We start from the raw sequence: 72089 nt of genomic DNA, 5'->3' as shown, positions 1-72089 counted from the left end.
CTAATGCCCAAATAAGAATGCTCTAAAACCCAGTATTTCATTTTTAGTAACATTGTTTAAAAAAACCTTATTATGAGGACAAATTTTTCGATTATAAAGAAATAAGTACTCTCGTTTTTAGTCAAAATAGTCGTAAGTCCAAAATTAATCTAAGCATCAACATTTTGTGTGTAGTGTGCTTTGAAAGATAATTGAAAAGTTATTGACATATTAAGTCAAAAATTTATTTCTGTCTTCGAATCATTTTACTCTGATAATCATGGAAGCTAATGCTGAAGCAACGTTTGTCAAATTAGTGTCAGATTGCTCATCTGACTCACAATCAGATATAGAAAGTGATTTAACCACAAAACCTAAATTAAAGTGTAAAAAACGAATGAGGTATGAAGATAATTGGAAGAAAAATATACGAAAAGTTAGGAGTCAACGAGGTGAATTATATTTATCTACTAAAAACAAACTCATACCAAATAAAAACGTAAAAAGTCCATGTGGTTCGACCTGTACATACAGGTGTCTCAGCGAGACCGGTCATTAGACGTTTGTGGTGTTCTGGCCAAAATAAAAATTTGAGAATTCAGATTTAAGTATTACCGATTGCGTTCTCTTCGGCTAAAATATTTTCAGGTTTCTAGCACTTCCGGTTATACCGCAAGTCGCCACCTACTTTATTTTTTTAAATGGAACACCCTGTATTTTTTACATAATTGGATTTGTCTGTTTTCAACGCTTATGAATAACTTTACTTTTTGCAATTTGATTCAGCTGTTCTCGACTTATTCGAATTTTTCTAGAGCAGACATTTGTTCAAAAAATCAGAGAACACTCGATTTTTAAGATATCAATTTAGGATTCAGAACATGCTTAAGCAACATGATGGAGTATGTTTTGGTGCCGAGAACGGCTGTCTAGATCGTTTGGTACGTTAACTTTTCGAAGTTTTGAAGTACCATAACTTAATTTTTTTAAATGGCACCCTCCAAATTTTATTGCTTAGTCGTCTTCGGCGTCTCATTTTACATCTTTTATACTCGATATGTCCTATACCTAACATTAATAGTTTGGGAAATAATTAGGGTTTTTTGAAAAATATTCACATATCATATCGATATTAACCTAGTGTGCCATGGAAAACAAATGCTTAATGACTTATTCAGACTTATTGACAAACGTCAAAGTCTGATTTACGTTGTTTGATGCTTGTGAGTCTAAAACCAGTTAAAATAGATATTAATAATGTAAATAATGTTTATACAAACGAAGAAATCCTTAATTTATTTTTTGTGCACGGAAAGTGCGACAAAGTTCTTAGTAAAACTTGCAGAATGTTTAATGAAAACTATCCACATTTACCTCCGATGACAAAAGGTAAATTTAGAAGAATAGAAGCAAATTTTTTGCATTCGACGAATTAATCACGTGTTGAACTGACCAAAAAATGTAGTAGATAGTGCAGCAGAAAAAGTGCAACCCAACCCAACGCCTCAATTCGAGCGGCCAAAAAAGATCTGGGAATCATACTACGATCTTTGTTGCGCTTTTCATGTATAAAAAATAAATTAAGAATTTCTTGATTTGTGTAAATATTATTTCCGTTATTGTTCTTGATTTTAACTCTTTAGTACAGATATATTAGCTAACATGCATCAAGTGACGTAAACAAGTGAGTCTTTGACAAGAACTCATTGAGAAGGCTTGTTTTCCATCTCACACTAGGCTAAATATCCATCAGATATGTGTGCATTTTTCAAAAAACCCTAATTATCTCCCAAATTTTTAATGTTAGGTATCGGACATATGAGATATAAAAGATGTAGAATGAGACACCGAACATGACTAAGTAATAAAATATGGGGGGTTCCATTAAAAAAAACGTAGTTATGGTACTTCCAAATTTCGAAAAGTTAACGTGCCACAGTAAAGTGACCAAACGTTCTAGACAGCCGTTCTCAACACCAAAACATACTCCATCATGTTGCTTAAGCATGTTCTGAATGCTAAATTGATATCCCAAAAATCGAGTGTTCTCTGATTTTTTGAACAAATGCCTGCTGGAGCAGATTTTTCTAGAAAAATTCGAATAACTCCAGAACGGCCGAATGAAATTGCAAAAAGTAAAGTTATTTATAAACCTTGAGAACAGACAAATCCAAGTATGTAAAAATATACAGGGTGTTCCACTTAAAAAAATAAAGTGGGTGGCGACTTCCGGTATAACCGGACATGCTAGAAATCTGAAAATATTTTAGTCGAAGAGAACGCAATTGATAATACTTAAGTCTGAATTCTCAAATTTTTATTTTGGCCAGAACCCGACAAACGTCTAATGACCGGTCTCGCTGAGACAGTATAAGTGCCATTCGTTAATATCTGAAAATCACCGCCAGCAGATTCATGATTTTTGGAAAAAAATCTTTCTTGGGAGTGCAAGAAGTAGTTCATTAATTCTTGCGTGTTTACTACAAATGTAAAACGACGTAGACCAAGAGACCCTCTATCTACAAAAGTACGCGTACACAACAAAATCTATATAATTTCTTAATTGAAAACAAAAACATCAGAGACTGTAAATTATTTTTTATAAACACTTTATGGATTAGCGAAAAATTTGTTTATAACGCTCTAAAAAAGAAAGCTACGTGTAATATGTCAGTACCTGATCAAAGAGGCAGAAAAGTACCAATCAATAAAATTTCTGAAGTTATTGAAAAAATCACTAAGCAGCTACCCTACGTATGAAAGCCATTATTCCCGAGAAAGGTCTGCTAAGAAGTATCTTGGAGATGGCTTAAATATTTCAAAAATGTATGGGTTATATTGCGAAAAAATTAGGAAGGAAGGTGAAGAACCAGCTAAGAAATGACTTTAGAAAAATCTTCAACGAAATGTTTAATTTGTTGTTCCATTTACCAGACAACGACACATGTGATATGTGTGATTATTTTAATGTAAAGTTTAAGGCTGATCTTAGCGCAGAAAAAAAAACAAACCATTTGCTTGTTTTAAAACGAAACGAACATTTACAAGTGGTAATGGCCAATCTTCAAAAGTGCCTTCCTACTCCCTTTTTGACCAAGTTGTGCACCCTAAATTACGCAATACATAATCCTTATACTAAAAACACTTGGTATATGATGTGGGATGAAACCAAAGCTGGAAGCGGTGTAATGAAATGGCTTCCTGTTTTCTTAAATGGCTACTGAAATCCCAAGGAATCAAAAAATGGAAACATTAACACTTTGGACTGACAACTATGCCAGACAAAACCGAAATATGATGATGATTGTAAGTACATGCAATGCAAGTATTTACGTTATAAATGCTAAGTTTTTATTACAAGGCCACACTCATATGGAAGTAGATTGTCAGCATAGCGTTATTTAATGTGCAAAAAAGAAAACTAAACCATTTACAATTTTTCGTAATTGTAAACAACCCCTATTTAATGTATTCTCTATGAATCTAGAGGATTTTAAAAATTTTAGTACATTTTACTCATCATTAACAGCACCATTCATATCAAGAAAAAGAAGTAATAAAGGAAAACTGTTTAAATTATCCAGCGTTGTTTGGCTTCAAATTCGACGAGATACATTAGGTACTTTGTTTTTTAAAACATCATTTAAAGAAGACTTTCGCTCCATTAATTGATAATATATGTACAAAGCCAAATATCTTTTAAAAAAAGAAAATCTTTTAACCCTTCTTAAGTGGGTTCCTAAAGAGGCCCGAGAATTTCCTAATGATGATTAATAAATTATAAGGTTTTTATGTTTCAAATTTATTCTAGAAAAAATTATAAGTTTGCTTATTTTTTGTAGTTCATATTATTACAAATTCTTTTGTTTCAAGTCCAAATAATCGTTTAATTTTTTAGAGCCAAAATGTAATAAATCCAATAAATTTGTAAAAATAAAGATTTTTGATAAAAATATGCTATTAATGAATATTTACAGACTATTAATATTAAAAAACACTAACATTAACAAATAAAAGATCACAGCGCACACTTTTCTTAATTAATTTATGAACAAATTTGACAAAAAGAATTAAACTATTACCTGTTAAACTGAGGAATTGTCTTCAAAAGTTAGACTACAGGAAAACCATAGTTGGTGTCATTATATTGTTAATCCAAATTAACTTTCTTGAAGGTGGTTTGTTATTGCAGTGCACAACCAAGACAAATTGATACTATCTGTACTTTTAGAGGTTTGGCATCACCTAAAATACGCAAAAAAATATTAGATAAAAAAAACATATCTTACATCTTGTACATATAAATGTTTGATTGTAATTAGAAGTAAATGTCCTCAAAGTACCTATTTTTATCTATCACAACGATAAATTTAGAGGGACACACAATTTATGAATACATTGCATCATATTATTATCGTTTATAAATTATACAACTGCAATTCAAGCTGAGCATGCCTGACGATGATATTACGCGAACTAATAAATAAAGTAGCATTACAGATTATGCAATTTCATTGAAATTTTATCTCTGCATGTTTGTCTGTGATTATGATGCCAAGCAATTCAATTATTATGAATTGTAAGGAAGTCACATAGTTTAATGCCGAAAATCAAAAAGTTTTAAAAATATTATAGTCTGTAAAGTATTTAAATTTTTTTAGATATTTTTTCAAATAGCAATCGGATTAATGATAAATATCAAATAAATCATTAAAATTAAGCTAAATGTTCAAATAGTGTACCTTGGGCAGCTCCTAAACGATTTTTAAATTCTTCTTGACAATTAATTCCCTAAGATATCAAAAATTATTCGCTGAACTTTTCGGATTCTGATTTTGTGTTCATCCAAAATATTTGGTCCAATGGTGTAAAGTTTTCTCTTCAGATATCTCTAAAGGAAGAAGTCCGGCACATAGTCAAATCTGATGATATTGCAGCCCACTCAATTGGCTCTCTTCTCCCACAATCCATCGATTGAGAAATAATTGATTGAAATAAGCTCAAACAGGAACGGCATAGTGTGGTGTGGAGTGCCATTTTGTTGGAGAAATCACTGCCGCTGGAATTGAATTTAATGAATTTATTTATTTATTTGGAATGCAAACAGGATTAATTCCAAAGTAGTATACACGAAAAATAACTAAAATAAACTTAAAAAAAGGAGATATAATAAAGCATACATCAATTAATTGAGATCTGCCTGAAAACAACTTTCTAAGCCGATGTTTGAGGGACCACAACCAGAATGTAAATGGAAGTTTCACCTGGACGGTTTGGGCGTTGACCTCATCCTACTTGCCAGTCTAAAACTAAATTTTACTTTCGTTGCTTCTACTTTTAAAAATAATGAATTCATTAAATATTGTTATTCAAAATAATGAAACTTCATTTTATGAACAAACAGAAATTTTATGAAATAGTCCTAAAATTGCAGTCTAACTAATGAGATATCAACAAAAATGAAGTATTTTTACACAGTAGTAAATGTTACAGAAGAAATTCTTTTCATCGTCTTGAATTTTTTCGTAAAAGTTATAAATATGGGTGTGTAGTGTGTATGGAGACTTTATTAAGGAGGCAGTTTATAATAACTTGCGAGTTCTGCGACGAAGTATGTAAAATAATGCAACAAAAGTCGTAGTTGCACCACGGTGAGAGCTGTTTATAACCTGTTTGAAAGTAAATGACTTCCATCGAAACCTTGGATCAGGCGATTCAACGTTGCAGTTTAACACAAGCGTCTCAATACTCTCAACGCCAAGGAATGTAAAAAACAAATATAAATAGACTTTTATAAAAAAATTTAAGTAAAAATAATATAATGTTGGATTTAGAAAATCATTCGAAGAACGTTATTAGCAATTTATAAACATTCGTTAGTTAAGAATTTGTTATTTACACGATACTAGTACAAAATACAATTTAATTTAACATGGATATATTTATAACAAGAGAACCTGTCAATCAATTTTGATGAAAACTATCTCATTTCAACCAAAATGCGTTCCCAAAACGGGAACATTATTTAAATTACGTGTACATCTCTTATTAAACCTTGAAGACAAAACGAAATTACCATAAAATGGTTTTGATGGAAATAGGTGTTCAAAATGTTTGCCATTAACTGCAAGGCAGTGGCCCAATCTATCATAATAAGCTTAAAAAGCATTTCTGAGAGATCTGGGAGAAATTGCTGCAGCTTCATGCTGTATTGGTTGCTCTAATTCGGTCAGATTCTGAGGTCCGTTTGTATTTTGTATACACTTTTGATTTTAAATAACCCTAGAACAGGAAATTGCCAGGTATAAGATCCGAGATCTTGGACCAGCCTCTGGCAGATCTTTAACATTACCAGTTTCCCTAAACTGTTTCAAAGTTTTACTAACTACTGACTGGGTGATTGATTCACAATGTAGATAGCACTCATTAAAAATTTCACATCTAATTGTGTTTGTTTGCGATCCTTATTACCGACCATAATTAAGAGTACTATGCGTTCAGTTTCTATTAAATCAGTGTTTCCCAACGTAGGGCCCACGACCCACAGGGGGACAATTCGATTGTTAAGAGGGGCAACTCAAAGATAAGCAGCCATATTTTTATAAGACAGTTTAACAAAATGTGTTACTGAAATAACAATTTATTTTTTTTTCTTCATAAAAAAATCTCATTGTTGTGCAGGTTCAAAGGAATGAGCAAAATTTTGTGAAACAAACATTCCAATTAAATAAATCATAATGTAAGTGTCAATCGTACTCTTGAGGCTAGTTATCAAATTTCATTACTCATCACTAAATCGGGGGAAAATCATGCTATAGGGAAGAATATAATCAATATCAGGCATTTCTCAAAACGGTTATGGAAAATGATGATAAAGATGTTAAAGCTATGCCACTAAGTAACAATACTGTTAGCAGAAGAATAGACGAAATGATTGGAAATATTGAAATGCAACTTATTGAAAAGCTGAAAACAACAATATTTTTTCCTGCAAATGGTTGACTTATGTAAGATATATTGATAAAGGTAATTTTCCTGAAGAAATGTTGTTCTGCAAATCATTAAAAAACACCGCTCATGTCAGCAACATTCCAATAAATATAACATCTTGTGTTGCAGATGGTGCTCCTAATATGATGGGGAAGAAAAATGGTTGTCTAAAATTGATTAAAGATGAAAATCCAGAAATGTTCATTGTGTTATTCAAAGGGAAAACTTGGTAGCTAAAAACATTTCGCCTGTTTTTAATCGAGTATTAAATTCAGTTATAAAGTGTATCAACGCTATTAAATCTAGTGCCAAACGTGAACGCCTCTTCAAATTATTTTGTGAAGAATAAAATGAACACAATATGATACTTATACTTCACACTGAAATAAGATGGCTCTCGAAAGGGAACTGCTTGAAGAGATTTATAGATGTGTTTGATACCCTTAGTTACCTAGCCGATATTTTTGAAACATGAAATGTTTTAAATAAAAAACTCCAAGGAACAAATAATACTCTTGTCGATGCAAAGGCCAAGATATTTTGTTTCATTACATTTATTGAACTATTGTGTTAGATACACAAATTTACAACAAAAATGTTGAAAATTTTCATTGGTTCAAAAAACGTGGTGCGACTGATACCTCTATATATTTTATTGTTGATCATTTGAAAATTTTATCGGCGGATTTAAAAGATAGGTTTTCAGATTTTAAACAAATTCATTTTCCAACCTGGATGATGCAACCAATGTTGGTAGATTTGCTTGCAGAAAGTCCCAGAACTCGCAGAAGTGCAGAATGATCAGTCAATTAAAACTTTATTTAATATAATAATAATAATTTGCATTTAGTGCCATAAACGCTTTGTTGCTAAAAAACAGAAATCGGTTGGATATAATAAAGCAAGGAAACTTGAGACTAAAACTTATTAAGTTTCTTTAGTAAAAAATTCAATTTTTGAATAATAAAAATTATGTATATGTTGGGGGGCCTAGCAATTTTTTAAAGATTTAGTTGGGGCAAGGCACAATATAGGATGGGAAACACTGCATTAAATGAACCATTTTTATTTTTGATCTACCAACTAATTTAAATAAACAAGATTCTGTCACATTTAATAGCCTACATTGTTAAGACTAATAAAAGAGATCTAGGATATCTAGATTTATGTTATAGATAAATTTAATTTATCTAATTCCACTATGAAAATTAAATTTTACATGTCTTTCTGACGTTATGTAACGTAACTTTTTTATAACCAGTTATGTAATGAATTCCATTGCTTAACTACAAATTGATAAATTGACATCTGTCACTAATAGAATAAGTTTTGAACAAAAATTGCTTTTTCAATAGAATTAGATAAAATTTTGTACTTAACACGTTATGAAACGGGTAATTTTATTTGACGAACGTAATATTTGCCAAAACAAGCGAGTGAGTTTTGCAAATTATGTGAGTAACTGGTTACGTAAATAACTATTAATAAACAGTTTTTAAATTTTATTGAAAGATTTCCTAGCATAGGTTTACTAGGATGTTACATCATCGAAAAGAGAAAACAAATCTTTCAAATGAGCCTAAGGAAAGTTTACATTGCTATTTAAAAACTTGAAGTGCTATTGGTTACTCATTTGTTTTCTGAAATAAAAACAATTGAATGTCTTATTATAGAAAACAAAATGTTAAACAACTTTTCTATAAAAAATTTTTTATAAATTCGATATTTACCGAGGTTCTTTGTATTTGTGCGCTAAATAAAGATTATTATTATTAATTATTATAATCGATATTTAGGCGACAATGCTATTCTTGAAATAAGCCTTTTTTTATTAATTTTATTTTAATTATCATAAAATAATAAAATTTTCTATTCATTATAAATTTTTTATAAAAATTCTTACCTCCATGCCAATAACTTGTTCTTAATCACCTTCGAAATGGAGAATTGAAAATCTGCCTTCTTTTGTGTTTATTCGATGATAATTCATAACCAATAAATATATAAACATTTCTACAACGTTGTTTTTGGAAAAACTGTTATCACTACAAAACAAGCTTCTTTGAGACCAACCGTTCTCAGAATGTCTTGGAATGGAATGGAAAGTAGAATGCGTCTAGATAAAAGGTACGTGTATTGCGAGGTCAACGAAAGAGCTCATGCGTCACTGAAACGACATCTGGGGCAGGCATAGTTTTGTTTCCCATTAATAGATGGCACGATTTATTATTAATTTTTATATATTTTTTAAAAGCAGTATTTAATCACAGAGATAATTAAAATAATTAGAATGTTAATCATAAAAAATTACTAAACTTTGCCATAAAAACGACTTCGTATAATGCGATTTATGTGTAAATTATACACTTAAGGTCGCCGTTCAATCACGTGATGTTCGCAAAAGTGCAAAAAAAATTTGTATAGTTCCGCTGTTGGTTAAAAGAGGTCGTCCTGAGCTCAATTCAGTTATTCATAGCGACGCTTTTTTATATCAGCTTACAATTAGTCATCCTACTGTTGAATGATTTTATTCGTTGGAGAATATTCCGGTGTAGTCTTACGTGATTCCTATTCTCGATATTATTTGGTGTTTTTTTCGTGTTTTTTTGGTGTTCGAATGCCTTTTGGTTTGCGAAATGCCGCACAAATATTTGAGAGATTTATCAATGAAGTTCTTACTGGCCTAACTTTCCACCAGCGGCTTTCTTCTCTAAAAAGATGACCAATGGTCAAATGAAATATTCCACATTCGATAGAGAACTGCTAGCTATATATCTAGCAGTTAAACATTCTACCTCTAATAAACGCATTGTTTTCAAACATTGAAAAAACCCCAAAACAAACTCGATATATCAACTATATAGTTGAAATTACCTCCGAGATATTATATATCAAAGGCAAATTCAACACAGTCCCGGATGCAGAGTTGACATCAATACCTTAACTTCTGACTATCCCTAGGCACCTAGAACCCCCCTGACAATAATAGGAAACGCACAAAATTTAGATAAAGAACTAAAATTTCTACTTCAAAAACAAAATCTAAATTTAAACAAAACTTTCCATTTATCTAAGATTAGATCATAGATCATTAGATCACCTCTAACTTAGATCTTTGGTACGAGAATTCTTTTACACGTCCTAGATTATATACCTATGAAATTCCGAAATATCATTTTCGACAAATTTCATTTTCTAACACATTTAGGTTTCAAAACCAGCCTAAATAATATCAAAAATCGTTTCTTTTGGCCACATTTAACCAAGCAAGTAAAATCATGGTGTAAAACTTGCATACCTTGCCAGAAAACTAAAATCCAAGATACACCAAATTTTGAGGTTTGAAGGCCCTTTTAAAGTTATTAAACGCTTTCAAAAAAACTTTATTATTGTAACTAGTCTACAAAAAAAAACATAAAATGTACATTTGACGCCACTGTATTTTTCTTATGTAGTTTGGTTCCCTAAACCCAAAAATCACATTTAAAATTTTTTCTATGGATACGTTTTGGAGATATGATTTTTTTTAGGGGTAATTTGATTATTTGCAGCAAATCTCGAGTTAGAGATGACCGAGCTGGTCGTGCTATTCATCAAACTAAAGAGTATTGTATAGCCAATAAATGGAATTAATACTTATTCCAATCGGTTTGGTAGTTTTAAAACAATGTGAAAAGGGATTTTTTTAGATGAAATGTGAACCAAAAATTCATTCGATATCCTTGAAGACTCCGTAAAGTTTGCTCTTTTAATAAGACAACAAGGTACGCAGGATGATGGACTATGGAGAAATTACTAAAAATTATGATCTTCTATATGTAAGAGCACAGCTTTTTCCTGTACAGGGTGTCCCAATTTCGTTGTACGCATAGGCTATCTCCAAAACTAAAAGAGATAGAAAAAAAGTAGCTTACATGTCGTGATCTCGTTTTTCGAGAAAATGCTAATGCCGAAAACTAGAGATGCACCGGGTACCCGGTTAGTACCCGGTTCGCCGGGTTTTTGGGGAATTTTTAGTGACCGGGTATCAGTTACCGGGTACAGGATTTTAGTTGCCGGGTACCGGGTATTAAAATGTATACTTAAGGAAAGATAAGGAAATATATATAAATAAACAAGAGTAGGATCAGTAATACAACTGGATATTTACTTAAAAAATTAAAATAATATTCATATCTACAACGAATAAAATATACACATCAAAATTACACATTTTGCGTGTAATGCACTATCACTCACCAAAGAGAAAAAATCCCACACCTTACTTTTCTTACAAGACATGATGCTTGTAAGTTGCAACTACCCACGACATAAATAGGTTAAAGTAAGGTTATGTTATGTATGACCGGGTACCCAGTTTGTACCCGGTACCCGGCAATGTCAAGAATTGGTACCCGGTGCATCTCTACCGAAAACTGCGAACAGCTATCGTCTTTTGTTTTCGCCCTACCGGCAAAAATTAAAAATTTTGCAAAAACGACAATCACGAATATCTCACTTATTATCAAAGATGGAGTATTATAAATAAAACATTATATGGGCAACTTTTTACGAAGAATTCAGTGAACTTTCTTTTTGTAAATGGAAACCATAGTTGGGTATGAGCTAAAATAAATTGTCATTTTCCTCTGATAACAAATATATATAGTTTGTTGGGTATATTTCTTATAGCTATTGAATAATTAACAAAAATTCTTTTTGTTCTATCTGAAACTAATGTATGTATTTAAAAGTTAATGTTGCTATAGTGATAACCATACATACTATGATGGAAAATAATGTATCAGATAATTACCAAAGTTTGTATTTAAAAATTCGCTAACAAATCTGGTATTATGTGCTGGAATGTATAACAAAACTGAATAAAACTTTATAATGAATTTCGAAAATTATGAAAAATGTAACATAATGGAATGCTATATGTTATCAGATAAGAATGCGACGTTAGCTGCGGAATTATATTTCTCAAGGTATCCGAGCTGTGCTCTCACATATACAGTGCTAGCGTAAAGTAACCCCCCCCCCCTGTTTAACTTCTGAACAGATTGAGATATCAATATGAACAAAAAAACGTCAGTTTCTATATTTTATCAGCACAAATATTTTCTTATGGAAAATTTTGGTATCACTTTTAGTTTTTCCGGAAAATGGAACAGCTTTGTTTTTTTAAATGGAACACCCAGTATATTATGGTATCTTTCGAAAGAATAAAACAATACGAATTCAACGATACCTCACAATCAAATATCGGTTTATTAGTTTTTTACATAAAAATTAAACAAAATGCGGAATTTCGCCGGAAAAACCAACGTATCTTCGTTGACTACCTGTCGAGATACAATGGGCCAGATAAATGGTGGACGGTCAGTTAAAGGTCGGTCTACCCTCGGAGTAAGCAGGGTTAAAATCAGCAATTCTTTTAGAATGTTTTTATGAAACAATCAATACAAGAAAAGGATAAAAAGAAAGTTCTTTTTAAAACTTCTAAGAAAAAATTGTCATAACAACAATTTTAAAGTTTGTAGGTACTTTGAAATTTTGTATTTAAGGCAGCATGCAAATATTTTCCTTAATTTCTATCTTTGTATTCTACCCGACCAAGTATAACCAAAGAAAGGCGAGATCAAAATGGCTAGAAGGAGTTTAGAGCACAATATCGAAGCAATTTTAATATTCGCTCGTGCTGACAGAAATCTACATGAAACAGGGCGACAATTTAAGGAACGATTTCCTGAACATCCAATTAGTCGAAAATATTTAAGAGAGCTTGTGAATAAGTTTTTGGAAACTGGAAGCGTCGAAGACCGCAAAAGGACTGGTCGTCAGATATTAACAGAAGTATTTAATGTGCCCATGATGTCGTCTGCTGCTATCGCATCAACGTGTGATGTGTTAAATATTTCCGCGTCGTTGTTGGAAGACGTGGAAATACTTAAAGAAGAATAAATATCATCCATTTTAAATAAAAATGCTTCATGAATTAACAGAAGATGACCCTGATATAGAAGAACAGAATTATGTGAGCTAATGACAAATATGGTTGAACGAAATCGATTATACTTGAAACATATTTGTTTCAGTGATGAATGTACTTTCTTTTTGGGTGGAAAATTGCATCGGCGTGATGTTAATCCACACGAATATCGTGACGTTATCACTCAATTTCATTAGAAAGTAAATGTTTTTTTTTCAAGACTTTTGCAAATTGTACAACAGAATTCTGACGATTTTGAAATGGAACTAGTGTTTCATCAAGACGGAGCACCTCCACATTATGCGCCAATGGTACGAAATTATCTTGATAAAAATTTTAATGGACAACAAGATCACCAGATCTGACACCTTTAGATTTCTTTTTATGGGGTTATTTAAAATCCAAGGTATATGAAATTCCGTTGGGTAGTATTGAGGATTTAAAACAAAAAATTATTGACGTCTGCCAAAATCATCAGATCACATGTTAAGCAGTGTGAGAGAGGAAACACTACAAAGATGGTACCACTGCCTAGAAATTCAAGGTAATCATATCGAACAATTTACTTAATATTTGATTCTTAATAAATAAAAAATTCTTTTATTATTCAATAACAACACTAAGCAAATTTTTCAACCGTTACCTATACTAGCAAAATCTTTAATAAGAAAATTTCATTTCTTATATTGACTTTTTTTCTTTATAAATATTTTTTGATAAAATATGATTAATTCATAAATTTAATATACTTCCAAACAACTTTTATTTCATTTCTAAAAAAAATAAGTAATGGAAGTTGCAATTTTAAATCCGTCTTAGGTCGAGCGTATACCGACCGTTAACCTACCGTCCACCATTTACCTGGCCGATTGCAGTTCGACAGCTAGTCGACGAAGTTACGTTGGTCTTTCCGGCAAAATTCCGCATTTTGTTTAATTTTTATGCAAAAAACTAATAAACCGATATTTGATTGTGAGGTACCGTTGGATTCGTATTGTTTTCATCTTTCGGAAGATACCATAATATACTGGGTGTTCCATTTAAAAAAACAAAGTTGATCTATTTTCCGGAAAAACTAAAAGTGATGGCAAAATTTTCCATAAGAAAATATTTGTGCTGATAAAATATAGAAACTGACGTTTTTTTGTTCATAGTGATATCTCAATTTGTTCGGAAGTTAAACAGGGGGGGGTTACTTTACGCTAGCACTGTATAAGATCATAATTTTTGGTAATTTTTCCATCGATTCTCATCCTGCGTATCTTGTTGTCTTCTAAAAAGAGCAAACTTTACGTAGAAGGTGAAAAAGAATTTTTCTGCGACTCCCCACGGATATTGAATGAATTTTTGGTTCACATTTTGTCCAAAAAATATCCCTTTTTCACATATTATGGGCCATTGTTTTAAAACTACCGAACTGATTGAAATAAGTATTAATACCATTTATTGGCTACACAATAGTCTTTAATTTGATGAATAGCACAACCTGATCTGTTATATCTAACTCGAGATATCCTGCAAATAGTTAACTAACCCCTAAAAAAATCATAGCTCCAAAACGTATCCATAGAAAAAATTTTAAATGTGATTTTTGGGTTTAGGGGACCAAACTACATAAGAAAAATACAGTGGCGTCAAATGTATATTTTATGAATTTTTTCTTGTAGACTAGTGTTATCAGTTAATATTGATCGATTACCACTAGCATTTATAGCTAACGATAAACTTGAAATTGCTTCTAATCAAAATTCAATTCCAAATAAATCTTTAAGAATACGTTTTCAAAATTGAAATATTTATAACTACTTGATTTACATTTCATTGTTAACCTTATTCCTTCTTGGAAGGGGGAGTATTTGTAGTGTCATATCTACAAAATCCATTTCCTAAATCCAAGATGCCACCATATATTTTTCCTTCGTCAAACAAAAAGATTTAGGGACCTTGTTTTTTTAAAAATATATCTTGGCAACAAAAATTTGTTATTATATAAAATTATTCGTTCCTTTCAATAAACTCATAGAAGACACACGTGTATAAAACTGCTTGACTAATTTAATAAATTTAATTTAATAAAATCTATTAACAATCCCACAACATTCAATACATCACGAAACTGTTCAAAGTTAAAATAATAAAGCAATATTTTATTCTTTATATATCGCCATCTATAAGACGGTTGCCAAAATACCAAAGTTAGGTTGTTCAGTAGATTCCCTTACATATTTCAATAATTACGTGAAAATTGCACATTTTTAGATAAAACACAATCCTGAGATAACAACAAATCTATTATACTTGTACTGTCACGGAATCTCTTCTTATATTACACATCTAGTGACTGAAGCATTGTCACCTCGTTTAAGTGCTGAATTTGTCATAAAAGTCAGTTTTTATTACACCCTTTTTATGACAAAGTTTAGTAATTTATTATTGTTAATATAACAACTATTTTATAAAATAAATTATGTCATTCACTACTACAATATGTGTACTTCAATCCTGTGTATTTACTTTTCTGTAATAATTTGGCAGAAAGTCATAAATGTGTTAGAAAGTAACCTCTATCGGCCTATATGGGCCCATATAAAAATGGCCATTGAACGGTGACCTTAAACGAGAGAACGAATGTGTCATTTTTTGCACATATATTATAGGAATAGATTTCACGCTAGTACAAGCGCAGAAAATTTGTCATTATCGCGTGAATCTGTAACACTTAAGCTTCACTAGATTGTGTAAAGGAATCTACCTAGAATCGGTAAAGCAAGACATTTTAAAACTTTGGCAATCGTCTCATAGAGGGTATGTTTTAAAATTATTTTTTTCTTAACTTTAATTCCAATACTAACAAAATAAATGCTAATAAGAAGGAATAATAAAAAAAGGTTAAAGAAAAAACTGTTTATATTCTAACTGTTTATAATGTTTATATTCCATTTTATTTGTTAATTGTGGAATTCTGTGGAACTAACAAGGGAAGTAACAGAACTGTCCCTCACCGATTTTGTTGAAATTTGGTACAGCGATAGTATGGCCAAAAATAAGGTTTACGTATTTTTTTATACGTGGTAATAAAGCCCCTGGGGCGAGTTATAAGGGTTGGAAATCGGGGCGAAATATATATATTCGCTTACAGGCTGAAAACCAAAATAGCTATCGAAATGTGGTAAATGTAAACTGATATTCATTTTCAAAGAGCTTTCCATTGATATATCACACATTTATCTGAGAGCTTCAGGGGGTAAACTACCGCTAGTTTTTTGGAATATTGTAAAAACTACCGTGTTGATTTTGGCGATATTAAGTATCCTTATAATACGTTTAAAAATATTAATGACGTGTTTTTTCTTATTTGCCTCTGACCATCCCCTGCAAAATTACGGGGTATGATAAATAACCCCTTTCCTTAAGAATAATGTGATAAACTGTAACAGTTTTGAACAATATATTGAAGAAAACCATAAATGAGTTGTAAATTAAGATTTACGCAGTAAAATAAACCCTATACGACTAACTACCCTAACCACCCCAAAAAAAATTTTTTTTTGCGAAAATTGCTTGTCGATTTTGGTGCAATTTCCCACGTTGATTTTTTCAAACGTTAGGTAGTACTATTGTAAGAACTTACAAGGGTTAGAGGTTTGGGGTAGAAAATATATTTTCGCTAATAACTTTCATACTCCTTCAGAAAAATGTTTTTTATCCTTATTCTATTTAAATAACACAAAAGTTAGGATAATTATATAAATATTTATTAATAATGAGTTAAAAAGTAACTGACAAAAGAATGGTTGACTATCACAAATTGTATTCTACATTATTAATTTAATTTCTTTTTTTTTTACTTTTATTATTCAATATATTGTTGGCAATAATGAAAATCATGGAAAAAATGTTTTAAACACAAAGATTGTTTACACCATGCACAAGTTATAACAGCTATATCTCCACAGATATCGCACGTAGGTTTTTCATTGGAAAAGCAAACCTCCACGGGATTTTCAAACTGTTCTGGTCTCTCCTCTATATATCTAGATGCAAATCAGGCGTATTTAGAAACATTAATAAATCGTGGGAAAGACAACTGGTTTTTGCGTTAAGGATTGCAATTTTAAAATATTATCTCGCTGATGCAAATTGACATCGTACTGGTAGAGAATAGCTTGATCAGAAAATCTTCTAATGAAATTTTTCCATATTTTAAAACCAAATACATCCAGGGGTTGAATTTGACCTGTTGTCCCTGCAGGTATAGACAAATATTTAAACTTAACATCCGATGGAGTTACTTCACTAATAATTTCAGGGCAGTGACCACTCCAAGAATCCAGTAATAGTAATGATTTAGGTCCGGTGTTTGGGAAATAGACATTTTGTAGCCAATTTTTCATATGAGCAAAAGTCAGTTTACCAGACTTTGAAGCCAAAACGAATATGTTATCTGCTTTGAACATTGCATTTATTACCCTCAGTCCAAACGTACCAGAGGATTCTTTTAAAACAATGAAAAGAGGAGAAAGTAGCTTTCCATTTGCAGATATGATCGGTTGAATTGTGTAGCTATGTGTTGTCGATGACACCGACTGGACCACACTTTCCACGGTTTTAATCCCTAAATCGGTTAAGGTTCTTCCTGAATGGAATTCCAAATTAAAACCACACTGATCAGAGTTATAGGTATTCTCAGGTCCGTATATTTGGATTTGTTCTTTTGCTTTTTTGACAAAATCTGTAGCTAATATTTGTACACGTCAGTTACTTTTTAACTCAATATTAATAAATATTTATATAATTACCCTAACTTTTGTGTTATTTAAATAGAGTAAAGATAAAAAAGCTTTTTTTGTAGGAGTATGAAAGTTATTAGCGAAAATATATTTTCAACCCCAAACTTCTAACCCTTGTAAGTTCTGACAATGGTACTACCTAACGAACAAAAAAATCATCGTGGTAAATTGCACCAAAATCGACAAACAATTTTCGCAAAAAAAATATTTTTGGAGTAGTTAGGGTAGTTAACCCCAGCCACCCCTTAATGTCGTATAGGGTTTATTTTACTGCGTAAATCTTAATTTACACCTAATTAATGGTTTTCTTCAAAATATTGTTCAAAAGTGTAACAGTTTATCACATTATTCTTAAGGAAAGGGGTTATCTATCATACCCCGTAACTTTGCAGGGGATGGTCAGAGGCAAATAAGGAAAAACACGTCATTAATATTTTTAAACGTACTATAAGGATACATAATATCGCCAAAATCGACAGGGTAGTTTTTAAAATATTCCAAAAATCTAGGGGTAGTTTACCCCCTGAAGCCCTCAGATATATGTGTGATATATCAATGGAAAGCTCTTTGAAAATGAATATCAGTTTACATTTACCACATTTCGATAGCTATTTTCGTTTTCAGCCTATAAGCGAATATATATATTTCGCCCCGATTTGCAACCCTTATAACTCGCGCCAGGGGCTTTATTAGCACATATAAAAAAATACGTAAACCTTCTTTTTGGCCATACTATCGCTGTACCAAATTTCAACAAAATCGGCGAGGGACAGTTCTGATAATTCCCTTGTAAGTTAATACATAATAAATATTATTTGAATATAAAACAAAACTAATACGGAGAAAGAAAGCGATGTAAATAAAATACCTTGCGTTAATTTAAATTAATAACTAGTTTAGACCATGAACATTTTTTAAATAAACCTAAATTTTTAATTTAATAATATTGTGGTATCAAATTAATTTCACTTTATTTTTTTTTATTTAATTCATAATCCATATTAACCAATTAATTAATAAAAATAAAGATGATTTTTTTGTACTTATATTGGTTATGTTATTTTAAACTTTTAATAGCCAACGTTCCCAAAATGGGAACATTACGTCAAACATTTTTTTTATTACAATTTTAACACAGCCTATTTTTTTAAATGGACACCATTTTTCTAAGATGCTAACTTATAGAGATTTATTTTTGCAACAATTATTTTATTAAGTCAATACTCTATTTGTAACACTGTACAGGGTGAGCAATTTCAACGGTAGAATATACTACCGTTGAAAAATTTTAAAAATATTTGATGATTTTTCAGATACAACACAAAGTTGTATTTTTTTTAAATACAAACTATAGTAGATTATGGTGTTACTGAAAATAGCATATTTTTAGCTTTCCAATGATGTATTGCACGCTTGGTGTATTTGGGGAAAATAAGCGTATGTTTTAATTCTAAAATATTAAAGATTAAAATTCAAAATTTTAATTATAGTAGGCAAGGAGAACGTTAAATGCCATTTAGTTACTATAGTAACGTGAGTTTACTGATCATTTCATTCCTGAATTTTTCGAAACGAGTTTCCCGCTTAAATATTTCTAATTATCTTCAAATTCATAAAACGAAAAATTAAAAAATGATTCTTTGAAAATGATAGATAAGGCTCCATATCCCATATAAACATCGTTTCAATGGAAAGTCCGCTGCCCAGTTTATGATCCCTAATCTTCCTCTATCTCACCCAATTTCAAAAAAAAAAGGTTGCTAATATGAAAAAACTTCTAAATCTCATGGTTGGGGAAAACTGGGAAGATACTACCGAAGATTTCATTCATTGATCCAACTGTTCTAACCTTACAACCAGTAAGTTTAGTAGAAGAAGATGACACAGTCTGTGACTCTTTAGTTCTTAAAGTTGTTGTTCATAATTATTTATTCATTAATTAATACGTTTCTTGTATTTTTAATAAACAAACTTTATCTACGAATCATTTTTTGTTGGTGAACAAAGTCAGGGATAAGACACTGAGAAATTTAAATCAACTATTCAAAGATTTTATTCGTTGGTACAAAACCAACTTTATCCTGCATAATGGTACAAGACCAACTTTCTGTCATATCCGTGCAAAACCATATAGCAATTAGGTAGTAATTACTGTCCGAACCCGCCTGCTATAATCAAAATTTTGAACTTTAACGCTTACTATTTTGGAATTGAAAATTAAGGCTTATTTTCCGCAAATACACCATACATGCGATACATCATTGGAAAGCTAAAAATATGTTCTTTTCATTAACATCATAATCAAGTATAGTTTGTATTTCAAAAAATACAACTTTGTGTTGTATCTCAAAAACCATCAAATATTTTTAAAATTTTTCAACGGCAGTATATTCTATTTAAAAAAGTGTCTTAACCCTAGGATACTTAACCAATAAAATAACTATAGTAACTAAATGCTCGCCGGGCCTGAGAGGCCCGGTTTATGCATCTTAGGGTTAAGAACGTATCAATCCCATTTCTCTAATTTCAAAAATATACGAAATATGAGCATTTTTTGAAATCACGAAAATTTGACTTTTTGGCTATAACTTAAAAACAAAAGAAGATAGAGGTTTGGTGTTTGCGGGATTAGATTAGTCTCGAAAAAAGAGATCGGGACATGGCACCTACTTTTTTCGTATCTCTTATAGTTTTTGAGATAGCCTATAATAACACCCAAATTTGCCCACCCTGTACATACATTTAGTCGTTTTTGAGATTTTTGTTTCCTTTTATTGCACATTCTTTTTATTACCTTGTTTGTTTCTGTCGACTTATGCTAGCATGTACCTACATGTTACTAAGTAGAAGTGTAAATAATCATTAAGGAATAGTACCTGCTGAGTACTGAACAACCCTTTCAAGTATTTTCTTAGAAAATTAAGGCGTCCCATTTTGGGAAAGTTGGCCTCTCAGTTGTAAAAAAGCAATAAAATTGCCTTTTTTTACCTACTCTCAATATTTTATTGTTAGGGTTTCTTCGATTCATAAGAGCAAAGTTACTCATTCTCACTTTACACGTGTTGCCGAACGGTGTAAAGTTTATACATTGGTGGTTTATAAAAAAAAAATCATGTTTTTTATTCATTCCTATACGTGCGTTATGGATACACGGAAATTTTATGGGTATGATTTTTATTGTTTTCTAAATCCGTGATAATGATTTTGCCACTTTTTTATGTAAAGGTGTTCCATTAGATCGTTTCGTTTTTTGAGTGATACTTTGAATGTAGTAGAAGCGTCTACATCAAACAATTTGCGTGATGTTGTGATTCTCCCACCAGATTCGGGTGATAAAGGAATACAAAGTGATGAGAACGAAATTGACGATAAAAATTTCGACATAGCGGGTCTACCACAAGAAGTAACTGGTGAAGTAGAGTTACATGAAAGTGCTATCACTGACGAAGAATCTGATGAAACAGAACCGAAGACAAAAAAAACATTGCAGTGGAGAAAAGAGCTATCCCTACAGATGCAGTTGAACCGGAAAAGGTTGGAATTGAACATGCTAAAAAATCAGAGTATGAAATTTTTCTGTTGTTTTGGACAGAAGAGATTCTTTCTCATATAACATATCAAACGAATCATTACGCAGCAAGAGATCAAAATCACCACAATTTCAAAGTAACTGAAGAAGACATTTCTCAGTTTCTTGGATTGTTGTTGATCAGTAGCTACCACAGTCGTCCTAAAGAAAATGATTGCTGGTCAACAGCAGAAGATATGGAAGCTCCAATTTTTTTCAAAATAATGAGTATAGAAGCGTTCAGACGAATAAAGCGGTATATACAGGTAGCGGGTAATAATAGTTTAGAAAATTGGAAAGTTGTCAAAGTGTTACCTATATATAATATGTTGAAGACGAATCTACTGCGGTTTGGAATTTTCCACAAACATTTAAGTATCGATGAAGCAATGGTTTCTTATTATGGACATCATTCTGCTAAGATGTTCATAAAAAACAAACCAATTCGGTTTGGTTTCAAAATATGAATGTTGTATTGTAATGTGATATGTGTAATTGTAGTATTGTTAAAATTTAATTGTTTGTGGAATGTATTGCTGATATGGTAGCAATAAACTTAATTAATTAATTATTATGAATGTTGTGCGGGACCGACGGTTATCCATATAACATGGAAATATATTGCGGGAAATCACTTGTACATAACAAAGAACCGTTAGGAACTCGTGTCGTAAAAAATATGTTATCTGTTGTTCAAAAACTTTAACAACATGTAATATTTTTTGACAACTTCTTCTCCAGCTATGCACTATTTGATTATCTGTCAGAGACAAACATTCGAGCTTGTGGAACTGTTCGTGAAAACAGAATAAATAAAAAACATTGAGGATCATACGATTATAAGTCCGACGGAACGGTAATTTGTGTCAAATGGAACGACAATGCAATAGTAACCCTACAAAGTAACCACTACGTTGTAACACCTCTTCAAAAGGTTTCTAGACGGGTAAAAGGACAAAACACGATAGACGTGATACAACAAAATCTGATAAAGAGGTATAATGAAGGAATGGGTGGTGTTGATCTCTTAGATCATCTTTGCTCCAGCTTCCGACCAAAATTGTGACTAAAGAAATGGTGGTGGAACCTATTTTCACATGCATTGAATTTAGCGGTTGTAGCTGCATTTCGTTTTTACCAACATATCAACAACAACGACAAAATAACACATTTAGAATTTAGATCCACAATTGCACTGTGTTTGATAAAAGTAAACGCGACTCAACGACAAAGAGAGGGAGGACCTACAGCACCAGTAGTGCGTGATACAAGACATGACGGAATTAACCACATAGTAACCACATGTTCTCAAGGAAGATGTAGTGTATGTATGTCAAAAAAATACCAGACTTACGTGTTCAAAATGTGATAAAAGGTTGCACAAAAATGTTTGTTTTGAACTATTTCAAAAAATAATAAACTTTTTTATTATACATGGTTTTTTTATTTTGTTTCATCAATATATTTCATAGTTTTATGCACTTGTTTCATTGTTTTCTAATAACCAATTAACATCCTTTTATTAGCGTACTTACATACTAAAGCAACCAACGTTTCCAAAATGGGAGCATGCTATTTTCAAAATCTTGAGAGAAAAGTTTTATTTTTTTTAGTGGATAATCAATCCATATAGGTCTATAGAAAAATTTGTGAAAAGTTAAACAAGAAAAACAAAGTTTTTCACAACTCGGCCTCTAGAAGGTTAATTATGCAGCTTTATATGTTTCGACTAATACAAATAATCTTCAGAAGCTCTAAAAGAGATTAACAACCAAAATATTTAAGTTAATTAAATAATCTAAAAGTGCTGTTTGAGCTTTGTTAAGAAAATTCTCATAACAAAATTAATTTTCCCTTCATGAAGGTGTTACTTCCATCAGATCATATAAAAAACAGTCTTAACTTTGTAAATGAAATAAAAGCAATATTTAAAACGATTTAAATTAGAACTTACTAATGAGGATAAAATAAAACGATTAGGACACTCAGAAAATACCTTTAATAACTAATAAGTAATTATTCAACAATCTTACTTAAAGGAAAACAAATACTTTCTATGTGGAAATTGTCCAATTTGAGGACAATTAAAAATATAATTATGCCAGCAATATGTATAAATAGGTAACTCTTACTTAAATTATATCAATGTCAAGTCTTCTACAATAAAAATGGCTTGTAAACCAATTAACCACTTTTTTCTTTTACTAATCATAAATGTTATTTATGTTGAAGTTTCGAGTAAATGTCACCATGTACCTACAGTAATTCCCCCATTTAACGAAGTAAGTTTTAGATATATGATTTTTTTTATTTGTTTTTTTTTGTTTAATTTAAGATGGAAGGAAAATGGTACCCTATTCAAACAGGAGATCCCCTAGAACTATCAAGAAATTGCGTTACGTATAACTTCACATATTCGAAAACAAAGGAAGGAGAAGTAATCAGAGCTTATCGTTTATCGGATACCGGGAAACAAGAAAAATTTAAGGCAGTATTGTTAAATGGACGAGTAACAGTACAGCGAAAGGGCAATAAAGATGATCATGTGATGAATCTTCTAGTGCCTTCTGTTGATCCTAATAAATATTACGTATCTTATATTTGTGATCCAAAATCGAACGATTTAGGTAAACTGAAATACTAATAATTCTTAGTAATAATAAAATTAGTAGATAAATAAATTACTATTCATAGGTTTCGTGTACGTGTCAGTAAGACATAGGTATTTGGAAAATTATTATAGAAAATTTGTAGAGACTTTTTGGACAAAATTTGGGTTTAATAAAAAGGAAATGTTTGGTATTAGTCAACAAGGATGTCCAAACGTAGAAGGATGATTTGTTCTGATTATTAAACGATACATATTTTGAATAATATATAGATCATAAATGTTGGATTCTGTTTGATTATTTAATGTTTAAAAATTCTGATTGTCTATTAAACTACGTTTTTTTTTTAATAAAACCTATACTACAAGTTTTATTTTTAGTTTTCAACACCTATATTATTAGAAAACAGCTGTTATTAGGTTATCGCTTCATGTAGATAACACATGCAAGTTAACTATTGCATTTCAAGGTCAAATAAACCGCATACCATAAATTTCCTTAAATCATTAATGATGTTCATTTTAAGGAAATATTTTATTTACTTAATTTTAAAGTCTTTAATCAGCAAAAGAGCACAAGCACATAAATAAATTAAACATACTTCTTATTCTTGAAATATGAGTAGTAAAATAAATAAAACTATCAATTTCTTAACACGTAAAAAGTTGATCGATCATTTTAGTGTTTTGTTTATTCAACATCAATTTTAAACAATTAAAAAATACGCTGGAGAAAATACAAATTTTTTTATTTATTATTTATTAATTTAAATATTAATAAAATACGACGTGTTTCCTTTTTATGGAATTTTGTGTTATTATTATTTTTGTTTTTTTTATTATTTTTTATCTAATAATAACTGTCTAAATATTTTAATGACTATTTCATTTATAACGTTAACAATCAATAAGAATACGCGGTTTTCCGTCAACGGTTATTTGGCTGTAACCATGAATAACGATAATACGAACCTTTGTATTATCGCTCGTATGACATTTAAATAATTTTAAGATATACATGAAAGTTTCCATAACCATCAATGTAATTTATTAGTAAACAAAAATATTAAAATTCTAAAAATATACATATTTTTTATTCATGAAATAGTCTAGCCATATACAACACGATTATCGAAAATACTCGAATCTAGACGTATTGCCTTAAAAACATCACTTTCGGTCTCGTGGTGTTTCAGACAATACGTCTCGTATTATCAAGTATTTTCGATCGTCTTGTTATATAACATATGAAAATACAGTGTCTAGATTATTTCTGCATATAGTAATAGCATTTAATTACTTTATTAAAATGATTGTGGTAATGCCACAAATATTCCGCGGCCCCAATTGGAAAGTTAAAAACGATTAAATAAATTTTATAATTGAAAAATAAGTCGTTATTAATCAATTATTAAAATTAATTTTTTTTTCTTTTTATTTAATGATTCTATATTTTTAGATTTAGTATTGTTTAAAATGAATGATGGTTTCAATCGGTCGATATGAATACAATGTTGCTGATTATTTTTTAAAATGGTGAAAGTTTTGGGAAACTTTTTTACCACATTAAAAGGTCCCTCATACCTAGGAGCAAAAGTTGACTTGATACCTTCTTCTCCAATAAACACGTAATCTCATTCATACAGATTTGTATGTACGAAAATTTTGGTAGAGGTAAAAAGATTTTCTTTGCGAAAGTAATGGATCTACGATAGCCACATCATGAGAGGTGATTAAGAATTCGCCTGGTAGACGTAGGGGTTGCCCGTAAACAAGTTCTGCAGGCAAGCATCCTAAGCAGACCACCTTGTAAAACGGTCAATAACTGTTAAAATATAAATGTAACCACAAGAAGCTGATACAGGACCTATAGTATCAATACGAATAGTTTCAAAAAGAACAAAAAAAATACCGAGGTTCACGCTCAAAGGCGATGAATTGCAGAATATTGTAAAAGAGCTTTTCCCAGTGGAAAATAGGATTGTGTGGAGCAGACAAAAGTAGAATGAGAGCGTTAGAGAGGCGACGGAAGAAGAATTATTAGAACTGGTTAAACATCTTAAGAATAAAAAGGTTCCTGGACCGTGTCAAATAACGCCAGAAATTGTCAAAGATACCATATATGCAGATTCAAAGAAAGTCACTGAAATATATAATGTATTGTTGAAGCAGGGAATTTTTATCTGATATATGGAAAACAGGAATGTTGGTATTAATTGAAAAACCAAAAAACCACGGAAGAACAGCTTATAGACCCTGTTAAAAAAGTTTAATTTATTTTGATTTTGTTTATTTATAGAATTGTTAAAAATGTATTATGTTTTCTTTTCATTCACATATTTTATATTATTATTTTATTTTAAAATTCAAATATTATTTTATGTCGTATTTCTTGTTCCTGTTTGTCTTGTATAAAAGTCTTGTTTTTCGAATAAATGTCCTCTTTTGTCGTTCAGCTTTCGTGGTGTTTAATTCAAACCTGTTCCCTCAAAAGTTATTTCAATTTTTCAATTCCCGAAAAATACCCCTTTAATTCCGCGAAAGTTTTCGTTCAACATTTTTTGGTCCTTCGAGCCGGATGTTATAATCGCGGATTATTTCGATTTTCGCGGAATCACGTTAGTTTCTTCGCGTGTGCGCCATTTTTGGCGGTCTTCAAAAATGTGATATTATCTTGAGTATGTTTTTACACGATTGTTAATCGGCGTGCGTATTTATTTTCAATAAATCATAAAGACTTAAGGGGATTCACCACTGAAAATAGTGAAAAATCATTAAATTAAAAAAAAATTTTTTTTTGTCTTATTTTGTCATTTGGAGCCTACTGAATAAGAATATAGTAGCCTAAGACCTATATCTTAACCCTAAGTATGAAAAAAATAACATTTTTTGCATACGCGTCAATGGACAAAATCTCACATTTTTACTAGATACCTCTTATTTTTTGCTAAAAACATCATGATCTTTATTTCTTTGATATATTTTCATTATAAATATGTAAACCACATATTTACATCTTGTTTCATATATATATTCAATAATTATACTCTTTTATATTCATTACTCTATGCTAAAGAAGAAGAAGAAGTAGTAATAGAATAAAAACAAAACAACTTGTGCTCTGTCATTTGTTATTCTGCTGTTGAGTTTTAGGTTGTTTGTTTTGAGCAAAGTTTAGTTCAGTTTTATGCTTATTGCTAGAAGAAATAAGGAAAATATTGCAAAGCGGTATGAAATGCAATCTGCAAGTCTTGCAAGTATTGATATAGACACAGAAATCAATGATGAAAGTGAGGTTATGTTACTACCCAATGATAATGTTACTGTACCAAGTACATCTGAACCAGGTACCTCATGTTCTAATAATGAGAATGAAGTTCCCGATAAACCTACAGGCTTCGCGCTTTATAATAGCTATAAAACAGAAGTCACATTTGACGATAATGCGCCTAACTATATTTTGGTAGATGGAAACAAACTATCAAATTTTATGGAAACGTTTCCTTGTCCTGAGTGTGCAGGGAATCTTCAAGTCTTTCAAATGCCTTCAAAGGGATATGCACATGTTTTTAAAATATGGTGTCACGAATGCGATTACAAAAATAATTTTGAAGCGTCTAACAAAACAGTCGAACATGAGGGCTCGACTTCACGCTTATCGTACGATGTAAACCGAAGGGTTGTACAAACCTTTAGTAGCTTAGGAAAAGGCCATAGGGGATTAGAGGCGTTCAGTATGTCAATGAATATGAAGCCTATGAGCTGTAACGCATATTATCAACATATGAGACAAATGGAAAAACAATACACCAAGACGGCAAACGAATCCTTGGAAAACGCAAGGACAGAAGTAAGAAAAGCTTATTCTATTATAAACAATACTGATTTAGATGACCGGGGCCCAATAAACATTTCCGTTAGTTTCGATGGGAGCTGGCAGAAGCGAGCGTTCACCTCAAAAAATGGCGTCGGTTGTTGCATCGATGTGATAACCGCTCTGGTAGTGGACTATGAAGTTTTATCCAAACACTGCAGGGTTTGCGATAAAATGAAAAAGAAGCTGGATTCAGGAACAGATAGATTTCAAGCATGGTTTGAAAGGCACAGTCCTAATTGCCAAAAAAATTATGATGGGTCTTCGCCGTCTATGAAGACTGAGGCTGCGGAGCGCATATGGAAAAGATCGGAAAAATACGGGTTCCGTTATACTACATTAGTGTCAGATGGTGATTCTAAAACGTTTAGACACCTTACAGATCTAAATCTATACGAAACTCCAATTGAAAAAGAAGAATGTTTGAACTATGTAGCCAAGCGCCTTGGAACTGGCCTCCGCAAAATCGTTTCGGAAAACACCGGAAAAGGCAAAACCTTGGGAGGCAAGTCATATGGCAGTTTGAAATTGACAACTATAAACAAACTGACTACTTACTATAGAAATGCAGTTCAAACCAATTTAGGAGATGTAAAAAAAATGAAAAATGCTGTCCTTGCAACTCTGTCCCATTGCTCCTCTACTGACGATAAACCGAATCACCAAAAGTGCCCGAAGGGACATGAATCATGGTGTTTTTACAACCGGGCCATTGCCAATGGTGAAATACCTGGCCTTCACAAGGATAATGTGAAAACCCCGTTGACTGAGAGAGTGGTTTCCAAAATTCTACCACTATATCAGCGTCTTGCTAGTGACGAGTTACTCGCCAGGTGCGTCTCCGGAAAAACACAAAACGCCAACGAGGCTTTGCATGGCGTAATTTGGACAAAATGTCCCAAAAATACCTTCGCATCTCGAAGTAAACAACAGATGCAGGTGTGTGAAGCAATATGCCAGTATAATACTGGCTATAGGCAAGCCATATCTAACCTTCAAATGTCAATTGGTCTTAGCCCTGGAAGAAACGCTGCCAAGATTGCCAAGCGCTTCGACAATAAAAGACTAGCACTGGCACAGAAACGTAAAAAGATTAAGTTCACAGAGTACAGAAGGAAGTTGAGACATGCACAGCTTGAGGAGGAAAACAGGAAAATAGAAGCGGAGGGGAAAACATATGGTGCCGGTGAATTTTGAACGTCAACGACCGAACTCTGTTTTATTTTACGATGTATATATATATTTTATTGAACACTGATATGGTAATGTTACCTAATATTGATGTATAATACAAGCTTTTGACCTAATATATTGTGTAAATTTATTTCACAGCCATAAACTAAAACATATACTTCAAATATTAGTGTTGAACATACGTTTTCTTTCAAATGCAGTTTTCCGAAGTTTTGAATTCTACACATTTTCAGAAAAAAATTGATATATCTTGAGAACCAATTTAGATAGAGAGTTCATATTTTCACCACATATTCAGTAGATCTTTTACTAAATATTTAGGTAGAATTAGATTTTTAGGTGCATATGCTGCTTAGAAACATAATTATATATATATACAGCGTGTCCCGTATCTTCCGCATCAGAGCATTATACGGTTGTAGAATACATTATTCTGAAGCGATCTTTCTAATAAATTTTTTTCGAAATGTTTATAATAACCGCACGGGAACTGTTTAACGACGACCAATAACGGACAACTTTGATTCATCGAAAAAGTTTATTTCTCTTTCCATGACGAATTTATTGGTGAGTACACGTGGGAAACGAGTTATCATCGGCGTAGCGGACCGGCCGAGGGTGGTACCGATTACCTGAGTCTGATTTGCGATCTGCTGATTGGACAAAAAACAGTTCCTTTAAACCGATAGTTTGTTACCATTTGGAACAAACGTATTTTATTATGTAGATGACGTTGGTCAACATAAATTAGATGATAGAGGAAAAAGAGGTATTTTGTTGGGATATGAGGAAAATACTAAAGGTTATCGAATCTTAACAGAAAACGGAAAAATTAAAATTACTAGAAACATAAAAATAGCTAGTAATAACTGCAAAGATGAGAACAACGAAAAAGAGCTTGATTTAGGTAACACAATAGGAATTGATGTTTCTATAGAAAACAAAAACGTCGAAATGAATCAAAATAAAGAAAAACGATTTTCGACAAGATCTACAAAAGGAGTACCAGTCAAGAGATTAATAGAATCTATAAACAATGTTCAAGAGCATTTAACAGAAGACCCATTAACGTATGAACAAGCTATAAATTGTGAAGAGAAAGAAAAGTGGCAAAATGCTATAAAAGAAGAATTGACATCTCTAGAAAAGAATAATACTTGGATATTGACAGATTTACCTAAAGACAAAAAGGCTATAGGATCTAAGTGGGTTTTTAAGAGGAAACTTGATGACACTGGAAACGTCAAACGATACAAAGCAAGATTAGTGGCTCAAGGATGTTTTCAAAAGTATGGCGTTGATTATGACGAAGTCTTTGCGCCGGTGACGAGACCAATTACAACCAGAACACTTTTCGCTATAGCTTCCAAAAAGAATCTACAAGTAAGACATTACGACGTTGAAACAGCATTCCTGAATGGTGAACTTGAACATGAAGTTTATATGAAACCACCAATTGGTGTAAAAACCAACAAGGTTTGCAAATTATTGAAGAATATCTTGTTAGATATAAAATGTAATGTAACTAATTCTAGGGACTTTTAAAGTATTATTGTTAGGTTGGTATCTATGAATAAGTCAAGTAAGCTGTAAGCGAGAAAAATCGAGCGTGCTGTAAAATTTCAATAACAAGTTTTAATTAAACTACGTTCTTATTAAAAAAAGCAGAGTTTCAATTATAACCCATAATAGGTTATGGGCCCAGTCGCGAGTGGTCGCAAGTAAACAATTAACCGCGGTAGTTATTGAGTCGAAGAGGCGAAAAGATTGAGGTTAGAAACATGTCGAACGCGTACGTAACGGTTCCAATTCTGACAGCCAACAATTTTAATAATTGGAAATTTCGAATTATCGCAATTTTAAGAAAAGAACAATGCGCAAACGTCATTGATCAAGATCCACCTACTAATTCGGAAGAGAAGAAATTATTTTTGGTGCAAGATGCTAAGGCTCAGTCATTTATAATCCAGGGAGTATCGGACAAACATTTGGATATTATCAAAGATTGTAAGTTTGCTAAAGAGCAAATAAGTGCATTAAAAGATGTATTTGTTAGAACAAGTTCATTTACAAAACTGACGTTATGGAGAAAATTGTTTAATTTAAAATCTGGTATTAATGAGAGCTTAGAAGATCATTTCTTAAACTTTGATACAATTATTAGAGATTTACAAGATTTGGGTTCAACAATTGACGAAACAGATCGAGTTTGCCATTTATTATCATCATTACCCGATAAGTATAACTGTTATAACTGCTTTGGAAACAGTATCCGAAGTAAAAATGGATTTCGTTAAGGCTCGTCTATTGGATGAGGAATTGAAGCAAAAGACTAAAGTAGAAGAAAAACCAAGTGAAGCATTTGGTTTACGAGCAGATACAGGATGTTTCATATGTGGAAGTAAAGAACATTTTAAAGCCCAATGTCCAAAACGGTCCAATGTAAAACAAAGAAGTAATCGAGGAAGAAGTGGTTATCGAGGAAGAGGCGGTTTTCGAGGAAGAGGTAGAGGTTTTCAAAAGAAAGAGGAAGCTAATGCAGCAAAAGATGACATTGTACTGGTAGCAGCAAATTTTTGTAATCAAAAGAACATATTTAAAAATAATATTTTTGTGTTGGATTCCGGGGCAAGTAATCATTTCGTAAAGGAAGAATTAGAAGAATTCATGAAAGATGTTACCGAATTAGAACACGAAGTTACAGTTCATATTGCCAATGGAGATGTTTCAAAAGCTTTTTTGAGAATTCACATCAAATAATTTTAAGAACTATTCCAATGGAAATGGAATTAAAGTTGAGTATACAATGAGTTATAGTCCTCAAATGAATGGAAAGAGTGAACGAATGAATAGAACCCTACTAAACATGATTCGAGCAAAATTAGTCGATTAAAAGGTTTAGAGTTCAATTATGCACCTGTCTGTAGAATGTCAACAGTAAGATTATTTCTATCTATATCAAAACATAATGATTGGACTTTACGACAGATAGATGTTCCAACGGCGTTTTTAAACAGCAGTTTAGAAAAAGAAGTGTATATATACTTACCAGAGGGCGTAAATTCAAGTAAGAAAATAGGTAGATTAAATAGAGCATTGTACGGATTGAGAAATGCACCACCGAAAGTGTGGAATCACAAATTTACAGAGATTATGACAAAATTGGGATTCTATCGATCTAATCATGATTTTTGTCTATATTGTAAGAAAGGAGTATACCTGGTATTATTTGTTGATGACGGACTCATTACTGGGGAAGAAGAAGAAATAGAAAAATTAATAGTAAGTTTACAAATGGAATTAAATGTTAAAGTATTTAAGGATAAAATATCGTTCTTGGGAATGGACATTAAAGAGACGGAAAGTGGACTTAAAGTAAATCAATCAAAGGCAATAAACCGATTGTTGAAAGAATTTAATATGGAAAATTCTAGAACAATTTCTACACCAATGGAACAGAACTTTACTTACGAAGATGATTTAGTAGATGAACATGTTCCATATCGTCGTTTAATATGTAGCATAATGTATATTGCGGTAACAACAAGACCTGATTTATCTTATGCAGCTTCATATTTAAGTCGTTATCTAGATAAACCGACAGGTAAGCTTTGGCAAGCTGGAAAAAGGGTATTACGTTACCTAAGCAATACAAAAGATTTTGGATTAGAGTTTAAAAAGGGAACTAATCAAATAGAAGCTTATAGCGATGCAGATTGGGCTGGAGACAAGAAAACAAGAAGTGTAAGTGGATTTATGTGTTATCATTCAGGTAATCCAATAGCCTGGCATTCTAAGAAGCAAAATTGTGTTGCCTTGTCCTCAATGGAGGCCGAATATATAGCGGCAAGTGCAGCAGCACAAGAACTTATAAACTTAAAGGGAATTCTATCAGAATTTGTGGGAAAGGACACTATAGATTATAGATATTGTACCGGTTGTACTCAATGTTGATAATCTTAGTGCAATATCAATGATGAACACTTTTGAAAATTCTAAGCGAGGTAAACATATAGATATACGATTTCATTTTATAAAGGATTTGTGTGAGAAAAAAGAAATAATTGTAAAATACGTTAGTAGCGATAAAAATGTATCTGATTTATTAACAAAACCGTTAGGTAAACAAAAGTTCATTACTTTAAGAAAAGCTATTTTGAAAAATGAATGTCAACTTAATAATTGTGTTGTAAATGATTATTAGTTGAGGCGGCGTGTTAGATATAAAATGTAATGTAACTAATTCTAGGGACTTTTAAAGTATTGTTGTTAGGTTGGTATCTATGAATAAGTAAAAAAAGTAAGCCGTAAGCGAGAAAAACCGAGCGTGCTGTAAAATTACAATAACAAGTTTTAATTAAACTACGTTCTTAATAAAAAGCAGAGTTTCAATTATAACCCATAATAGCATCTTGATATGATGGTTGCACAGAAGGCTGAAGAATTGGAGATTCTTCTGTTTTGTTTACCTAGCAATACCCATGAATTGCAGCCGCTGGATCGAGCAGTGTTTAGGTCCTTTGAACATTTCTGGGACGAGGAGTTGATGACGTATTGGGATCAAACACCAGATCGTAAGCTGACTAAAGACAGATTTTCACATATATTTACACCGGTATGGGAAAAGTGTATGTCCGTAGCCAACATTACCAGTGGCTTTAGAGTTACTGGCATATACCCTTTCAACCCTCGAGCTATTCCAGACGTGGCGTATGCACCACGTGGCGTCTTCGGTATGTAGGCCTGTTGAAAATCAAACTTCATCGACTTCTTTGTTAACTAGTCCTGCTGTCGGCAACCAGGAGTCCAGTTCTGACGATGACGCGAACATACCCTTGGCTGTACTTCGTACACGTTTGATGGGCAACATAACTCGAAAGAGAGCCGAAGATCTGCCTGGACCTTCAAAATCAAATGAAAAAAATGCGTTCAGTAATATACTGAAAACGCCTGAATTACCAGAAAAAAAGTGTACTAGGCCGAGAAAAAAGGCCTTAAACTATAGGGCTCAAGCAGTTGCAAAAGTCTTGTTTAAATCAAAAAAACTGTAGTAATGTTAATCATGGGCTTTATTTTCAGCCGAGCCGGAGAATAACGACCACACATGTTGAATACATAATATTTTTTTACAGGGTTGCTATGTATACAACCGACGTTATTTTAGTTACATTTTGTACTTTATAAATAGTTTGATAAGCGAATATATTTTATTCCGAGTTTCATTCGGAAAAAATTTAAAAAAATTCTTAGGTGTCCCTTATTACCCTCTTGTACCTTACAATTTGTTTTTGAATTTGTACCATTTAAGTTTTTTCACCCTACGCAACGAACAATTTCAACAAAAGAAGCTACCAACAAAACAATCACAAAAACAACAATTTGCACGTACACATGCGTTCTACAAAGAAGCACTTTGTTTCATAGCAAGAAAGAGATAAAAATGCTCTTTTACTATTATTCTTGAGAAAACGCTTGGGTACCTATCCATAGCACAACCATAAACGGGTAATTCGTATATGCACAGTGCGAATGCAAAACTATTAAGATATCTCAGCAACATATTGTAAAAATAATAGCAAAATTTATCTGCATTGCTGATCTGATGATATCTACACGCTAACGTAAAAGGAACTTTTAATGTTTGATTAATCCAGTAAACGAAGTTGTACTAAATGATCTATTAAATATTATACAAAACATGTACTGTCAGCATATTGTAGTCATGCAGTTATCCATCATTGTCACTGTCGGCTTCTTCAACACTGATTAGCCTTGGCGATTTTCAAAACTGCTTACTCAAACGCATCATCGTATTGATAGTTCCAGCGGCATATTGAGGACACTGTAACATAACAGATATACATGATATTAATAATTAATAAGCATATACTTGTATAACAAAATTTTAATATGCATATGCATACAATAGAGTTAAATAAGTTAAATAAATGTTAAATTTATTATTGTAATAATGTATAGGTTAGAAAAATGAAGCAATTTAAGACCATTGGATTGATTACCGATTTAATTATTTAATATGTATATTATATCATTATTTTAATATTTTATAGTTTTAGCTTTTATAGCTTTTATAGCCAAAACAGCTAATACAGTTCAAGCAAATAAAGAATTCAAATCATATTTTCCATTGGTCCATTAATTTGTCTAAAGGATTTTAACTATGAAGTTCACTTTCTCTAAATCCGAATTTTGTCCCTTACATCCCTTTGCATCTGACCGCCTCATTTCAGGAACTGTTCCTGAAGAAAAAACCGATGTTCACAATAATATAAAGACAACCAATAAAAGAAGGCAAGCTGACGCAATTAAGTGTTTAGAAACTGCAATACAATGGGCCCAAGACAATAACATCGACTTTAGTACTATCTTAAAAAGTATTACAAGCTAAGATAACTTGACGTTTTTTAAAAATACAAAAACCTTGTTAAAAACGGATAAATAAGACTTTTAAAATTATCTTTTATTATTTTACAAAGACAATTATTTGTAAATTTGTAATAATGTCAATCAAAGAAAAGAGATTTTTTAAGGGGGAACAGCAGGGTAAAATTTTCAAAAAATACAATCTTTTTCTTGCATAATTGGAAAGTATATACCTTTTAGAATATTACGAATGTTATCCATGTTGCAAGTAAAATTATTGAATAAAATGAAACACTCGATTAGAATTTCTACCTTGCATGCATTTTAATATAAATCGGTACCGGTTTCAAAGATAAATCTTCATCATCAGCCTAAGAGTAATTAGAAAAATCGAAAACGATTATAAAATTACAGTATAGAAAACGACGAAGAACACGACATACTGTCAAAAGGCAAAGCTAGCAGAAAAAGTTTTAAATGTTGAAAATTTGAAATATTGAACATTTGAACAAAAAGTCTTGATAAACTGCCAAAAAATGAAACTGAGTTATTAAAGTTACGAAATCTTCAAAATGGAGGTCACGATAAAGCGTGGTGCGTTACAAAAAAAATTATTTAAGAATAATCTAAAACATAATAATTAAAAATTAGAATAGAAGTAATTAAAAATACAAAAAAACTTACAAGTCAAAATGATGAGATTCAAAAATAGCGTAAGGTGCTTGAGGTGACCATCATGGCGGAGCGAGAGGAGTTATAAACTGATTTGAATTATTAACAGAAAAAGAAAGTGTGAAGTGTATCTGTTTGGATTTGATATAAAATTAATAAGTTGGTGTGGGTATATAGTCCACAATATATACCCACAGTTGGCATTCGTTCTTTATGGAGTTTAGGTAGAGAATATATAGAAGGTAAATTAGGTTTTATAGTGTTGCTGAGAAAAGGGGTGAACTCGGTCAAAGTCTCCTTACAATTGTTTATAATATCTCTAGTTTTTCTAATTATTCTATCCAAAAAGTCAAAACCAATCAAAAGTTTTCTGCAAATAAATGTTCTTATCTAATATAACAATGCCTACCCCTTTATGGGCTTTTACAAAAATAGCATTGTTTAGGTTTAGTTTTTGTTTAATGAAATTTTTACATTTCCAATTTTCTTATTTTTTTTGTCAATTTTATTAATGACATTAGTTTCATTATTGTTATTTAATTGTTAGGTTCATATTACAGGCGCTTGTAGATGGCTAGTACGTGTGATATTGCTTTGGAATTAAGTAAATTGAAAAAAGACATATTAATTGACATTATTGTGTGTAGCGATATTGCCGGTATTCTCCAAGATTTTAGAGCAAATTATGAAAGCTAGGTTAACAACATTCTTTGAAAGACAACAGATTCTCAGCGATGCACAACATGGATATAGGAAGGGTCGTTCTACCATCATGGCACTGATTGAACTAGTAAATATAATAATTCAAGCACATGACAATAAGGAAAAAGTAGAGGTTATCTGCTGTGATTTGAGTGGACCGTTCGATATCGTAAATCACACCATATTATTAGAAAAGCTTTATTATTATGGGTAGTAATAATAGTAATAAGAGGTACTCCATATAAACTTTTGTCATCATATCTATCCGACAGCAGTGTGTAAAATGGCGGGGTGAAATTTATGGCGCGCAACCCTGCGAACATGGAGTTCCTCAGGGTTCGGTGCTGGAACCGATACTGTTTGCTATTTATATCAACGACTTGCCGAGCAATCTATTAGGAGCTTCCTGTTATTTATATGCTGATGACACCTCCTTAATATCAACTGGAAAAACTATGGAGGATATCAAAGAAAATTCGGCACGTTTGGTGATAATGTTACGAAGTGGATGGTAACGAACAAGCTTCACTTGAATTGCGAGAAGACAACATTGCAGTTCTTCGATCGTCATCACGCGGAAAATGTTAAATTCCTGGGTGTGAGTGTGAATAGCGATTTAAAGTGGACAAATCATGTGAGCGAGTTTTGCGAAAAGTTTAACAGTGCGGTCTTTACAGTGCGAAGAAGAGTGTGCGTCTGTGGAAGTGGCTCGGATTGCCTATTTCGCGAGTTTCCATTCTGTGACATCATACGAAATAATTGTCTGGGGCTCGTCGGCTGTGTTTCTCCTTCAGAAGCGTTGCATGCGGGCATTGGGTGGTTTGAGAAATACGGATAGCTGCAGACAATCTTTCAAAAATTAAAAATACTTACTATACCTTGTACTTATCTTTTTGCCACCTTGAAATATGTACATAATTGCGTTAGTGATTTTAAGACTAATTCCACAAACCACGATTACAACACGAGAAGTAAAGACATGTTAAAAATTCCCTACCATCGCCTTAAAGTCACGCAGCAGGCTATAAATTACTTTGGCGCTAAATTATATAATCATTTACCACCCCAAATAAGGGCTATGAATGTAAGAGAGTTCAGTAGATGTATTAAATGTATTTTGTTAAATAATTGTTACTACAGTATATAAGAATTTATGGAGTCCGACGTAAATTACTCTCTGCAATTAACTTATAGCGAATGACGTTTTCTAGAATGTTTATTGAGAAAATAAAGAATTATTATTATTATTAGTCTAGTCTATTATTAATACCCTTGGTACACTCATAACATATACATACAAACTTGATTTTTCTAGCTTAATGTGTTAAAAATTTAAGACCCAACTTTGAAAGCCTATAACTCCTTAGGGGTACAACTTAGTATAGAGGTAAGCTGCATTAAATCATCTTACTTTATTATCCTCTACAAGTCCCTGCTCTGTGTCCGTTCTTATGTGAATCACCCCATATACTGTTTTTGTTTGTCTTAGTATTTAATTGTGTGGTTTACCAGTTTTTAAATAAAATATATTTTTATTTTCATTTTTCTTTTGATTAACAAAATTAAATTATTACTATAAAAAATTACTTGATTAAATCATTGATTAAAATCATTTTTTAACCCTCCAGTAGACGGGTGAGGCCTGTGAGTCCACCCAATACTTATATGTTGCTGTAATTTTTGTAAGAAAAATTTTGGCACCGTGGGCTTCCGTGTACCTTTCACAAACAGTAAAACCCGAATTTTTATAAAAATTTCTAATAAAGTATGTGACAATTTTTTTGAAAAAAAAAATAAAAATGTCCTAATAGGCCTCACCCGTTCACTCATGTAACATCTTATAAAAAAACAAATACGTGTTTTCATGACTCTTTTGATAGAATTAAAAAAAATATAGAAGTAAATTTTAAATTTTCTGTTTTGTCAATAAGTTCCAAATTGCTAAATTTAAATTCGGGGTATTCCCTTCTTACAATGACTTCGCTAGTGTATAACGGTCCGTGATTCCCCTAACATCACCACTTGGCTTCTGTACACAAACGTGGTTCAGTCGTTTATTACTTTTGTTAGTGAATTGTTTTCCAGAGAGTGGCGTAAAAACAAGTTATTATAAGTGTTTGTTAAATTCTTTTGGATTATCGAAGGTAAATAATTCTATAGTTATATATAAATATCAAGCATATTTACGTATTTTCTTTTTTCTCTCCCTTATAGGTTTATTTTATTTCAATATGTGTTCATATGAACGAGAGGTAAAAAGGTTAGAACGCCTTGCCGATGAAGTAAATAGTAATGAACTTTCAGAGTTGACTGAAAGTGGTAATGAATCTTTGGCCGACGAAGACCATAGCCTTCTAAGTGACCATGATCAGATACTGAGCAAGAGTCGTTTTCAGATGTAGAAGAACAAACCAATCTTTTGCGAAGAAGCAGATCTAAGTACTTTTATGGAAAGGATGGGACAAAATGGAGTAAGGAAGCTGCACCGTTGTATGTTCGAACGCGGCAAAGGAACATTGTAACACGTCTTCCAGGTGTGTTGGGACTGGCAAAGAATGGAAAGACGCCAATGCAATGTTGGATGTATTTTTTCGAAGAAATCGTGAATGTCATTGTAATAAACACTAATCTATATATCACAAAAATTTCAAATAGATATCAAGATCAGTACGACTACAAGGAAACAAATACCACTGAAATAATGGCATTACTAGGTCTGCTGTATCTAGCAGGTTCGCAGCATGGAGGACGAAAACACGAATTTTATAGCGACGATGGCCTAGGATGCGAAATATTTCCTGCTGCAATGACTCAAAGAAGGATTAAATTTTTGTTGAGATGCCTACGGTTTGATGACACAAACACCAGAGAGGTCAGAAAATCCCAAGACAATCTTGCTGCCGTAAGGGAAATGATGATAAAGTTCAATGAACAGTGCAAAGTACACTATTCTGTTGGGGAGTACGTTACCCTTGATGAAATGCTACTTGCATTTCGTGGGAGATGCAGATTTACAATGTATATCCCAAATAAGCCAAATAAATACGGCTTAAAAGTGTTCTCAATGGTCGATTCTAGGACATTCTACACATCCCATTTACAAATCTATGCAGGGACTCAACCCAAAGGCCCATTTAAAATCGATAATTCAATAGCTGCTGTCACAGAGAGGATGTGTATGCACCTATCAGGATCTGGACGAAATGTAACCATGGATCGTTGGTTTACTGGATATAAAATAGCTAGTTTGCTAATACGAGAGCATCGCCTCACTGTAGTGGCAACTATTCGGGCCAACAGAAGGGAATTACCTTTAGAAATAACACAGGTAAAGAACAGGAAAGTGAATTCGTCGCTATTTGCTTTTAGTAAAGACATGATGGCTGTTTCATACGTTCAAAAAAATCAAAAAATTTTTTATTGATTTCGTCAATGCATAATGACACTGCTATTGATCAAAGTACTGGTGAAAAAGCTAAACCAGAAGTGGTCAGTTTTTATAATATGACCAAAGGTGGTGTAGATGTTGTCGACCGAATGATAACAGCATACAATCCAGTCAGAAACACACGACGTTGGCCTATGGTCATATTTTATGGATTGATGAACGTCGCTGCGATTAACGCTTTTATAATTTATAAAGCAAACAACCCTGATGGTGAGTTTAGTAAAAGTCGAAGAATGTTTTTAAAAAATCTAGGAACTTCTTTACTAAAAGAAAACATGCGACAAAGGGCTGTAAATGCACGCCTGCCAAGAAAAGTTCGTGAAACAGCTGGTCGTTTATCAGGACTCTCTGCTTCAGAAGACCAGCAGGATCCCCCTCCCAATAAACGGGGCTACTGTAAATATTGTAAACGAAGGAAGACTCGATACTTTTGCAAATTTTGCAGGTGTTGGTTGTGCATGGATCATATTACAGCTTGTTGCCGCGAATGCACAGAGAAAAATTAATCTAAATTATCACCTTTTTTCCCGTCCATTGTTTTGTGTTGAGGCTATTTTAAACATTTTGATATAGTTTTTTTTTATAAATTAGTTTGTTAACTGTATACTTATAACTTCTTTTTATACTTGTTATTGTTTAAAACTCAGTAAATAATGTTTAAAATAAAAGTGTTCAAAATGATATGTGTTGTTAAATTTAACAAAATTCCTAACCTTAATATTTACATTTTTTAATTTTATTGGCTCATGGTGAAATAAACTAACTATAATTTACTCTAAATTGAAAAACAGTTAAAAAATCTATTTAATTCTTTTTTTATATGTATTGCAAATATAGGCCTGACAGGCCTCACCCGTTCGCTCGTGTGATTTTCGGAACACCCGTTCACTGGAGGGTTAAATACTGATTCAAATCATACGAACCCTGTTATGCATAATATAATTTCTGTTCTACATTTTCTACAATACAAAATGATCATCTTAAGTAGAATAATTTAGGAACAAAGTTTTTCACAAAATAACTATTACCTGTTGAACTATAACATTGTCTTCAAAAATTTAAGTGTCTCCATTTATTATATTCTTTAATTATCATTAAAGAATTAATTCCTTGAATCTCTAGTGTCTATCCTTCAACATGTTTCAGTTCCACCTAAAACATAAACATAGAAAAGAATTATATACATTTAATAATACATCAAAAATATTTGAAAAATGTAATATTGTGGCTAATGAGACAACTAAATGTTTTTGTAATTTTTTTTGCATTTGATTTTTAATTAGGTATTTTAGGTTCTTACTTTATCCATACACACCTATATTCCACATCACCTTTGGAATACCGAATTGTAATAAATCTTCAATTTTCTGTTTGTTGATAGATAATTTTCAAAGTAAAGATTACAAGAAAGACTCCATTGGGACATTTTTGTAAAGTTTATTGTGAAAAAGCCGGTAACACTGTCAGAGAAGCTTCTTCCAAATGACATTATCTTTTTTCGGAAACAAAATAGCATTAACATCGCCGACACGATTAAATAACAATAGAACATCAATAAAGGGGATGCGTCACTAAAAACAAAAATTTCTGGTAACAAGTATAGTTGGGTATCTTATTCACAGATGGCACGACCGGCACGACTCAATCTATCAAGAATTTTAGATTTATGCAGGTAGAGGTTAGTTTTTACCCAAGTTCAACTTCATGGCAAATTATTATGAAAAAGTGAATACATAGAATTCAAGTACACACATTTTTCTACTCATTGAAGTATTCCGCGTTGAAAAGTTACACGCTGTATTTGTAACATAAAAAAATCCTAAAGTTTGTCATAAATAGCACTTGATGTAAAGCGACTTTTACGAGAAATTAAACCCTAAATTGAGGCGCCAACGCTTCCAGGATACTCGTAGAATGTAGGAAGAGATTACGTGTAACTAGACGTAAAATTGAATTGTTATTATCTTAAAATTTGAGTAATGGAAAATGTGCGATTTCGTGGAAATATTGGGAATTCATAAAGAAATCTGTATAAATCAGTAGAGCAAAACTTTGTCATTCGCCTCACAGATGGCGCTAATTATAAATTTTTTTTTAATGCAGCGGTTTTCGAATATTCTGCGTATATTAATTGTATCGATGTTTAAAAAACAGTATTAATCCAAAATAAAAAGCGAAACATAGTAACATAACTAAACTTTATTATCCAACAGCGGAGAGAATTATTTAGTGTTATAGAAAATAGAATATAAAAACTTAAATAACATTAAACAGTGGGTGTTAATTAAATGTTTTTTTTTAATATTCGGTCAGTAAGAAAAATCAGCCAACAAGTTATTTTGATAGCATAATGCTAATGTTCTTGTAGGCTATAAAAAAAGCAGCAATAGTACCTGGTCAGCTATTAAATCAAGGGTTAAATAATTGAACAATTTGATCAAGATCGAAATATGATTTTTGTCTATACCTACATAAAGAAAGAAGTGTGGATGATATATTATTAACACGAAATACACGAGAAACAATAGAAAGGTTAAAACACGAATGTAAGGCAAAAAATTTTGGAGAATTAAATAACTTTTTGAGAATGGAAATAAGAAGGAAAAGAATATTAATAAATAATTAAATTTGAATTAAAATTATTTAATAGAAATTTAGTTTATAGTAGATATTAGATTTTCGTTTCTGTTCAATGTTACAAAATATGTATAAAAACAATAATAATTTAGTTATTTTAAAAGTAGACAATATCAGAGTGAACGTTTTTGAAGTGAAAATTCATTACTAACCATAGTTGATAAATAAATAGTATAAAAGAACGCAGGTAAATAGTAAACAAAGACGTTTTAGTCGTTGTGCGTCGAACACCAAAGAAACAAGGGTATTTCACCCAAAAATATGCGTTGTAACATCGACAAGTCGTTAATTCCTTCATCAATTTTGAGAATATTATAGAATTTTAGTTTTACTCATCGAATTGGTTGGTGTTGTGTGTGTGACGTCACATTGAAGCTTTTAATTACATTTTTCGTAAGTTTTTCACTTATCCGCATTTTTTTAACGTTATTCTTCAGTCAGAAGTTATTCGATCAGTAAAAACTCATTTTAAGGAGGGTTTACAAAGATTTTAATTCAAGTACAAGCGTTCTTAATTTTAGTTCGTTTCTGACTACTTACAATTAGTAGGGTCTACTAATTAGGATGTTTTAACTTCAGGTCATTTTCTAGTGGTAACTTTTACGAAGAATGGTTGAAGATTTCTGGAAAAATTCGCAGAAATTTTAAACATATGCACATATATAACTTGTTCCGTATTTATTTTTTTATTTTTGTTACTTTCTGCAAGAGACTAGTTTTTTTATTTAGGGTAATTTTGTATTAATTTTGTTTGTTACAGCCACGGAATCTGGAACAATCCTTACGTCCTTTATCCTCCTAGCTATAGCTGTCACCCATCTACTTATACATATTTATTAATTAGTATAATTTTTCGTGTTGATTCAAATTTTAAAGTTTAATTATTTTGTTTTCTCTTTTAGTTTAAATAACTAAAAATACTATTAACTTAAAAATGTTGTAAATTGCGATAATACTTTATTCAGATAATAATTTTTGGTTCTGAAAAGAACCGGTCGTTGTTTGGTAGGGATGTTTATATTGCCATTTATTTGGAACTTGTGTACTTGGTAACAGCCTTGGTGCCTTCGCTTACAGCATGCTTTGCCAATTCTCCAGGTAACAGAAGTCTGACGGCAGTTTGGATTTCTCGACTGGTGATCGTTGACCTTTTGTTGTAATGAGCCAAACGAGACGCCTCCGCGGCAATTCGCTCGAAAATATCATTCACAAAGCTGTTCATGATGCTCATAGCTTTACTCGAAATGCCAGTGTCTGGATGAACTTGCTTCAATACCTTGTAAATGTAAATAGCGTAGCTTTCCTTCCTCTTGCGCTTCTTCTTTTTGTCGGTTTTCGAAATGTTTTTCTGCGCTTTACCCGCCTTTTTAGCTGCTTTTCCACTAGTTTTCGGTGGCATTGTTGATTAGTTTATAAAAATACTTATCGATGACAAGATTTTGATATCGTAAACAATACTCGCGTGGCGTTAACAAACAATTCACGCTGCAATGTTAAAAAAAAAAGGCCGCGTTGCCGTTTAAAAAGTAGTAGCGTCGTATCAGTAGGCCACGCCTCCCGTTGCTACCGCTTGGTTGACGGCCGCTATTGGTCGGGGAGTCGGATCAGATGCGTATAAATATTTCAAGAACCTTAAATTTCGTCATGTATTGAAACGTTATCATTACGACGATACCGTTTACATTGAAGCATTTTTTTTGAAGTTTTCGACACGCTAACAAGTCAATTAAGCCATGTCGGGCCGAGGAAAAGGTGGAAAAGTTAAAGGGAAAGCAAAGTCCAGATCCAGTCGCGCAGGATTACAATTTCCTGTTGGTCGTATTCATCGATTGTTGAGGAAGGGCAATTACGCGGAGCGTGTAGGAGCTGGAGCTCCCGTATATTTAGCGGCCGTAATGGAGTATTTGGCAGCCGAAGTTCTCGAGTTGGCCGGTAACGCTGCGAGAGACAACAAAAAGACTCGTATCATCCCCAGACATTTACAACTGGCTATACGTAACGACGAAGAGTTGAATAAGTTACTATCGGGAGTGACGATTGCTCAAGGAGGTGTACTTCCGAACATTCAAGCTGTTTTGTTACCTAAGAAGACCGAGAAAAAAGCTTAATTTAATTACAACTTGGCCACACCATCATATTAACAAAACGGCCCTTCTCAGGGCCACAAAAAATATAGTCGAATAACGAACTATCGATGTTTCTGCAGTTGTGTAAATGTATCAAGTTTTTGAATGTACATACATATGTATCAGTGACATGGTTAATAATCATGTCACTAATACATATACAATCGAATGTACAATGTACCATGCACATGTACAATCGAAAAGTGGAAGAGATACTCGATCCCTTCAAAGTAATGCGCGAAGATAAGCTAAATAATGCGTAGGTGAAGGTGCGAACGGGGCGTTGCACCGAAATACAACGAATATTACTTAATTAATTATTTAGCGCGGGTTAAACATGACGTTTCAAAAGTACTGTTGAAACACTAGAAAATCATTTAATTGCAGTAAATTTTTTTATTGAATTTTTCAAGTCGTGTCGCTTAAAAATCAATGAAAAGTGATAAACTTACCGAAAAATAACTTGGTTTTTAAAGTTTCAATGTAACGCATCAACGTTAACTATGTAGTTTCACAGCACCACGGTTAACGCTGGTCCTATTAATTGTTTTTCCACATCCACGCACACAACACCAATAAGGCCAATAAGTAAAAATGAAACTTGTTCATACTATAACGTATATGGGTGAAATACCCTTGCTCCTTTGATTGTCGACGTATGACTAAAACGTCTTTATTTGCCATCTACCTGCCTGCTCCTTTGGATCTGAATGGATTTCAACGGACCCTCGAACCCGACATTTTCAAGTAGATGGGGTCAACAACGACACTTTAGTCGTTGTGCGTCGAAAACCTAAGAAAGAAAGGTTTTTCACCCGAACATATGCGTTGTAACAAAAACAAATTATTAATTCTTTCATACATTTTATCGGATTAATGTTATAGGATTGATATTACCGGTGGTGCTGCGAAAATGCATTATTAACATGGTTGATGACGTCACATCGAAACTTTAAAGTGATTTTTCGGTAAGTTTTATACTTTTCCATATTTTTTTTAATTTGTAACGGCTTATTTGAGTGATTTCCCATCGACGAATCTTAAATTACACAAGTTTGAACCGTTCCTGTACGCGTACACGACTAATTCACGACTTTCTTCGAACGGAATCATGTCGATAATAGTCGCTGCAAGCACAACTTACCATTTCAAATGAAATCCATTTACTTATTTTTTTAGTAATAATGAACTAAAAAAACTACGACTACTTCGTAATAGTACAAAAATGAAATAAAAATATGCATATTTTTAAATATTTATTGATTAACTTGTCTATAAAACTGATCATAAAACATACATATAAAATAAAAGTTCTTAAAAATTCGTTGATGTAAAAACACCTGAAACATGTAAAAGAATAAAAAATAATCCAAATCCAAACATACGCTTTGATAGTGAATATAAATAACCATGAGAGATACTAACAGTTATGCGCAAGCGCTAAGCGACCGACGTGACGAACCGTTCTTGGTTGAGACCACAACAACATAAATATTGATTTGTTAGAACGCTTGACAAAACGTCACGGATCAGTACACGGTTTAATCGGACTAATATGTATACAGTGTGTTAATTAATTGTCGTATTTGTACCGTGATATTGGTTGCATACTTGCAATGATGACGTCGTGTACGATAATTAATTAACACACTGTACATATGTAATTGTCAGGATTATATGCGAAAATATTCCTTAACTTTCATAAATATAGTGGTTCTGAAAAGAACCGGGTGGTCGTGTTTGTATACAGAACAGTCGTCGTCAAAACTAAAATAGGTACATAAATTAAATTTCTTAACCCCCAAAGCCGTAGAGAGTGCGACCTTGCCGCTTAAGGGCGTAAACGACGTCCATAGCAGTAACGGTTTTTCTTTTTGCGTGTTCAGTGTATGTGACAGCGTCGCGAATGACGTTCTCAAGGAAAACCTTTAAAACCCCTCGAGTTTCTTCGTAAATTAATCCTGAAATACGCTTTACACCGCCGCGACGGGCAAGACGTCTGATGGCTGGTTTGGTGATGCCCTGGATGTTGTCACGGAGTACTTTGCGATGACGTTTGGCGCCTCCTTTCCCAAGACCTTTTCCTCCCTTTCCACGGCCAGTCATGTTTCTTAGATAATTTCGCTTTTCTTGCTATGTATGTATAACGACGAACTGACAACTGACAGCAGCGACAGGGGACTACCGTTTTTGGGACTTTTGGCGCGCTTATATAGTGGCGCAATGGACACGCCTACCGATTTTACGGCTCGACCAATCCGATGCAAGTCACGTACACGGCTTTAAAGTAGCCTTCACCGAGCGATTTCTCAGTTTACTTTGACACCTTGTACTGTTCGATTAATCCTCACTGTTTATCGTCGTATCTCGTTAATAATATAGTAAAATGGCTCGTACGAAACAAACTGCTCGAAAATCTACCGGAGGTAAAGCGCCACGTAAACAACTCGCGACTAAAGCGGCAAGGAAAAGCGCCCCTGCTACTGGTGGCGTCAAGAAACCGCATCGCTACAGACCTGGAACCGTAGCTCTTCGAGAAATTCGTCGTTACCAGAAAAGTACTGAACTTCTAATTAGGAAGTTGCCCTTCCAACGTTTGGTTAGAGAAATTGCCCAGGATTTCAAGACCGATTTGCGATTTCAAAGTAGCGCCGTTATGGCTTTGCAAGAGGCGAGCGAAGCTTACTTGGTCGGACTTTTCGAAGATACGAACTTGTGTGCAATTCATGCAAAACGAGTAACCATCATGCCGAAAGACATTCAGCTTGCTAGGCGCATTCGAGGCGAAAGAGCCTAATTTGCATCAACAATCAACCAAACCTCCCCAACAAGACCGGTTCTTTTCAGAACCAATCACTTGTTTTATGAAAAAGAATTTTCGTTTTGCTCCTCTTAAATCTGAATGTTATGAAAGCAAAAATGCTCTTTCTGTATGGACTTCGGATCAGTGGCGCCGACTACGGGGGGCTGCGGGGCTTGAGCAACCCCGAAGTCGGCGCCACGGGGCTTAAGTCCCCCCGGAAAATTGTAAAAGTGTACAATTGTATTGTACAATACAATTGTATTGTACAATACAATTGTATTCTAAAAAGGTGCATCATTTGAAAAAGTTCTGCCCCCCTTAAATATTAGAAGGTCGGCGCCACTGCTTCGGATAATGTAAATTTTCTAATTTCTAAAACATTTCTAAACGAAATAGTGTGTAAAATTTTCGATGTGATTCAATCATGAAAAATTAATTTCTTTTTTAATTTATGTATATGAAATAAATTCAATTATTTCATTTAAAATTGCATCAATAAAGTCTCCGTACAAATTAAATTTTAAAACTTTTACAAAAATATTAAAGAAGATACACCAAGGTAATGAAAAACTTGTTGGAATTGATAAAGAAATGTAAGGAATTCGAACTGTAACATTTATTTCCAAATTGAAGTTTTTTGGGATTTATAATAATAAACAATAATAATAAACTGTTTATTGAGCCAGAAATAATGATAACAAAAACAAGATACAAAGTTATTTGACAAGAAACAAACAAAAAAAAATAAATAAATATAATTAACAAGGCAAAATAAAATAATCCTTACAACTAAAATAAATAAAAAAGTATTCAAATTACAATAGCTCAAATGGTACAAGAACAGAAAAGGTAGCAATACTGCCAATGATTTTAACTTGTACCAAGACAAACAAAAAAAAAACAAATTCGTATACTGAATAGCATTTAAAAAAAATCAAACAAACCATCAAAAACAACAAAAAAAAAATTCTCATCCTACTCTCATTCAAAAATCAAAAGTTAGTATCCAGAGTCTTCCAAATAATATAATATAATATTAAAAAAAATATAATATTTTTTAGTTATACTCTGATGAAGATCGAAAAAAACGATCGAAATATTAGTATGAAATAAAATTGTTTCTTTTTATAAAAAAGATCGTCTCACGAATAATTATTTAATATTATTCCAAATAATCAACCGCCTAAACTGCGCGGCTGAGCAAGCACATCTAGCCTCGACAGACAAGGAGTTCTATAATAAAATAAATACAAGAAAAAGCGCAAATTATAGAGATATGTATTGTTGTTACAAAAAAAAACTTTTTTGAGGTTCTTTTTTATTATATTTAACTGGTAATTAAGCACATGATCAACTTTCCAAAAATCAAGTCGTATATTTGTACTTTGACGACTAAAAATGCTGATAAAAGCGTTTGAAGTTAAGAAACATTTTAAAATAAATCTGTAATGCGATGTTGATTATCTCGCAAATAAAAGTTATTCGGAAACAGTTTTTGTTCATATAAATGTTCTGCGCGAAATTTTCTTTTGCCATCTACTTTTTAATCACTCTGTATATAGTATAAGTATCTGGATTTTATAGACAGACGTAGAGCATATTAAATTATCTTGCATTGGACTCCGTTATCGTAAAGTCTCAGTCCGCGGTTAACATTCATGTCATAAACAACAGTTTTCCTTTTATTTTTCAATCTCTTCACAATAAAATCGAAGTGGGTAATTAATTTGAACAACCCGGTGCTAATATCTAAGAATTAAAACAGTAAACAATAACCAAAAAATTCATTTCTAAGTGAAGTTTGATGACGTTTGTTGATAAAATTAATTTTTTCCGGAAGTGACATCATAAAATTTGTGGTTAAAAAAGCAATAGATCTACACCAATAAGGTCATATGCAATGACGCTGCCTGAAGTTAAGACTATTTCTACTCTAAACATGATATTGTTTGTTGTTTTGGTATTGTTCTTCTGTGGGATTTACGTTTGGTGCAAGAAGCGAAAACCGTACCAATTAATTCTTCATAACGTACACGAATCAAAAATAATGAATAATATTTCTGATAAAGCTAAAGTACAAACAATTCTTCGAGAATTAACTAATCTTAACTTAAATAATATAGAGGTAAAGAGAATTAGAACATCGTCTGAAAATGTTCGACCAATTATTGTTGCGTTCGATTCTATGCATTATGTTCGAGAGATTTTAAATAATCGTCAGTTTCTTAGATATACAATGTATAATACGATTAATGTGTGCCCATATAAAAACAATAACATTTTTTCATTAAAACTTGGTTTTTATTGTTTTTTTTTAACTTGTATTATTTTATTTTTTGTTTATGCTTATAGAGAAATGTGACGTAAACTTATTTTTGATAACGATTTTCTTAGAAGAATTTAAAACAATTTTTTTAGTAAAGCAATAAAAATGTTTTAGATAATAATGTACTTTTAATGTTGTTTTGAAATGTTATAGAGATTATTGATAATAAAGAGTTTTTACATTTAGTCAACTTGGTGTTTCCTATTATAACCTTACTTAGATTTGTACTATAATAAATAAATCCAATAATTTTCAACAAATTTCAAAAAGTTTTATCAAAATTGGATTACATCAGATATTTTTGGAAGTGGGTGGAAACAAGATGGTGAGAAAAGAGACTCCGTCATTCGGATGGTTTAAACCTAACATATAAATCGTCCTAAAGCTACCCAATACTATCCAAATAAAATAATAATACAACAAAAATTTATGAAATTATGTTGTATTTCAGATAATTTTAGGTAATTGGTGTATCAACACCTTTTTGGATATTACTATCGTTGAGAAATTTGTAAGTCCAAGCGTTATAGCGAAATTTATAAATGTGGGATTCCCCCTTTTAAGCGGTGGCGAGTAAGGAGTGTCGCAATTTTTCAATTAATTGTAATTAATAATCAAATAATCGGGTAAGTTACGCGAAGTGCGCTGGAAATAAAGTTAAAATTAATATAATTATAACAAAACTGTCTTTTATTTGGTTTGATCAACACCCACCTAACAGTACTGACCGAATATTTAAAAAAAACATTTAATTAACACCTATTGTTTAAATTATTTAATTTTTTATATTCTATTTTCTATAACACTATTATAGTACACATTTATGTTCATTTATGTACATTGATTTATGTACAATCGGTCATTTGAAGGGCCAAACAATTCACCTGGAGAGAAGTGAGATGTGGAGTGCCTCAGGGTTCGATCTTGGGTCCATTACTTTTCCTTATACATATATATCAATGACTTACCAGGTAGTGTTCCAGCAGAACGAATTTGTCTTTATGCAGATGACACATCTTTTATTGCGAGAAATGATGACATCAAGGAGCTGGAAGAAAAAACAAAACAAAATATAGAAAAAGCTGAGCATTTGTTCTACATAAATAAATTAAAGATGAATAAAGAAAAAACAAACATACTTACCTCTCACACAAGACGATGCGATGGAGTGACAGATAAATCCATAAAGTTCCTGGGAGTTACTATTTCAGAAACTCTTAAATGGCCCAAACTCCAACCTGAAAGTCGCCTTTTCTGTCTAGTCTGTATTGCCTTAAAACAATATGTTCAAACCTTCCATCCAAGGCATTGCGAAGCGTATACTTCGCGTATTTCCATGCTATCGTGACGTATGGGATCATTACGTGGGGTGCATCTAGAAAGATGGATGCCATTTTCGTTATGCAAAAAAGGCAGTTCGGATACTGGCAGGACTAAAAAATCAAGAGAGTTGTAGAACCCAATTTAAAAAATTAAAAATCACTTACCTTGCCGTGCTTTTTTATACGCTCCTGTCTAGAGTATATTCACAATAATAAAGATTTGATGCTGAAAAACGCAGACAATCTCGAACACAACACCCGATACAAAGAAAATATTATGACTCCGTATCACCGAGTGATCAAATCATAAAACACATACGATTATATAGCCGTCAAATTATATAACGCACTACCATGGGAAACAAGAAGTATGGAAGTAAAACAGTTTCGAATCACTGTCAAGTATTTCCTCTTGGAGAATGAATACTATACTGTGCACGAATATTTTGAATGGATAACCGAGAAATGTATCATCTGAAATTGTTATATTTTATTATTTGTAATTTGCATTTCCTTTATGTGAACATTATTAATTGTTTTCTTTTCTTTTGACATCAATACTGTACCATGCTCTACTTTGTTTAAATAAAGTTATTATTATTATGTTTTGTTTTTATTTTGGATTAATATTGTTTTTTAAACATCCATACTATTAATATACGAATATACACGAAAACCACTTAATAAACTGCATTAAAAAAAAAAATTAATAATTAGCGCCATTTATGAGGCGGATGACACAGCTTTGTTTTACTGATTTATACAGATTTCTTTACGAATTCCCAATATGTTGACGAAATCGCACATTTTCCATTTTACCCAAATTTCGAAATAATAACAATTCAATTTTACGTCTAGTTACACGTAATCTCTTCCTACATTTTGCAAGTATTCTTGAGGCGTTGGCGTCTCAATTTCGTGTTTAATTTCTCGTAAAAGTTGCTTTATACATTATACATCAAGTGCTATTTATAACAAACTTTAGGATTTTTTTATGTTACAAATACAGCAATTTTACCACGCAAAAATAATACTTCGGAATACTTCAATGTGTAGAAAAATCTGTGTACTTCAATTCTATGTATTCACTTTTCCATAATAATATGCCATGAAGTTGTAACTTGGGTAAAAACTAATCTTTAATCTGCGTAATTAAATGCTGCTTTTAACAAATAGAACTAAATAGAACTAAAACTAATAACAATAAATTGTATTTAAAAATTAGAATAATTTAAACCGTGCCATCTATTACCAGGAAACCAAACTATGTATGCCACCAGATGTCGTTTCTGTAACGCATGAGCTCTTTCGTTGAGTTCCGCTGTTGTCGCCACTCTGCTTTCCATCACTTTCCATTCCAAGACGAGTTGGCTTCGAAGAAGGTTCTATTGTGGTGTTAACATTTTTTCAAAAACAACGTTGTAGAAATGTCTGAATATTACATCAATTGTCATCGAATAAACACAAAAAAGAGGCAGATTTTCAATTCTGCATTTCGAAGATAATTATGAAGAAGATGTCGGCAGGGATGAGGTAAGAATTTTTATAAAAAAAATTTATAATGAATAGCAACTTGTATTATTGTGTATTGTAAATACATATGAAAATAAAATTAATAAAAAAATAATAATAATTGGAATTTTTCAAGAATAAGATTAGTGTAAAAATCGACAAATTTTTTAATGATAATAATAAATGCCTTTATTAGAAAATAAGCTTAATTGTATACAAAAAAACATACAAAAGAAAATAGGCGAGTTCCAGCTTGTACTAGTTAGTACAGCTGCTCTAACCTAAGAAATAAAAAAAGAAAAACATGACTCGGTCAAAAATTACAAAAAAAATACGACTTATTAATCGACGGGAGACGATTTAAATAAGTCGTTACAATAAAAGAAGGACGGAAAAGTGCCAATAAGCATTTTCTTAGTATTTCTGTGAAGGCTCATCTTTTTAATAATTTTTTCCACAGCTAATCTGACTAAATTAAAAATATCTTACTTCTTGGACTTTACACTTGCTATTATACGTGTCAAAAGTTAAGGCCCCTCATTTTAGATATTAATATATGGTGAAGTTTGCAAAGAACTTCAACTTTGCTACTAAAATGTAATTTACATGTTGGGCAGGTTTTTCAACAACAAACAACATTTTTTTTAAGGACTCGTGTTCCCAACGGTTCTTTACTTTGTCCAAGTGATATCCCACAATATATTTCCATGTTATATGGATAACCATCGGTCCCACACAGCATCCATATTTTGAAACCAAACTGAATCGGTTTGTTTTTTATGAACATCTTTGCAGAATGATGTTTTTGATAAGGAACCATTGTTTTATTGATGACCAAGTGCTTGTAAAAATTCCAAGTTCATATCTTTCATTGTTGCCCAATAATCATTTTCTTTGGGAAAACTGTGATAGCCACTGATCAACAGCAATCTAAGAAACGGAGAAATCTTTTTTCAAAGACCTCGAAATTGTGTTTTTTATGTCTTGTTGCGTAAAGATATGCTCTTCTGTCTTTCATATTCTGATTTTCCAGCGTTCTCAATTCCTACCTTTTCCGGTTCAACTACATTTGTAGGGATAGTTACATCTTCATTTTTTCTCCACTGTAATTGTATTTTGTATACGATTCTCTTTCTGCGGATTCTTCCTCACTGATATCACTTTCATGTAATTCTACTTCATTAGCATCTTGAAATTTTCATCGTCAATTTTTTTCTCGTCGCTTTGAATTCCTTGATCACCTGAATCTGGTGGAAATAGCACAACATCCCGCAAATTCTTTGATTTAGACGCTTCCACTATATTCAAAGCGTAATTCAAAAAACGAAACGGTGTAAAAACACTTTTACATAAAAGTGGGTAAGATCATTATCACAAATTCAGAGAACAATAAAAATCATACTCATAAAGGTTCCTAGTATCCATAATGCACAATAAAAAAAGGTAATGTCAATGGCTTATACTTTTAGTAATAGGTAAATCACGCAAATTCGACTAAAATAACGGGAACAAAAATCTCAAAAACAATTAACTTTACAATGTTACAAATAGACCTAATAAAATTGTTGTTAATATAAATTTCTATATAATAAATTTCTAAATCCAACATTATATTATTTTTAGTTCATTTTTTTTTGTTCTGTTTCATATTTGTGTTTCACATTTCTTATCAAAACTCAAACATTTATTTATCGGATGTGTGTGTTCGGCTACAACCGGCGAAAATCGTTATAAATTATTTATGTCTGACAATTATTTGCGACTTTTGTTACATTATTTTTCATACTTCATCCTAGAACTCGCAAATTATTATACACTGCCTCCTTAATAATGTTTCCAAGTAAGTTGTTTTCAGACAGATCTTAATAAATCGGTATATGTTTTATTACATCTTCTTATACGTTTATAGTTTATATAAGCCTTCTTTTTAAAGTTTATTTTTGTTATTTTTCGTGTATGTTACTTTGGGATTAATTCTGTTTGCATCCCATCTAAATAAATAAATTCAATTCCAGCGGCAGTGATTTCTCCAACAAGATGGCGCACCACCACACTATGTCGTTCCTGTTCGAGCTTGTTTCAATCAATTATTTCTCAATCGATGGATTGTGGGAGAAGAGGGCCAATTGAGGTGTCTATAATATCACCAGATTTTCGCCAGACTTCTTCCTTTAGGGATATCTGAAGAGTAAACTTTCATCATTGGACCAAATTTGGATGAACAACAAATCAGAATACCAGAAGTTCAGCAAATAATTTTTGATATCTTCATCAATCGTTTAGGAGCTGCCCAAGGTAAACTTAATTTTTTATTTATCAAAATTTAAATCTTTACACATATTTCAGGAATTGTTTGATAAACCGTTTATAATAATTTTATAATAATAATAATAAACGCCTTTATTAAACACTGTCATAATACAAAAATGAAGCAAAATGATTATTTTTCAGTGGGGCGAGATCCAGCTATCAGTAGCTGCTCAATCTAATCCCATATTAAATGTAACACAACAAATAAATTTAAATTGACATAAAAAATAAATTAACTAGTAAATTTTTACAAAACTGAGACCCCTACTATATGCCCTACATTACAGACTATAATATTTTCGAAACTTTTTGATTTTCAGCATTAAACTATGCTACTTCTTTACAATTCATAACAATTGCTTGGCATCATAATCACAGACAAACATTCAGAGATAAAATTTTAATGAAATTGTATGATCTGTAGTGCTACTTTATTTATCAGTTCCCATGATATCAAAGCTACGTCACGCATCCTCAGCTTGAATTGTAGTTGTATAGTTTATAAACAATAATAATATATTGCAATGTATTCATAAATTGTGTGCCCTTTTAAAATTATCATTCTGATAGATAAAAAATAGGTACATTGAGGACATTTACTTCTAATCACAATTCTTGTACAACATTTATATGTACGACAGGGTTTTGTTTATCTAATATTTTTTTGCACATTTTAGGTGATGCCAACCCTCTAAAAGTACAGATAGTATCGATTTGTCTCAGTTGTGCACAAGTTAACCATGCACTGAAATAACAAACCACCTTCAAGAAAGATGTTTTAATTAACAATATAATGACACCAACTATGGTTTTGCTGTAGTCTAACTTTTGAAGACAATTCCTCAGTTTAACAGGTAATAGTTTAATTTTAACAAGATAAAGTAATAATCTTTTATGAGTTTATGTTAGTCAGGCGGCGATGTGGATTTTCGGTATGCTGGAGTTGGGGGTAGAGTAATTTATATTATTGTATATATTCTGCATGTCTTTTAGGTTGTAACCATAATTAAATCCCGTTTTGAGTCTTTAGCAAAAATCAAGGCAATGTGTGCTATTGTTGTTTTATCACCACGATATGTATTTTATTAAATAACACGTAGATTCTTTTTTTTTTTTTAATTTAGTCTTTATTAACTTCGTTACAAGTTACAACCGTCCCCTTCTCTCTTACTTCTCTAAAACCTATCCTCTTTTTACGACCACTAGCGACACCTAATAGTCACGTGCTTAATCATATTACAATTGTTATATTGAAATCAAGTCTTAAGGTGTAAAATTTTATGATAGCTGAAATTTGGTTTCAAAGTTCATCTATTTTTTTTTTCAAAGTTGCTTGAAACTCCTCTTCTCTAGTTATTTCTCCACCATTACAAAAGTATTATATTTGACATAGTTGCAATTACCTGTCTGTTTCAATTTTCAAGCTATTCCTTCTTGCACATCAATTAAATTTAAGTAAGCAACCGATGCAATATTATAAATATTTTTGGAATCATTAATTATATTGGAAGTGGAGATATTTAGTAGTTTTATTACAAATTTTTCTTCAAGTAGTTCCCAAACATCCATGTTTCGTCAAATGGAATAAAGTTTCTTCTCAGAACCATTTGTGGTAAGAACAGTTTCCAACACTCATCAAGTGTTTAATTCCCTGCAAGCCAAATCTATAATTGCAATACAACCTAAAAAGCTTAAGTAAGCTTTACATTTTTATCATTTTCCAGGCTTTCAAAATTTTTTGAATGTTAGTCGTATGTAGGATGCCTTAAGTGTTGGAATGATTCCTTGATCTAGTGGTTAAATCAATGATGTCTAATTTGGAGAAAAAAACATAATTTTTAAGTGAGGATGATTAAAGTCTCTATTGTGGCTACCTGAAGACTTATCTAGGTTTTTTATTGCTCTCTGATTCAAGGTACCATTTATTATCATTGGTTTTACTACAAAATTTCATTTTCTTCTCAACTAGTTATTTCTTCTGTATGAGGCAAATGGGTTAATTAGAGCACTACTAGGTAATTGTAAAGTTGAATCTTTCTGTCTTCTTATGTTTTTCTTATGCAATTGGTTTAAGTAAATGATTGTTAATTGGAATTTATTAGCGACTTTTTCATATTAAAAATGAGATTCAACAGTAATGTAGTTTTTTTTATAACATTAGTATATTACAAAGTGTTACTTATTCAATTAAACTGTGTGTGTTACAAATTTGTGAGATATGAGATATTATGACATTATTAATGAGATATTAGAGCTTATCTCTTAATAAGTACAGCTTTTTAGTAGAGATGAATTTTGGGATGTCTTCTTTTTTTCTTGCAAGGATTTTAAATATGATATTTTTTTTAAATGTTGTTCATGGCAAATAAGTTTGATTTCTATAATAAAGATGTTGGGAATACAAGAAAAATTTCAATGTCAACATATTAATCTTTTGGTTTGATTTTTTCAATCACTACTTTCAATCTTGCATTACTACAACGATAGAGGATATAAATTAATGAATTACAATACTTTATTAATAAGTAATTAATTAATATTTTTCTTTTTGTTTCAGCTTGTGTGTGAATTGCATGGATTTCAGATGGTCAATCATTGTGCAACTAAAATGGAGTCATTATGTTAATAGTAAATATTTGTCACATGTGGGTTATTATCAGACCAACATAAATTTGTGTATTATTTCCCCAATATGCTGTTAATATATCTCGATGATTTCATATTTCTGATGTGTAGTTAGGAACCAGTCTTTTATGGCTGTGCTATGGATAGGTACACAAGCGTTCTACCAACAATAATTGACAGAGTGTTTGAATAATTCTTTGTGGAACGCATGTGTACGTGCAACTTGTACATTTTGGGATCTGCTTTTTTGATCATTTGTTTTATTAAAACTCCCAAAATGTAACTCTTCCTTATAACTCTGCTTATTTTTCTACCGGTGTGAAGACAGCAGTAAAAGATAGCAGTAATAATTTCCGATGATACCCGAACGCCCATAGACGTCCGTAATACCGGACACACGGGGGCCCAATTTTTTCAAACAAAGAAACATTACATTATCAACTTAAGAAGTTAATTACAGTATATTAAAAGTAATTAGACAAAATTAAAATATATTTATCACTAATATCAAGGTACAATCAGCAATTTTAATTAAAATAACTGGCTGCAGCTCCTGTATTGGTTCGAAGATCCGAACTAAACTTTATATACGCCTTCTAGGCATGATAAGAAGTATATTTATCGAAAGAAATTCCGCTTGCAAAGGGTCCGCGGGGGTGAACTACCCCGCAGTAGATTATAATTTACTCTACCGCCCTTATTCGGTTGAAGATCCGAACCAAACTTTACACAAATCTTCTAGACTACATTAGAATCAAATATCCGTTAATAATTTTCACTTGCATAGGGACCGCGGGGGTGAACTACCCACCAGTAGATTTTAATTACCCCTACCGCCCTTATTCGGTCGAAGATCCGAACCAAACTTTACACAAATCTTCTAGACTACATTAGAATCAAATATCCGTTAACAATTTTGACTTGCATAGGGACCGCGGGGGTGAACTACCCACCAGTAGATTTTAATTACCCCTACCGCCCTTATTCGGTAGAAGATCCGAACCAAACTTTACACAAATCTTCTAGACTACATTAGAATCAAATATCCGTTAACAATTTTGACTTGCATAGGGACCGCGGGGGTGAACTGCCCACCAGTAGATTTTAATTACCCCTACCGCCCTTATTCGGTAGAAGATCCGAACCAAACTTTACACAAATCTTCTAGACTACATTAGAATCAAATATCCGTTAACAATTTTGACTTGCATAGGGACCGCGGGGGTGAACTACCCACCAGTAGATTTTAATTACCCCTACCGCCCTTATTCGGTCAAAGATCCGAACCAAACTTTACATAAATCTTCTAGACTACATTAGAATCAAATATCCGTTAACAATTTTGACTTGCATAGGGACCGCGGGGGTGAACTACCCACCAGTAGATTTTAATTACCCCTACCGCCCTTATTCGGGCGAAGATCCGAACCAAACTTTACACAAATCTTCTAGACTACATTAGAATCAAATATCCGTTAACAATTTTGACTTGCATAGGGACCGCGGGGGTGAACTGCCCACCAGTAGATTTTAATTACCCCTACCGCCCTTATTCGGTAGAAGATCCGAACCAAACTTTACACAAATCTTCTAGACTACATTAGAATCAAATATCCGTTAATAATTTTCACTTGCATAGGGACCGCGGGGGTGAACTACCCACCAGTAGATTTTAATTACCCCTACCGCCCTTATTCGGTCGAAGATCCGAACCAAACTTTACACAAATCTTCTAGACTACATTAGAATCAAATATCCGTTAACAATTTTGACTTGCATAGGGACCGCGGGGGTGAACTACCCACCAGTAGATTTTAATTACCCCTACCGCCCTTATTCGGTAGAAGATCCGAACCAAACTTTACACAAATCTTCTAGACTACATTAGAATCAAATATCCGTTAACAATTTTGACTTGCATAGGGACCGCGGGGGTGAACTGCCCACCAGTAGATTTTAATTACCCCTACCGCCCTTATTCGGTAGAAGATCCGAACCAAACTTTACACAAATCTTCTAGACTACATTAGAATCAAATATCCGTTAACAATTTTGACTTGCATAGGGACCGCGGGGGTGAACTACCCACCAGTAGATTTTAATTACCCCTACCGCCCTTATTCGGTCAAAGATCCGAACCAAACTTTACATAAATCTTCTAGACTACATTAGAATCAAATATCCGTTAACAATTTTGACTTGCATAGGGACCGCGGGGGTGAACTACCCACCAGTAGATTTTAATTACCCCTACCGCCCTTATTCGGTAGAAGATCCGAACCAAACTTTACACAAATCTTCTAGACTACATTAGAATCAAATATCCGTTAACAATTTTGACTTGCATAGGGACCGCGGGGGTGAACTGCCCACCAGTAGATTTTAATTACCCCTACCGCCCTTATTCGGTAGAAGATCCGAACCAAACTTTACACAAATCTTCTAGACTACATTAGAATCAAATATCCGTTAACAATTTTGACTTGCATAGGGACCGCGGGGGTGAACTACCCACCAGTAGATTTTAATTACCCCTACCGCCCTTATTCGGTCAAAGATCCGAACCAAACTTTACATAAATCTTCTAGACTACATTAGAATCAAATATCCGTTAACAATTTTGACTTGCATAGGGACCGCGGGGGTGAACTACCCACCAGTAGATTTTAATTACCCCTACCGCCCTTATTCGGTAGAAGATCCGAACCAAACTTTACACAAATCTTCTAGACTACATTAGAATCAAATATCCGTTAACAATTTTGACTTGCATAGGGACCGCGGGGGTGAACTACCCACCAGTAGATTTTAATTACCCCTACCGCCCTTATTCGGTAGAAGATCCGAACCAAACTTTACACAAATCTTCTAGACTACATTAGAATCAAATATCCGTTAACAATTTTGACTTGCATAGGGACCGCGGGGGTGAACTACCCACCAGTAGATTTTAATTACCCCTACCGCCCTTATTCGGTAGAAGATCCGAACCAAACTTTACACAAATCTTCTAGACTACATTAGAATCAAATATCCGTTAACAATTTTGACTTGCATAGGGACCGCGGGGGTGAACTACCCACCAGTAGATTTTAATTACCCCTACCGCCCTTATTCGGTAGAAGATCCGAACCAAACTTTACACAAATCTTCTAGACTACATTAGAATCAAATATCCGTTAACAATTTTGACTTGCATAGGGACCGCGGGGGTGAACTACCCACCAGTAGATTTTAATTACCCCTACCGCCCTTATTCGGTAGAAGATCCGAACCAAACTTTACACAAATCTTCTAGACTACATTAGAATCAAATATCCGTTAACAATTTTGACTTGCATAGGGACCGCGGGGGTGAACTACCCACCAGTAGATTTTAATTACCCCTACCGCCCTTATTCGGTCAAAGATCCGAACCAAACTTTACATAAATCTTCTAGACTACATTAGAATCAAATATCCGTTAACAATTTTGACTTGCATAGGGACCGCGGGGGTGAACTACCCACCAGTAGATTTTAATTACCCCTACCGCCCTTATTCGGGCGAAGATCCGAACCAAACTTTACACAAATCTTCTAGACTACATTAGAATCAAATATCCGTTAACAATTTTGACTTGCATAGGGACCGCGGGGGTGAACTGCCCACCAGTAGATTTTAATTACCCTTACCGCCCTTATTCGGTAGAAGATCCGAACCAAACTTTACACAAATCTTCTAGACTACATTAGAATCAAATATCCGTTAATAATTTTCACTTGCATAGGGACCGCGGGGGTGAACTACCCACCAGTAGATTTTAATTACCCCTACCGCCCTTATTCGGTCGAAGATCCGAACCAAACTTTACACAAATCTTCTAGACTACATTAGAATCAAATATCCGTTAACAATTTTGACTTGCATAGGGACCGCGGGGGTGAACTACCCACCAGTAGATTTTAATTACCCCTACCGCCCTTATTCGGTAGAAGATCCGAACCAAACTTTACACAAATCTTCTAGACTACATTAGAATCAAATATCCGTTAACAATTTTGACTTGCATAGGGACCGCGGGGGTGAACTGCCCACCAGTAGATTTTAATTACCCCTACCGCCCTTATTCGGTAGAAGATCCGAACCAAACTTTACACAAATCTTCTAGACTACATTAGAATCAAATATCCGTTAACAATTTTGACTTGCATAGGGACCGCGGGGGTGAACTACCCACCAGTAGATTTTAATTACCCCTACCGCCCTTATTCGGTCAAAGATCCGAACCAAACTTTACATAAATCTTCTAGACTACATTAGAATCAAATATCCGTTAACAATTTTGACTTGCATAGGGACCGCGGGGGTGAACTACCCACCAGTAGATTTTAATTACCCCTACCGCCCTTATTCGGTAGAAGATCCGAACCAAACTTTACACAAATCTTCTAGACTACATTAGAATCAAATATCCGTTAACAATTTTGACTTGCATAGGGACCGCGGGGGTGAACTACCCACCAGTAGATTTTAATTACCCCTACCGCCCTTATTCGGTAGAAGATCCGAACCAAACTTTACACAAATCTTCTAGACTACATTAGAATCAAATATCCGTTAACAATTTTGACTTGCATAGGGACCGCGGGGGTGAACTACCCACCAGTAGATTTTAATTACCCCTACCGCCCTTATTCGGTAGAAGATCCGAACCAAACTTTACACAAATCTTCTAGACTACATTAGAATCAAATATCCGTTAACAATTTTGACTTGCATAGGGACCGCGGGGGTGAACTACCCACCAGTAGATTTTAATTACCCCTACCGCCCTTATTCGGTAGAAGATCCGAACCAAACTTTACACAAATCTTCTAGACTACATTAGAATCAAATATCCGTTAACAATTTTGACTTGCATAGGGACCGCGGGGGTGAACTACCCACCAGTAGACTTTAATTACCCCTACCGCCCTTATTCGGTAGAAGATCCGAACCAAACTTTACACAAATCTTCTAGACTACATTAGAATCAAATATCCGTTAACAATTTTGACTTGCATAGGGACCGCGGGGGTGAACTACCCACCAGTAGATTTTAATTACCCCTACCGCCCTTATTCGGTCAAAGATCCGAACCAAACTTTACATAAATCTTCTAGACTACATTAGAATCAAATATCCGTTAACAATTTTGACTTGCATAGGGACCGCGGGGGTGAACTACCCACCAGTAGATTTTAATTACCCCTACCGCCCTTATTCGGTAGAAGATCCGAACCAAACTTTACACAAATCTTCTAGACTACATTAGAATCAAATATCCGTTAACAATTTTGACTTGCATAGGGACCGCGGGGGTGAACTACCCACCAGTAGATTTTAATTACCCCTACCGCCCTTATTCGGTCAAAGATCCGAACCAAACTTTACACAAATCTTCTAGACTACATTAGAATCAAATATCCGTTAACAATTTTCAACGGTTTTGGAATGTATGTTATTTTAATATTATAAAACTACTTTGGTGGTTAGGGTGAAATTTCATCGCCTATTCACTCAAATAATTATTGTAGCAACATTGCTTTACATTGCTGAATATATTCTTAACAGCTATTTATTTTTTATATTTTAATATGCAGTGTGTTCCCGGATAGGTAAAACGACTTTTATAAAATTTAAAATTTTGTCGATATTAATTGTCATCTTTTGGGATTTAGCCCTTCTTGGTTAAAAACTTATTTAGAACATATAAAAGTGAGTGTTGATACTGAAGCGAAAACTTCTTGTTCGTCAGGTAAAGTACCTTTTCACTTTACAATATGCTAAAATGTTACTAAGAAATTTTATTCAGAATGAAAAGTTATGACCATATGCAAATTGTCGGAATCATCGGCCTACTTTGATAAAACCCATTGTTTATTATTTTCGTCAATAGTACATTATAACGATTTCTTGTTTTGAGATTCAGATTGTTCTGGAGAAATAAACAAACCGTTCTTAAAATGTTCACAAAAAATTAAGTGTTTATTCACCCACAAAAGAAGACAGTTAATCAGTTTCATCATAATTTTTTCTCGTATAGTGAACACTTCCTGCTGTAAGAAATCTTTTGATTAAACGCCAACAAGTACTTCTTTTAATTAATTTTAATTAATATTGTATTTAAAAAACACTTTAAGTTTACTAAATTACAGTTTGACAGATTAACATTGACAGGAAAGTAATTTTGTTTGATATGGATTTTTATCAAAGTTTTTCATTCTGAACAAAACTTCTTAGTAACACTTTCACGTACTGTAAACAGAAAAGGTACTTTAGCTGCCACAAAAAGAGTTTTTCTTTCACTGTCAAGGCTCACTTGTTTTTTAAAAATTGAAAATACGTTTAAAATTAGTCTTTAATCAAGCAGGGCTAAACCAAAAAATAGGTTGACTTTGATAAAAGTTATTAGCACCTAACATGTTTCGTTTTCGACTTATTTTGATTTGAATTTCCTTTTGGCAAATTATACTATATGCTACTTTTTATTATTATGCTCTTTATAATCCCATATCTCAGTAACCTTCATTCGAAAATGCTCTAAATTGGTACGTTTACTCTTCAGATGTTGTCAAATAAATTATCATTTGTTTTATTACAGTATCTTATACAAGTTTCTGCATACAGGTTTATATTACCGTTTCTGCATATTCAATGGTAAGTGTAAAGCGTATTTTAATTTTTTTATAACAAAATTTGTTGTAATAAAATGTATTTAATTTTAATGATAACGTTATTACGAAATTAATAATAATAATTGTTTTTTATAAACATAGTAATAAATAACTTAGCAACATAAAAAGATAAATTAGCTGATAGCTCCCTACAGTAAAAAAATCGAAAATTTTAAATGGAACCCCTCAAATTTTTTTAGCCTACCAGAAGGGAATTTTATTCTCTACAAATTATCTATAAATATTCATATACTTATTTATTGTAGTTTCCCTAATATTGATAAATTTATCAAAATCATACATAGATTTCCAAAAACCATGTGTTTTTGTTAGAAGGCCATGACATTCTTATCTTTTGGTTTACTAGGTTTAATTTGCCAAAAATACCAACAAGTAAATGAAACAATGAAAACAAAAATTAGATTTGGATAAAAAATATAAATTCTACTGGTGGGTAGTACACCCCCGCGGTCCCTATGCAAGTGAGAATTGTTAACGAATATTTGATTCTAATGTAGTCTAGAAGATTAGTGTAAAGTTTGGTTCGGATCTTCGACCGAATAAGGGCAGTAGGGGTAATTAAAATCTACTGGTGGGTAGTTCACCCCCGCGGTCCCTATGCAAGTGAAAATTGTTAACGGATATTTGATTCTAATGTAGTCTAGAAGATTTGTGTAAAGTTTGGTTCGGATCTTCGACCGAATAAGGGCGGTAGGGGTAATTAAAATTTACTGGTGGGTAGTTCACCCCCGCGGTCCCTATGCAAGTCAAAATTGTTAACGGATATTTGATTCTAATGTAGTCTAGAAGATTTGTGTAAAGTTTGGTTCGGATCTTCTACCGAATAAGGGCGGTAGGGGTAATTAAAATCTACTGGTGGGTAGTTCACCCCCGCGGTCCCTATGCAAGTCAAAATTGTTAACGGATATTTGATTCTAATGTAGTCTAGAAGATTTGTGTAAAGTTTGGTTCGGATCTTCGACCGAATAAGGGCGGTAGGGGTAATTAAAATTTACTGGTGGGTAGTTCACCCCCGCGGTCCCTATGCAAGTCAAAATTGTTAACGGATATTTGATTCTAATGTAGTCTAGAAGATTTGTGTAAAGTTTGGTTCGGATCTTCTACCGAATAAGGGCGGTAGGGGTAATTAAAATCTACTGGTGGGTAGTTCACCCCGCGGTCCCTATGCAAGTCAAAATTGTTAACGGATATTTGATTCTAATGTAGTCTAGAAGATTTGTGTAAAGTTTGGTTCGGATCTTCGACCGAATAAGGGCGGTAGGGGTAATTAAAATCTACTGGTGGGTAGTTCACCCCCGCGGTCCCTATGCAAGTCAAAATTGTTAACGGATATTTGATTCTAATGTAGTCTAGAAGATTTGTGTAAAGTTTGGTTCGGATCTTCGACCGAATAAGGGCGGTAGGGGTAATTAAAATCTACTGGTGGGTAGTTCACCCCCGCGGTCCCTATGCAAGTGAAAATTGTTAACGGATATTTGATTCTAATGTAGTCTAGAAGATTTGTGTAAAGTTTGGTTCGGATCTTCGACCGAATAAGGGCGGTAGGGGTAATTAAAATCTACTGGTGGGTAGTTCACCCCCGCGGTCCCTATGTAAGTCAAAATTGTTAACGGATATTTGATTCTAATGTAGTCTAGAAGATTTGTGTAAAGTTTGGTTCGGATCTTCTACCGAATAAGGGCGGTAGGGGTAATTAAAATCTACTGGTGGGTAGTTCACCCCCGCGGTCCCTATGCAAGTGAAAATTGTTAACGGATATTTGATTCTAATGTAGTCTAGAAGATTTGTGTAAAGTTTGGTTCGGATCTTCGACCGAATAAGGGCGGTAGGGGTAATTAAAATCTACTGGTGGGTAGTTCACCCCCGCGGTCCCTATGCAAGTCAAAATTGTTAACGGATATTTGATTCTAATGTAGTCTAGAAGATTTGTGTAAAGTTTGGTTCGGATCTTCGACCGAATAAGGGCGGTAGGGGTAATTAAAATCTACTGGTGGGTAGTTCACCCCCGCGGTCCCTATGCAAGTGAAAATTATTAACGGATATTTGATTCTAATGTAGTCTAGAAGATTTGTGTAAAGTTTGGTTCGGATCTTTAACCGAATAAGGGCGGTAGAGTAAATTATAATCTACTGCGGGGTAGTTCACCCCCGCGGACCCTTTGCAAGCGGAATTTCTTTCGATAAATATACTTCTTATCATGCCTAGAAGGCGTATATAAAGTTTAGTTCGGATCTTCGAACCAATACGGGAGCTGCAGCCAGTTATTTTAATTAAAATTGCTGATTGTACCTTGATATTAGTGATAAATATATTTTAATTTTGTCTAATTACTTTTAATTTACTGTAATTAACTTCTTAAGTTGATAATGTAATGTTTCTTTGTTTGAAAAAATTGGGCCCCCGTGTGTCCGGTATTACGGACGTCTATGGGCGTTCGGGTATCATCGGAAATTTTTACTGCTATCTTTTACTGCTGTCTTCACACCGGTTATTTTTCTGTGTACTGGATATCATGCAACTCTCTGCACAATTATTATGAGTCGTTCAAACTTCTGTATAAGCATCATTTTTTAAATTATAACCAAGAACCCAAATATTAATAATCTAATTTTCACGCAATGTTTTGAAATGTCCATAATAATTGTTTTGAAAAGGACTCATCTTGGCTAAAGAGGTTGAGATGAGATATATTCAAGATATATTTCAAAATATGACGTATTTCACCATTATGATTACAAGATATGAGCCAAGATCGGCTTATAAAATATATAGGTTGGTTTTCTACAAATGCGATAATATTGGATTCAGATTCTTTGTCGAAAATTAAGATTACTTTCTTATGGTTCCAAGTCAAACTTGGACATTGGAGCTTTTCTTACTAAAAATGTTCAAATTAAAACAGCTCCTTGTTATTTCTCTCATTTTGTTGTTTTTCTGCTCACCAACCTGTTTGCTTTATAATTAAGTGGTGCACACAAGTCACCCAAGTGTGAGATGTTTTCAACAGTAGCAGATATAAATTATTGTCGTTTCTTGGGATGTAACGGGTGTTTTTTTAAGCCCGATAGAACTTTAAATTGAAAAAAGTAACACAAAAAATTAAATTTTAAACCAAAAAATTTTTTTGATCGAAAGATCAATTCATGGCATTTAACAATTAAAAATGATTTTGAGCATATGGGCACCGCGGCTGTTTGACGAAGCGCATTCTGGAAGTCCAATTTTGGGCCACTTTTTCGAGCATTGCTGGCCGTATGTCACGAATAACACGAACAATGTTGGCCTCCAAGGTGTCAATTAATTGTTGCTGGCTTATCAGCATAAACCAAGGAAATAATCGAGAGGTGTCAAATCGCACCACCTTGGAGGCCAATTGGCATGTCCATTTCTCGAAATCAACTTATCGCCAAATTTTGATTTCAATAAGTCGATGGTTGCGGTCGCTGTATGGCACGTGGCGCCGTCCTGTTGAAACCACATTTCGCCCGGATCAATATCATCCATATTTTCAAACAAAAAATCATTGATCATGGTGAGGTAACGATCTCCATTGACCGTAACGCGAGCACCGACTCTATTTTTGAAGAAATAAGGTCCAATGATGCCACCAGCGTGCAAACCACACCAAACGGTACATTTTTCTGGATGTAATGCAGTCTGTAGTGGATTGGTTTCACTCCATATGCGGCCCGTCAAGCCAAAAAGAACCTCATCGCTGAACACAATTTTGCGATAAAATATCGGATCAGTTTCCAACTGCTCTAGAGTCTAATCAGCGAAAGAACGACGCATATGATGGTCTCGTGGTTTTAATTCCTGCACCAGCTGGATCTTAAACGGGTGTAGGTCAAGATCTTTGGGCAAAATTTTCCACGTAGTGGACGGAGAAAGCCCTAATTCCTTCGACCGACGACGAATCGATAAATTTGAATCTTCTTCCACGCATTCGTTTACAGCGGCGATATTCTCTTCAGCACGCACATTTCTTCGACGTGTTGATTTTATTGCATCATTTAGAGAGTATGTGGTATGAAATCTATCCACAGTTCGACGGATGGCTTGCTCAGATGGACGATTATGTGCGCCATACAAATCACGAAGTCGTCTATAAGTTATGCGAATTGATGACTGATTTTCAAAGTAAATCTGGATAATTTGGTAGCGTTGTTCAAGCGTCAATCTCTTCATGATGATTTGCCAGAGTATACTGATCATAAATATCAAAAAGTGAGCGCAGTATCACAGTTCGTTTGACAGTTAACCTTTTCGTAAGTTCTATCTAGCTTAAAAAAACACCCTCTATAAGGCCCATCTGCGACTGTCGACGTCATGTAAAGGCGCATTATTATCTATTGTAGTTCTGGCTTGGTAATAACAAATTCGTTAATTTCTGATAATTTGTCTTTGTACGTCCTTTTCTCTTCAATATATTTTGAACTATAATCAAAGTCCATTATACCAGTTGTTATTTAAAGAACTTAAATAAAATAAAATGAAGTTTGCAAGTTAAAAGACGTTGAACGTTCTGTGTCTACATATAAAGTCAGTTTATATGTAGACACGGAGATTTTTTCTTCAATTTACTACATTTTACCCGTCTGTGCAACTGTTTCTTTGACGTTACTTCTCTGTATCTATTTTGGACGGTTTTAAGTTTCAAGTAGCCTTTCTAGCCACTTGTCCAGAGGTTGACCAGACTGCTTATCATTTATAATCATAAGGCTAGGTACATAGTCTCGACAAAGTCGCGGCGACAATGTCGTGTCGCTGTCGCTAGTAATTGAAACTGTCCGCGACACGACATTGTCGAACAAATTCGTCATGTAGTGCAGTTTGTTGGCAATTCAAAGATGGATTTCGTTGATGATGCTTGTGTAGCATTACTAGCTGTCAGACATTTAAGAAAGAAAAGAAGACAGAGGAGATATTCTGTTCATCCAATAAATAGAAATAGATTTACTAACGGACAGTTTCACACGTTACATATAACATTACGCGAGAATGAAGATAAGTTCTTTGCTTATTACCGTATGACACCTAGTACATTTGATACATTATGCAATAATGTTAAAAATACGGTCTCAAAGAAAAATTGGAATATTATGCAAAGAATAACTGTTCAAGAAAGGGTAGCAATAACACTCAGGTAAGTAATAACGAAAGCATTTATTAAATATTATTATAAATGTGTGTACATATCATATATATCGGAATCCATTGTCGACGACGCAGCTGGACTAGGAGATTCAAAATTTTGTGATGAATGGCCTGTAGATTCACAATTAAAGGGTATAATTGAATGTCGGTTAATTTGAGGTGTTGATGGTCCGACATTTATTGCATGAGAAAGTTGACCGACATTTAACCCCGTTGTAGCTTGCTGCATTATTTGCATAAATTGCATTTTCACCCAGTTTTTTGTTTGAAGAGACAACGTCTTCATATCGTTTAAAAACGACAGAAGAAACATTCTATCACTATCGTTTTCAATGTCATTAGATTTAGCCTTTTTGGATTGTAAAATGTTTAGTAGTTCTTCTTCAAAATTGCTTTTGCGCTTCTTTTTATGAGTTCCAGATGTAGATGGAGTTTCACTGAGGTTATTATTATTTCCGTTATCGTCTAGTTGTACCGAAACATTAGTAGCTGTTTCACGATTTTCAGAATTGGGCAAGAGAAACAAAAGCTTGTTAAAATATTCGTACGTTTTTCTGTTTGTTGCCGAGTCTCCGCTTTTCTGAAATTTCTGAAGTCTTAACTCTCGATTAAAGCTGTCTCTTACAGACTTCCATTTTTTCTGCATGGTTTTTCCTAAAATAATATGATTTTAAAAGTTTTATAATAATATGCTCCTACGTTTTAGATTCTTAGCAACGGGCAATTCCTTCAGATCATTGGCATTTGAGTATCGTGTTGGTGTATCAACTGTGTCCAATATTATTCGAGAAACATGTTGTGCTGTATGGAATACTATGGTGAACGAGTTTTTAGCGGAACCCACAGAAGAACAGTGGAAAAAAATTTCAGACGATTTCTTCCGGAATAGCAATTTTCCAAATTGTATTGGAGCCCTCGATGGTAAACATATCAGAATTGTTAAACCACCACATAGTGCTTCTTTATACTACAATTATAAACATTTTTTCTCTATTGTGTTACTTGGTTTGGTAGATAGCAATTACTGCTTTACGGCCATTGATGTAGGTGCATATGGAAAAAGTGGAGATAGTAATGTATTCAAAAATTCTTCGTTGTTTAAGAGAATACAAAGCAACACGTTAAACATTCCGGAAGATAACATTATACTCCAAACAAAAATAAAAACACCAATGGTGATTGTAGCAGATGATGCCTTCGGTTGTAGTAAACATGTTTTAAGAGGTTATAGCAGAAAAAATTTGAGCGTCAGAAAGAGAATATTCAATTACCGACTTTCGAGAGCAAGGCGTTATGTTGAATGTGCCTTTGGAATCCTTGCTAATAAGTGGAGAATTTTCCATACTGCAATAAATTTAGATCCCGACTTTGTTACAGATGTTGTTAAGGCAGCTTGTATACTACATAATTTTGTAATAAGAAAAGATAATCATGGGTCGCACAACAATGACGAGGTACAAGATTTTCAATTCGATAATATTGAGCCTATTGCGACTGGAGGTGGTTCAAATATTGCATTAGCTACGAGGGAAAAATTTGCCGACTATTTTGTGTCCTCTGTAGGTGCACTTTCTTGGCAATATGATTACATTTAAATTATTTCATGAAATAAAGTACATTATTACACTTTAACTTACCTCTTTCGTTTTTTTCTTTATTATTTAACTTAGCCCAATCTAAATACATTATTTCTCCGATTTCTTCCCATAACCTAATTTTTAAGTCACGATTATGGTAGTCGTTATTTGCTAAATTATATAGAGCTGGACGCTCTTCAATAGCATCAATAAATTTTTCGATGTCAAACATTATTGTCAAGTATTGTTAACAAACAAACGTATTCGTTCTACAACGATTAACTTATATTAATATAAGCTGAATGTAACTCGAGTTGAGCGCCCTCTACAACTTAAAACAAAAATATAAACATGCGGAATAGCGAATTTTTCAACTTTTTTTAATATCAGCGACACTGACGCGATAGCATGAACACAAATTTTACGGCACTATTTACGTTACACTAGGCTGCGTATGGGTGCGTCTTTGTCGAGATGCAACTAAGTCGCGCACAGCCGCGACAATGTCTTTGTCGCAGTTACTATGAACACTACATGCATTTTATACTGAATGCGACTTCTTTGCGTCTTTGTCGCCGCGACTTTGTCGACACTATGTACCTAGCTTAAAACAATAAAAATTTTCATAGAAAACACTAATCCACTAATCCTAGCGTTCAACAAGCAAGAACAAAAATAAAACAGAAAACCGTCAAATTTTCAATTTGAAAAGTAACAAAAAAAAATTCCTAAAAAAAACAACAAATTAAAAAAAGTAGTCAAAATTTAAATTTAAAAGTTTTGCGAAGTACA

General features: G+C 33.0%; 7 protein-coding genes and 1 long non-coding RNA gene across 8 annotated transcripts; 5 read left to right on the top strand and 3 right to left on the bottom strand.

The window, feature by feature from the left end:
* The first annotated feature begins 23435 nt into the window (after positions 1–23435).
* Positions 23436–24277, top strand: LOC111418482 (uncharacterized). Its single transcript, XM_023051022.2, has 3 exons — positions 23436–23583; positions 23637–23928; positions 23996–24277. The coding sequence occupies exons 1-3, from the start codon at positions 23470–23472 to the stop codon at positions 24136–24138; spliced, it is 549 nt and encodes a 182-aa protein (XP_022906790.1). The 5' UTR covers positions 23436–23469; the 3' UTR covers positions 24139–24277.
* Positions 24278–40167: 15890 nt separating this feature from the next.
* LOC139431990 (piggyBac transposable element-derived protein 4-like) lies at positions 40168–40689 on the top strand. Its single transcript, XM_071200318.1, has one exon. The coding sequence runs from the start codon at positions 40168–40170 to the stop codon at positions 40687–40689; it is 522 nt and encodes a 173-aa protein (XP_071056419.1).
* A 2997-nt stretch (positions 40690–43686) lies between these two features.
* On the bottom strand, positions 43687–44298 carry LOC111418477 (histone H2B). Its single transcript, XM_023051018.2, has one exon. The coding sequence runs from the start codon at positions 44217–44219 to the stop codon at positions 43848–43850; it is 372 nt and encodes a 123-aa protein (XP_022906786.1). The 5' UTR covers positions 44220–44298; the 3' UTR covers positions 43687–43847.
* Positions 44299–44490: 192 nt separating this feature from the next.
* On the top strand, positions 44491–45008 carry LOC111418480 (histone H2A). The gene has a single exon (XM_023051020.2). The coding sequence runs from the start codon at positions 44554–44556 to the stop codon at positions 44926–44928; it is 375 nt and encodes a 124-aa protein (XP_022906788.1). The 5' UTR covers positions 44491–44553; the 3' UTR covers positions 44929–45008.
* Positions 45009–46656: 1648 nt separating this feature from the next.
* On the bottom strand, positions 46657–47114 carry LOC111418475 (histone H4). The gene has a single exon (XM_023051016.2). The coding sequence runs from the start codon at positions 47050–47052 to the stop codon at positions 46741–46743; it is 312 nt and encodes a 103-aa protein (XP_022906784.1). The 5' UTR covers positions 47053–47114; the 3' UTR covers positions 46657–46740.
* Positions 47115–47289: 175 nt separating this feature from the next.
* Positions 47290–47820, top strand: LOC111418481 (histone H3). Its single transcript, XM_023051021.2, has one exon. The coding sequence runs from the start codon at positions 47333–47335 to the stop codon at positions 47741–47743; it is 411 nt and encodes a 136-aa protein (XP_022906789.1). The 5' UTR covers positions 47290–47332; the 3' UTR covers positions 47744–47820.
* Positions 47821–52729: 4909 nt separating this feature from the next.
* Positions 52730–57941, top strand: LOC111419577 (uncharacterized). Its single transcript, XR_002706975.2, has 4 exons — positions 52730–52930; positions 54925–55204; positions 55897–56073; positions 57777–57941. It is a non-coding gene; the product is annotated as an uncharacterized lncRNA (long non-coding RNA).
* Positions 57942–69742: 11801 nt separating this feature from the next.
* Positions 69743–71529, bottom strand: LOC111415196 (uncharacterized). The gene is made up of 2 exons (XM_071200317.1): positions 71358–71529; positions 69743–70374 (listed from the first exon to the last, which is right to left on the bottom strand). Exons 1-2 carry the CDS (start codon positions 71527–71529, stop codon positions 69743–69745), a joined length of 804 nt encoding a protein of 267 aa, XP_071056418.1.
* Between the last annotated feature and the right edge of the window lie 560 nt (positions 71530–72089).

Source organism: Onthophagus taurus, chromosome 11, assembly GCF_036711975.1.
Source record: "Onthophagus taurus isolate NC chromosome 11, IU_Otau_3.0, whole genome shotgun sequence".
In the NCBI taxonomy this organism is placed as follows: Eukaryota; Metazoa; Arthropoda; class Insecta; order Coleoptera; family Scarabaeidae; genus Onthophagus; species Onthophagus taurus.
The sequence above is the reverse complement of the archived record's forward strand: the minus strand, read 5'-3'. Positions and strand labels throughout refer to the sequence as shown.

Bases quoted from the DNA above. Each gene is read 5' to 3' on its own strand.
- LOC111418482 (XM_023051022.2), top strand. From the start codon at position 23,470: ATGGCTTGTAAACCAATTAACCACTTTTTTCTTTTACTAATCATAAAT. The intron at 23,584-23,636 runs GTAAGTTTTAGA...GTTTAATTTAAG, and splicing joins TAATTCCCCCATTTAACGAA to ATGGAAGGAAAATGGTACCC. The intron at 23,929-23,995 runs GTAAACTGAAAT...TACTATTCATAG, and splicing joins TCCAAAATCGAACGATTTAG to GTTTCGTGTACGTGTCAGTA.
- LOC139431990 (XM_071200318.1), top strand. From the start codon at position 40,168: ATGCATAATGACACTGCTATTGATCAAAGTACTGGTGAAAAAGCTAAA.
- LOC111418477 (XM_023051018.2), bottom strand. From the start codon at position 44,219: ATGCCACCGAAAACTAGTGGAAAAGCAGCTAAAAAGGCGGGTAAAGCG.
- LOC111418480 (XM_023051020.2), top strand. From the start codon at position 44,554: ATGTCGGGCCGAGGAAAAGGTGGAAAAGTTAAAGGGAAAGCAAAGTCC.
- LOC111418475 (XM_023051016.2), bottom strand. From the start codon at position 47,052: ATGACTGGCCGTGGAAAGGGAGGAAAAGGTCTTGGGAAAGGAGGCGCC.
- LOC111418481 (XM_023051021.2), top strand. From the start codon at position 47,333: ATGGCTCGTACGAAACAAACTGCTCGAAAATCTACCGGAGGTAAAGCG.
- LOC111415196 (XM_071200317.1), bottom strand. From the start codon at position 71,529: ATGTTTGACATCGAAAAATTTATTGATGCTATTGAAGAGCGTCCAGCT. The intron at 70,375-71,357 runs GTAAGTTAAAGT...ATATTATTTTAG, and splicing joins TAAAGAAAAAAACGAAAGAG to GAAAAACCATGCAGAAAAAA.